General features: G+C 37.1%; 1 protein-coding gene across 1 annotated transcript; it reads left to right on the top strand.

The window, feature by feature from the left end:
- The first annotated feature begins 29,796 nt into the window (after nucleotides 1-29,796).
- Nucleotides 29,797-58,317, top strand: LOC100015889 (alcohol dehydrogenase S chain-like). Its single transcript, XM_003341384.3, has 9 exons — nucleotides 29,797-29,923; nucleotides 36,369-36,470; nucleotides 38,060-38,198; nucleotides 42,329-42,416; nucleotides 42,530-42,749; nucleotides 46,629-46,889; nucleotides 48,409-48,544; nucleotides 51,467-51,605; nucleotides 57,561-58,317. The coding sequence occupies exons 1-9, from the start codon at nucleotides 29,906-29,908 to the stop codon at nucleotides 57,583-57,585; spliced, it is 1,128 nt and encodes a 375-aa protein (XP_003341432.1). The 5' UTR covers nucleotides 29,797-29,905; the 3' UTR covers nucleotides 57,586-58,317.
- The last annotated feature ends 12,919 nt before the right edge of the window (nucleotides 58,318-71,236 follow it).

Raw genomic sequence — 71,236 nt, forward strand, 5'->3', positions numbered from 1 at the left:
GTGAATGCCCAATTCATTTATCTCCTCCCCCTCTAATTTGTTGATATAGGTACTCAGGGATACAAGTTTTCCCCTGAGTATTGCTTTGACTATATCTCATAGATGTGTATATGTTGTCTCCTCATTGTCATTCTCTTCAATGAAATCAGTAATTGTTTCTGTGATTTGTTCTTTGATCCACCAGTTGTGGAGAATTAGATTAGTTTCCGATTAATTTTAAATTTGACTTTCCATGAGCCCTTATTAATAATTATTTTTCCATTATGATCTGAAAAAATTGCCTTATTATTTCTGTTTTCCTTCATTTGATTGCATTGCTTTATGCCCTAGTGCATAGTCAATCTTTGTATAACTGCCATAGGTTGCTGAAAAGAAGTGAAATTCCTTTTTATCCCTATCCAATTTTCTCCAGATACTTAGTGGCTCTAATTCTTCTAACATTTCATTCACTTCAGTTACTTCTTTCTTATTTATTTTTTTGGTTCAATTTACCTAGTTCTGATAGGGGAAGGTTGAGGTCTCTCATTGATATGCTTTCACTACCTCTATTTCTTCCTTAATCTTTAGTTTCTCCTTTAAGAACCTGTATGCTATATCATTTGGTGCATATATATTGAGTAATTATATTTCTTCATTATTTATACTGCCTTTTATCAAGATGTACTTACCTTCTTTATCTCTTTTAATCAAATATTTTTTTTACTTTAGGTTTGTCTGAGATCGTGATTGTAACTCCTGCCTTCTTTCTCTCAGTCACAGCCCAATAGATTCTACTACAGCCTCTTAAGTTTACCCTGTGTGTGTCTGTATGCCTCAAGTGTGTTTCTTGTAGACAACCTAAGGTAGGATTCTGGTTTTAATCCGTTCTGCTATCTACTCCCATTTTGTGTGTGAGTTCATCCCATTAACATTCACAGTTATGATTTCCATCTGTTTATTCCCCTCCATTTTGACTTCCTCCTTTAATCCTAATTTTTCTCTTTTCCCTCTTACCCTCCCTTCCAGTGTTTTACTTTAAGTCAGTCTCCCCCCTGTCAGTAGCTTGTGCTTTAGAGGAGTGATTGATGTGGTGCTTGTGTGTTTGGCTAACAAATGGGTATGGGGCCTCTGATGTACCTCTGCTAAGAGAGAAAGGAGGGGGTAGTGGATAATGATGTTTAGGTTTTAATTCTGTGAATATGATTTTTGGGGTACTATTCTAGGGGGATTAAAGTGGGACATATGTGTGTTAACCCTGTAAGTATTTGTTCTTACATTATTTCTTCTGTATTGGGGAGAGAACAATAATCATGGCAATTCTATTAGTAAGGGAAATCAGTGGGGGAAGTCACACAGAGGGGACTGAGTGGGTGCCTCATCTTTTCTGAAGGCAGCCTTCATTTCCCAAACTGCAACTCTGTCAGACAGTGAGGGTATGATGACTCTCCACAGATTCTAAGATGGAAGGTAAGGATTAAGAAAGAGAGAGAGAGAGAGAGAGAGAGAGAGAGAGGGAGAGAGAGAGAGAGAGAGAGAAGAAAGAAAGAAAGAAAGAAAGAAAGAAAGAAAGAAAGAAAGAAAGAAAGAAAGAAAGAAAGAAAGAAAGAAAGAAAGAAAGAAAGAAAGAAAGAAAGAAAGAAAGAAAGAAAGAAAGAAAGAAAGAAAGAAAGAAAGAAAGAAAGAAAGAAAGAAAGAAAGAAAGAAAGAAAGAAAGAAAGAAAGAAAGAAAGAAAGAAAGAAAGAGGAAGAAGGAAGGAAGGAAGGAAGGAAGGAAGGAAGGAAGGAAGGAAGGAAGGAAGGAAGGAAGGAAGGAAGGAAGGAAGGAAGGAAGGAAGGAAGGAAGGAAAGAAAGAAAGAAAGAAAGAAAGAAAGAAAGAAAGAAAGAAAGAAAGAAAGAAAGAAAGAAAGAAAGAAAGAAAGAAAGAAAGAAAGAAAGAAAGAAAGAAAGAAAGAAAGAAAGAAAGAAAGAAAGAAAGAAGCTTTTTACTCTGTATAATTTCTTCTTAAAGAAACAACAAACTACAGAGGAGACAACAGAGTACAACAAACAAGCAAACACATCCAAACTTTCCAAAAAACTGGAAATTGGTCACAAGCTCTCCGAGAAATCAGACTGGAATTTGAGAACCAATTTAAAAAGATAGGAAAAACCTGGCAAGAGTGATAAATAGTTAAAAAAGAAAATAACAGTTTAAAAGACAGAATCTCTCTCTTGGAAATGGAAGTCTAGAAATCAAATTAAATGATAAGCAAATTGAAGACCAGAAATGACCTGTTGGAAGCCATGAAAAGCAGGATAGATCAAGCCAAAAAGGGAAATATATAGATTTTAGTGGGAAAAAAACAGTCTTTAAAGACTAGAATTGGACAAGTAGAAGCTAATGATCTCACAAGGAAGCAAAAAGCAAAAAAGCAAAGTCAAAAGATTGACAAAATAGAAGGTAACATGAAATATCTCACTGAGAAAATTAATGACAACTTCACAATCATAGATCTACCTGAAAACCCAGAAATCAACAAAAACCTTGACATCATACTACAAGAAATTATCCAACAAAATTTCCCTGATGTTCTTGAACAAGAGGGCAAAATAGACATTGGAATAGCCCATAGATCACCCTCCCCCTAAATCCTCAAAAGACAACACCCCAGGAATGTAATTGCCAAATTCAAGAGCTTCCAAACTAAGGAGAAAATGGTACAAGGAGCCAGAAAGAGACAATTCAGATATCAAGGAGCACCAATCAGGATTACAGAGGATCTGGCAGCCTCCACACTAAAGGACCACAAGGCTTCAATTATGATATTAAGAAAGGCAAAAGATTTGGGTCTATAACCAAGGATCACCTAACCATCAAAATTGGCTATATACTGCCAGGGGAAAGTATGAGCATTCAACAAAATAGAAGATTTTCAAATATTCATAAAGAAAAGAACAGAACTAAATGGAAAATTTGATATCCAAATACAAAAACCAAGAGAAACATGAAAAGGTAAATAAGAAAGAGAGGGGGAAAATTTTTTTTATTTTATTTTTTTTCTTTAAGGTCTTCAATAAGGTTAAACTTTTTATATTCCTATATGGAAAAATGTTAATTATAACTCTCAAAAAGTGTATTCACTTATAATAATTAGAAGAATTACTCATAGGTGGTGATTGGGGTACTAAGAGGTTTAAGATGATATGCAAAAAAAAAAAGGTGGGGAATAGAATGGCACCAAGAAGAACTTGAAGGAATAAGAAAATTAAGATGATCTATACCACACAAAGAGGTGCACAAGAGGGGGAGGGGAAGAATACTATTATAATTAGGAGAGAAAGAGAGTGCTAATAGGTAATACTCAAACCTTACTCTCTGTGAAATCAATTCTGAGAGGGAAGAGCATCTAGATCCATTGGGGGTATCAATTCTATCTTGAATTGGACATACAAATTAAGAAAATTAAAACATGAATAAGTTTAAAATCCCCAGATAAAAACTAAATTAGAAATACTAAAAATGAAAGGAGAAATTAATAAAATTAAAAGTAAAAGAACAATTGAATTAATAAATAAGACTAAAAGCTGGTACTTTGAAAAAAACAAATAAAATAGACAAAGTGATGATTAATTTAATTTTAAAAAGGAAAGAAGAAAACCAAATTAATAGTATCATAGATGAAAAGGGAAACCTCACCTCCAATGAAGAGGAAATTAAGGCAATCATTAAAAACTATTTTGCCCAGTTATATGACAATAAATGTGGCAATATAAACAATATGGATGAATATTTACAAAAATAAATTGCCTAGATTAAAAGAAGAAATAGAATACTTTAAATAATCTCATGCCAGAAAAATAAATTGAACAAACCATCAAAGAACTCTCTAAGAAAAAGTTCCTATGGCCTGATGGATTCACAAGTGAATTCTATCAAACATTCAAAGAACAACTAATCCCAATATTCTACAAACTATTTGACAGAATGAGCAAAGAAGGAGTTCTACCAAATTCCTTTTATGACACAAATATGGTACTGATTCCAAAGCCAGGCAGGCCAAAAACAGAGAAAGAAAACTACAGACCAATCTCCTTAATGAACATAGATTCAAAAATCTTAAATAGAGTACTAGCAAAAAAAATACTACAGCAAATTATGAGGGTTATTCATTATGATCAGATGAGATTTGTATCAGGAATGCAAGGATGGTTCAATATTAGGAAAACCATGCATATAATTGACCATATCAAAAAGCAAACCAACAAAAATCACATGATTATCTCAATAGATGCAGAAAAAGCCTTTGACAAAATACAACACCCATTCCTACTCAAAACACTAGAAAGTTTAGGAACAGAAAGAACTTTCCTAAAAAATAATAAACAGTATATATTTAAAATCATCAGCAAGCATCATCTACAATGGAGATAAATTAGAAGTATTCCCAATAAGATCAGGAGTGAAATAAGGATGCTCATTATCACTTCTATTATTTAACATTGTACTAGAAACACTAGCAATAGCAATTAGAGAAGAAAAAGAAATTGAAAGTATTAAAATAGGCAATGAGGAGACCAAACTATCACTCTTTGCAGATGATATGATGGTCTACTTAAAGAATGCTAGAGAATCAACTAAGAAGCTAGTGGAAATAAACAACAACTTTAGCAAGGTTTTAGGATACAAAACAAGCCCACATAAATCATTAGCATTTCAATATATTTCCAACAAAACTTAACAACAAGAGTTAGAAAGAGAAACTTCATTTAAAATTACCCTAGACAATATAAAATACTTGGGACTCTATCTCCCCAAGATAAACACAGGAATTATTTGAACATGACTACAAAACACTCTCCACACAACTAAAACTAGATCTAAACAATTGAAAAAGCATTAATTGTTCATGTATAGGATGAGCTAACACAATAAAAATGACAATCCTACCACAATTAATCTACTTATTCATTGCCACACCTATGAAACTACCAAGAAACTTTTTTACTGAGTTAGAAAAAAACTATAACAAAATTCATTTGGAAGAACAAAAGATCAAGAATATCAAGGGAAACAATGAATAAAAAATGTGAAGGCAGGGAGACTAGCAGTATCAGATCTTAAACTGTACTAAAAAGCAGTGGTCATCAAAAAAATATAGTACTGGCTAAAAGACAGAAGGGAGGATCAGTGGAATAGACTTGGGGTAAGTAACCTCAGCAAGATAGTCTATGATAAACCTAAAGATCCCAGCTTTTGGGACCAGAACTTACTTTTTAACATAAACTGCTGGGAAAATTGGAAGACAGTATGGGAGAGATTAGGTTTAGATCAACATCTCACACCCTACACCAAGATAAATTCAGAATGAGTGAATGACTTAAATATAAAGAAGGAAACTGTAAGTAAATTAGGTGAACACAGAATAGTATACTTGTCATATTTTGGGGAAAGGAAAGATTTTAAGACCAAGCAAGAGTTATAAAAAGTTACAAAATGTAAAATAAATAATTTTGATTACATTAAATTAAAAAGGTTTTGTACAAACAAAGCCAATGCAACCAAAATTAGAAGGGAATCAACAAATTGGGAAATATCTTTATTACAAAAACCTCTGACAGAGGTCTAATTACTCAAATATATAAGGAGCTAAATCAATTTTACAAAAAATCAAGCCAATCCCCAATTGATAAATGGGCAAGGGACATCAATAGGCAATTTTCAGATAAAGTAATCAAACCTATCAATAAGTACATGAAGAAGTGTTCTAAATCTCTCACAGTTAGAGAAATGCAAATCAAAACAACTCTGAGATACCACTTCACCCCTAGCAGATTGGCTAACATGACAGCAAAAGAAAGTAATAACTGTTGGAGGGGATGTGGCAAAATTGGAACATTAATGCATTGCTGATGGAGTTGTGAATTGATTCAATCATTCTGGATGGCAATTTGGAACTATACCCAAAGGGTGCTAAAAGACTGCTGTCCCTTTGATCCAGCTATACCACTACTGCGTTTATTCCCCAAAGAGATCATAAGGAAAAATATTTGTACAAATATATTTATAGCCACATCTTTGTAGTGGCAAAAAATTGAAAAATGAGAGGGACAGGGAATGGCTCAATAAATTCTAGTATCTGTTGATGATTGAATACTATTGTGCTAAAAGGAATAATAAACTGGAGGAATTCCATGTGAACTGGAATGACCTCCGGAAAGTGATGCAGAGTGAAAGGAGCAGAACCAGGAGAACATCGTACACAGAGACTTATACACTATTGTACAATTGAATGTGATGGACTTCTCTACTAGGAATAATGCAGTGATCCAGGACAATTCTGAGGGACTTAAGAGAAAGAACAATATCCATGTTCAGAGGCAGAACTGTGAGAAGAGAAACACAGAATAAAAACAACTGCTTGATCGCACGTGATGATTGGGATATGATTGGGGATATAGACTCTAAATTATCACCTTAGTGCAAATATCAATAATATGGAAAATGAGTTCAGGACTAGCCTTTCTCATGACTTCAAGGGTCCTCAGTTAGATGTGTGGCAAAGGCGTAAATGAGTGATGGAAGATAGCTATGTGTGTCAGCCTAGGGCCAAGCTTTGCATGAAACTGCTTCATTCTTCCCAGGATTCGTTTTTATTTTTATACCTCAATGAATACATATTTTATTGGCACACAATTACATTATTCAATATACATGTTCAAGGCATATAATTGGATAAGTGATACATTAACTTTTAACAAATCATTTGATTAACATTCTGTGATCATTCTGCATACTTATATTGTTACTATTGTTTCTGACAGCGTATGCAAAGATTTTGCAAAAGATAAATGATTTTGTCACGGGTGGTGTAGCTAGAGGTCAGTTTTTTCATTAACCTGTGAGGTGTTTGGACTTGTGTACAATCAAAGAAAATCATTTGTTACTTTTAATAAAAATAGATAATCAATCAGAAGTTCTAGAAGATAATCAACAAACATTATGACCAAATTGAGGGATCAAAGGGATAATAGAAACACAAATCAGTTTTACTATTGGGCTAATCTTGTCTCAGTGTTTCATGGGGAGTTTCCAAGATGAATTTTGGTTGGTAAATCAAGTTACTGAGGCATGCTGTACTAAGGCATGGTGTGCAAGCGTCTCCCTAGGATGATTGATATACTGGCTTAGGAGTATTTGTTATGTGCATGGGAGTAGGGGATTTCTGAACACAGCTTTGTTAGAAGTTATATGCATAAGCAGAAGTTAACCCATGATAGTCTTTTGGGTTCGGTTTTGTAAATATGATCTTTTGGTCTCTTCTGGGTGGGGGGTGGGGTGCGAATAATGTGCAAGTATTTTGTTCTCATATTATTTTTCCTGAAGCTAGGGAGAGAACAATAATCATAACAATTCCATTAATAAGGGATGTTAATGAGAGAAGTCCCACAGAGGGGGGGATGAGTGGATGTCTCCATCCTGCCAAGGAGCCACTTTGTGACCTCCTGGCCTCCATGTGTGACCATGTCAAGACATCGTGACCTGAAGGTTCCCAGAAGTTCTTGATTAATGGCACATGTAAAACCCAGTGGAATTGTGTGTTGGCTATGGGAGGGATGTGGGGGTAGAGAAGGGAAAGAACATGAATCATGTAACCATGGGAAAATATTCTAAATTAATTCATTAAATAAAATTTTCAGGAAAAAAAAAAGAGACTCAGAGGAAAAAATGTAAAAATGAATATATTTTACCTCTTTTTTCATTATCTTCTTTTTCACCTCTAGTTTTTTATGTATTTTATTATATATCATCCTATACAGCTTACCACTGTACCTTCTATATATACTTCTTATTGATACTATGCAAAAGGGCTATAGTCTTTCCCTTATTTTTCAATTGTCTCTTTAACATTTCAATTTCTTTCTTTAAATCTTCCACTGATGTATCGTCTTCCTCAGGTCTTTTTACACGACCTTTATAAACATAGGTTGCTACTCTCCTTAGTTCATCGAGGTCCATAGTCCCAGTTAGGACAGCTAGTTCTAAAGTAGTCTTTTACCACTGAACAACAATTCTTAACAAATTGCCTACGTATTTGTCTAATGTCTCTTTCTCTGGATAAATCAAGGTCCATATATGTATTCCCTACATCAATAAGTCTGTCCATAAGCTGGGAGGGTGTTTCATCAATATGTTGTTGGGTTTTTTCAAGTTTTGACCATTTTTCAGGTCTATCAGAGCAAGCTCTCATGGCTATCAATAATGCTTCTCTGGCCTGGTTTAATTTTGTGTAATCTAGTTCAACATTTGGGGTTCCAATGTGGATCTTCAGTTGGCCAATAATGTCCTCTTCTACCTTCTTTTTGATTAGCCAGAGAGACGATTTTATTTTTTTCTCTCTTTGTTAATAATTCTTCTAATATATTCTCAACATCCAACCAAGTGGGGTCAAAAGTTCTGAATATGTTCTCTAATTTTTTTATAATTAATATTGGTTCATCCTCAAATGATGGCATATCTTCCTTCAATTTTTTTAAATCCTTAGGGGTAAAAGGTGTATGATGTCTTACAGATATCAAGTTTCCAGTTTTATTAAAAGTGGGTACTTCCCTTAAAGGAAATAAACTTTCTAAATTATTTGGTACTCCTGTTTCTAGACTTCTTGCTCCATTTTCAATTGGGTAAGTCTGAGATATAGAAGAGTTGGGCACATTAAAAGGAAGGGTTTGTTGTAATCCCATAGTGCCAGAAAATTCAGAGGTAGGGTGTGAATTTAGGTTGGAATGTGAACTTAAAGTAAATTGTGTAGGATGAGAAGGAGGAGCCAAGGAAGAAGTGTGAAAGGATACAGAGGTGTTTGGATTGGAGGAATCAGTAAGGTGTGAAGTAGAGGGATTAAGATCAGAAATATGGGTAGGATGTGAACTTAGAGTTGATTGTGTTGGGTCGGAAGTATGAGTGGGGTGTGTATTCAGAGTGAGTTGATTAGAATTAGAGTTTTCTGAGGCCAAGGGGGCAGGGGGAGAGGTAGGTTGGTTAGAAGCAGGGGGTTCTAAGGCCAAGTTGGCAGGAGGAGCTGTGTCCAGAGCAGGGTGGGACAGAGATTCTGATAATGTTCTTAACTCTCTGTTAATGCTTCTTATAAAAGTTACAATCTCTCCCTGACCTTCCTCTATAAGCTCCTGTCAAGTATTTAGTTCTTCAATTTGTTGAATATGAGAGGGAGCAATTGGTTGGTTTGACTGAGAAGTGAGTTCTTCAAAGAAATACAATATTAAAATTACAATAATCAAAAACTCAAGGGAAAGTAGTGTGTCAATTAGATTTTGCCATAAGTTCCATGGGATGAGCCCTTTCAGAGAGACAAGGAATTCTGTATTTATAAGATTGGTCATGGGGCTGATGAGCTGCAGACCAATGTTTGTACTAAGAAAAGAACAAAGTATTTACTGAAACTCCAGTTGTTAACTAAGTTCTGAACTGTCTGTGACTCTATATTTCTAAAGTAAAAATGTGGGAAGCAGGACAAGGCCAAAAAGTTTTCCCAGGTTTTTCTAATCCTAATTTAGGTAGTTGCTAGCCAGGATCTTAGGGCCCTGTTGCTAAGATCTAAAACAGCTTAATTTAAGGAGAATCAAAAAGGTTTGTTTTTTTTTTACTCACCCTTTCTTGCAGCTGTAAATTTGAAGTCAAGTTAAAAAAGAAAACAAAATTGACTGATAGGCAAGTAATAAAGCAAAGAGATAAAGGAAAGAGATTTCACAGAAGTCTTTTGAGGGTTTCTCACCAACTTCGTGAGGTCACCATAAACTGTGAGATTTAAAATAGTGAAGCCCATAAACTGTAGTGAGTTAAAATGGTGGAAGATATAAATTGTGATAGATATAAGAGAGGATGAGTAAATTTGACTGCAGAAAATATGTTTCACTACAGTGTCTTGGTTTTTAAATCAAATATAAGGTGGTTGCCTGGGAAATATTCCCAATTATTCAAATACCCAAGTCAACTGGGTTTTATAGAGATTTTAATTAATACAAATGTGGAATTAAAGAAAAGAGAGAGAGAAAAAGAAAATAAGTATGAAGGCCCTTAAGCCAACATGGCCTAGACCTGAGTCTTAAGAGAGAGAGATCAGTCAGTCAGTCTTTTAACACTCACCACAAGGTCTGCCTAAGCAAGGGTTCTAGTGACACCAGGCCAGCATCATCTCAGCTGCTTTCACCAGCTCCCTCCTCCATCTGAATGTTTCAGAATCAGTCCTTCCTCAATCTGAATGTTTCAGTATGAGTCCTCCTCAATCTGAATGTTTCAGAATGACTTCCTCAATCTGAATGTTTCAGAATGATTTCCTCAATCTGAATGTTTCAGAATGATCTCCAGCTCTTCTCTGAGCTGTTATTTTTAAGGGCAAAATCTCCTATGTCACCTCCCCTAAGTTCTTCCATCTACCAATCACTGTAGATGTTTTCCAAAAGACAGCCCATTTTGAATTCACAACTGAGTAGATTAATCTCTTTAGTAAGTCAGAAAAAAATGCTGCTGTGTCTATTAATTTCATTAAGAGAAAACCTCTGAGTAAGTTTTCACCTTTTAGGTCTAAGTAGTTTACAAGTTGCCCCACCTTTAATAGGCACCTAGCATCCCATTGTATCAATTCCAAAAAACAGGCAAGGTTTCAAGTACTCCTTGCCTTATTATAAGCATGGGTCCAAGTGCTTTCATTGTTTAGCAAGGAGTTTTCTGCCCTAAATCAGTCTTAAGTACAGGTGGAGTACATAGCAAGGAGTTTTCACATTCAAGTAGAGTTCTCACTGTCTGGTAGGGAATTATTTCAAGTAGGGAATTGGAGGATTCCTCAATATGGAGTAAAATTTTTAACATTCATAAGTCTGTGAAATTTTAAGGTTTACAAAGCCCAGGTGGTGGGCAGCACCATTTGGGATTTTGTCAACTCCTCATGCTGCCTCCATCTCCAGATTATATTTTCTTCACTCAAACTGACTCATTTGGGTATTTAAGCACTCTTTTCTTTAATTCCCAAACTGAATTGAAAAGGACATCAGAGATCATTGGTCCAACCTTTTCACCAGTGAAGAAACTGAGGCCCAGGGAAGTTAGATGATTTATCTATAGTTTCACAAGTAGTGAGAGTCAGTGGCAAGCTTTGAACCTGGGTTCTCAATCATAAAAAATTGGGACTAGAAGGAAAATTTTATATTTTCTAGTCCTTACAGATAAGGAAACTAAGGCTCAAAAATTGGAAGTTATTTGTCCAGAGGGAATGGCGAAGGGTCAGTAATTTAGATCATCTGCTTCCAAATTTAGAGCTTTGAAAAACAACATGCAATCACTGTTCTGAGATATTTCAACTATGACTATTCCAAATAAAGATATACAAATTAATGTAAAATGCATATGTCCACATGATTTATCTAACTACATAAATGTGATTGGTAGGTGGAATGGATAGATATTTCTGGACTCAAACCCACTCTTCTCCAAAGAAAACTGGAATTTCTACTCTGAGGCTAGTGAAAGGACTTTAGCTAGATATTTACTCTTTCCCTCACTTATCTCCAAGAGAATGATTAATCTAGAATTATATTTGTCTACTCCTCTCAGGTATTTATAGTCTAAGAATACTATAAATTCAGAACAAAAGCCTATTCCCTGGATAAGGGAGAAGGTAGCCCCCTCATGTTAATCCACTTACCTCCTTCCCAACAAAGCTGGTTATACAATATACTATCACAAATACTAAATGACCTCTATAATCATTTATCCAAATGAAACAGCAAACAGAAATTGGAGAAGTTTTATAAGTTAAAAAAAAAGTCAAATGGTATATTTCCAGGGCTTTAGAACATGAAGGCTCCTGGCTTCTGAGAGAAGATATCCTGTATGCTCCTAACCCAAAGTAGCCTCCTTCAATTGCCAAGTAACCAGAACAAGGTGTGTCTTTACTTTTTTAAACCCTTATGTTTTTGTCATATCTAAAACTGAAGAGTGTCAAAGTCTAGGCAATTGACTTGTAGTGACTTGTCCTATCACATGCCTAGGAAGTGTCTAAGGACACATTCAAACCCAGATATTCTGGCTTCGAGACGAGGTGCTCTATCCATTGTGCTACCTAGCTTATCCCAAGCTGCCTTTAAAACTACTAGACTGGGATAATTTTACTCTCTTTCCTACCTGCTCATTTCTCGTTCTTTGTCTGAAGAAGGTGAAGGTTCATTCACAGCATGGACTCCATGAACTGAACCAGTAAGGGAGAAAAGCACTACCTCTCCACCTCCTCTTTTAAGAAATAAGCTTAGAGAATCTGTTCATTCTGTTTCATCTGTTCTTTTCAGTTTCAAGTGCAGGAGGTAGAGTCCCAGCTAGATCCAGAATCATTAAGCCAGAGTGACTTTTTAACCAGGACTCCAGGTTGAATATTATAATTAGCTAACCTGGAAGGGAAGCTCAAGGCCAAGAGGAGATTTCGTCCTTGGAACTGAGGTTTATGCTTGTTAGGAATTAAGCTAATCTGTGAGCCAAATCCCTTCCCTTCCTCAGAATATATTGGTGGTATGAGGTGGAGATTTTACTCCATGTGTTAGGGAATATGTTTGTATATTTGTTACTTTATGTTTAAATTAATATTCTTTTGTAAAAGTTAATTTCTAGAAGCTCCTTTTGTGGCAGCAAAAAACTGGAAAATGAAGGGATGTCCATCAGTTGTGAACAAGTTGTAGTATATAATTGTAATGGAATACTATTGAGCTATAAGAAATAACAAACAAGATGGCCACAAACAAAAAAATCTGGAAACACAGGAGAAGTGATTCAGAGTGAAGTGAGTCAAACCAGGAGAACATTATACACAGTAACAATAATAATGTACGATGACCAAACTTTGAGTGGCAACTATTATCAATAAGGCAAGGATCCAGGACAATTCCAAGAGACTCATGAGTAAAAAAACAAAACAAAACACACACAAAAAAAAAGATGCCTCCCACCATAGAAGGAGCAGACAGAGTCTGAATACAGATTGAAACATAACATCCTTAACTTTGTTTCCTCCATGATTTTCTCTAGTATAAGCAATATGTGTCTTGTTTCACAGAATGATGGACAGGGAAGTCTGAATTATCTGATAATATATGCATAACCTATATATGTACCTATATGCACATGCCTTTTGGGGTTGAGTAGAGGAATAGAAGGGATGGAGAAAAGATTGCAAAAATCAGAAAACAAATATTTAAAATCACATCAAATTATAATCTGAAAAAACAAAAATAAAAACTTAAAAAAATAAGTTAATCTGACTAACAAGGGGCTAAGTAGAACTGAGGTGCATAGGGATTAGATGACCTCCCTAAAATGGGGGAAATACCACCAGTGGGGTCTGGAGCCAATAACAGAGAAACTAGATACCTGAGCTCCCTTAAGGGTATCAGAGATTCCTTGGAGAGAGAATTTGAACTGTCTTTATTTCATAAATAGCTCTCTTGGCAGTGGGGGGCCAAGAGAATCACTATTATACATAGGACCTTGTCTGCGCTAAAATTAGGCTCTATGCCTTTGCAGGAACCCTTCTCTCTGATTCTTCTTTTGGGCCTTTTCATTTTAGATACCCTAGATTCTAAGTTCCTAGAAAAATTTTACAAAATAAAGTTTTAACTCATTTTACAATCATTTTTTTCTGGTGTGTGTTCCCTTTCAAACCAGTTCCTACTATAATTTTATACGGTTTTCATTTCTTGTTTGACTTTAAATACTGATTTTTTTTGTAATACAGAATTCTATATAAGTATGTATATGCTGATATGTTCTATATTAGAATACTAATTGGGGGCAGGTAGGTGGTGTAGTGGAGCAAGTGACTTAACCCTGTTTGTCTAAGTTCCTCATCTATAAAATGAGCTGGAGAAGGACTTGATAAACCACTTCAGTATCTTCACCAAAAAAAAACCCAAATCAGGGTCACGGAGTGTCAGAAACAACTGAACAACAAATAGGTATTAATATTAAGTTGGATAGTAATAGGATGATATTGATAATAAGAGGCAAATGGATTGTGTGAAAAGGACTATCACTTCTGGTGTGAAGACTCCCTGAGCCCTTTTCGTGCTGTTCATCAACCTTTTTGTCCACCTTTCACTTAACTGTTTGTTACCTGTGGCTTTAGGAAGATGTAGCATGAGCAAGCACTATACCTCCAATAAAACTGCCTGACAGGCAGGTCGAAGGAAAGCTACAGGTCTCAAACCTCTCAAAGAGTGAGCAGGGAAATCTGCTCCAAGCATGTGAAGACTTCTCCCAATGGAATGGCCAGATGAGATCAATTCATTCCAACAGGCATGAGAGTGGTGAAAATGAGCCCTGTGGAGCACTTAGAGCTTGGTGAGGCATCAAAGATGCCAAGATTCTCTCCTGTATCTCAGGGCATCACCGGCTATCTTGAATTTTGTTCTGTCACTGGATTTCAGTGATCCTGGAAGAGAGCGAGGCTTTGTTTAACTCTGCCTCACTTAAATCCAATTCACTTGACAGTCATCACCACCATGATGGTGTTGGTTCTCTTCAAAAAATGGAAGCTGAAGTCTAATTCAATATTGGCTGTTTTCAGACTTTACTGAATGGCACTGAGGAAGCAAGTGAAAGAATTTGCTTATGTCTCCCCAGAGGTACTGTTCTGATTCAAAACATTTCCTTGTCCATTTGAGAGAGATAACAAATTTCAAGCAGAAGAGCATAACTAGGACTTTGGAAGATGCCCAAATCACCTAAACAGAGGCAAATTGTTTCTCAGAAAAGACATTCTGGATTCCCCTTCCATAGGAGTGGGAATAGCTTCCTTTGACTGACTGAATAGTCAATAAAAAAAGGTTGTGTCTTTAAACAGCCAAGCCGGGGCCATGTTGATCTCTTTCCTATGTGCCCTTTTCCCACTCTGCCTGCAGAGAGAGTAAAGTCTCATCCACAGTGTGGTCACCAAGAACTGAACCAGTGAGGGAGTTGTATCTTGTGACTTCCTAAGAGATTGTACGCTGTGGCCTCAATAAAAGATCTTGGGGTATTTGTTTTCTTCTGTCTCATTTGACTTTCTCAGTTTCAGGTGCAGGACACGGAATTCCCACTGAACTCAGAATCAAGCCATAATCATTATCAAGCCATAGTGACCTTGGAATCGGGATTTCAAAACTACGTGTAATATCCAGCCACCTGAATAGGAAAGCACTAACCTAAGGGTGTTTGAAGCCCAAGAGGGGTTTTGGACTTACAACTTGGAACTGTGTATTATAAGAATTGAGCTAACCTATCAACCTAATCCCCTATTTATTATTGTTATACCTTTGAAGTCAATATGCCTTTCCAAAAGCTAATCCAACTGTTAAATGGTTAAATTGATCTAGGGTAAATGTGACCCTCCCCCCTAAAATTGGAGGAATATTATCAGTGGTAGCAAGAGTCAATGACAGAGAGCCTAGCTATCTCTAAACCTTCTTAAAGATACTGAGAAAGCCTGGAGAAGGGGTAAAATATATACACCTGACTTTCAGACTGTGGAAGCCAGGAAATTCAATTGTTTCAAATACATAAGGGTGAAAGAGCTCTTTATCTGAGAAGAAGATGTGATAACAGCTCAAAATAAGACAGAAAGCCTAATTTCAGCCAATGAGGTCTTGCAGTCTCTAGGAAGCTGAAGACTGGGGATATTTTGGAGAGCCAGCTTTGCCTATGTATCTATAACTTCTCTCACATTCATCCTTTCCCATAAAGTCTAGAAACTACAAGTGTCTTGTTGGAGAACCTCTGTAGAAGAACTCAACCAGATCCATAACATAGGGATACCTTATCATTGCAGAATTCTCTTCATCAATAGAATTCATGTCTCCTTCTGGAGTTCAGGCTCACCCAATATTCCAGGCTCTTTTGGGAGTCCCATTATACAAGGAGTTAAATTACCTTCTAAACAGTAGCCTAATGGAATTGGAGTCTTGAGTTGTGAGGCAACTCTTAATCTCTTATACTATGGATAAGTGTAGATAGATCTCAGAGAGTTAACTCAGTGGGAGCTTTTTATCAATCATTAGACCATTGCTGTACTAGGGAATAGCATGAGGTGCAAACAAGGGCCAGAGTGCAGAAGAGGAGCTTGAAGCCCTCCAAAAGCAAACTCCTTCCAGATTTTCATGACTATTGGCCCAACTTTTTCCTCTTTATGCCTAGAGGACAAAACACTGGACAATAGAACTAGAGATGAAAGGGGCTTTCTATGACTCTCTAGGCTAGCTCCATCATTTTGCAGATGAAGGAACTAAGCCTCAGAGAAGTTAAATGATTTGTCCAAGATGACACAGAGCTCATGTTTAAGTCATCAGACACATGTGCAATTCCCCCCCCCCAAAAAAAGAGAATAAAGGTAGTATATGGCTCCACAAAATTGACTTTGATTCCTGACAAACTTATAAGATGAATAGAATACTAGGCTTGGAGTCAGGAAGACCTGACTAGAAATCCAGAAATCCAGCTTCTGAAGCTTGCCAGCTATGTTACCATAGCCAAGTCACTTAATCTCTGTCTGCCTCAGGTTCCACAAATATAAAATTGAAATAATAATAGAACTTCCCTCCTAGGGTTATGGTAAGGATGAAATGAGATATTATTTGCCATTTAGTGTTTAATACTTTCTAGATCCATAGTAGATACTATATAAGTGATAGCTATTTTTGTACTATTATTTGATTAATATTGCTAAAGAGATAATTAGTGAATATTTTAATAAGGAAGAAGTGATTTTTACAAAACAAATATATATTTTACAAGAATAGACCATGCCAAATGAACCTCATTTACTTTTTCTTAACAGGATTACTAGACCAGTAAGGAAGAGCCTTGTGTGTTCTAAATAAAGAAGATTTGAGTTCAAGACTTCCTCTGACAAGTACAGGATGTATAACTCTGGGCAAATGACTTAACCTCTAGGTGCCTCCAGGCAGCTATGTCTCTTAAGACCTTTATGAAAATAAATTTGGATTGATAGGAGGAGTTTCCTTACTGGGAGTAACCTGCAGCAATGAAATTAAAGGTCCAATTTCTATCCCACACCACCATCCCAAAGGAGGGGGAAAAACCCACAACACAATGATAGATCAATGGATAGAATTCTATATAGTTTATTTTTATTTTACATTTATGTTTAAAATTTTTTAATATATTTTATTAATTCCTTTTTTCTTTGCTATTCTAAGGATTACATGGTAGCCTCATACTTATATATGATCAATACTTTACTCAAAAAAAAATAGCATGAATCTATAGGCACTAGACCAAACAATAGGAAAAGACTCATTGACATGGGAGTCATTCTTGATTCTACTGCCTAAATAGACTATCAAATTATGGAAGAAAATATGAAAAGTAATCATTAACAAGAAGTACTATAATGTGAAAAATATAGCATGAACAATAAAAATTTATTATGAATTGAACAACCTCTCAAAAATAAAAAAAATTATAGACAACAGAAACTACATCAACACTGACTAATAATTTCCACTTAAAGTTAAGTCATTGTAAATTAGTTATTAAAAATAAAGGGACCAAAAGAGCTCAACAGGCACATTAATCAGCAACATCTGACCAGATAACTAGAGATATCTGCTGAAGACAACAACTTAGATTATAGAAGGATGACAGATGATTATGAGCAGTATTTTCTTATACAACAAAGAGAAGCAATGGAGGATAAGACAAGTTTAAAGAATATTTGACAAAATATGCAAGTGATCAAGGGCAAAGGCTTTTAAGGATGAAAGTACAAAGGGTACACAAAGAAAAATGGAAAATATTTGTAAAAATCATTTTGATAAAAAAACTATTTTCGGACTCCTAATGTTACAGTCCTTAAAGTGCTTACAGAAGACATGGAGAAGGATGGGTAAAGCACAGATTGGACCAAGCATATATAGTGATGAGATAAAATGAAGACCATTTACAAAATGGAGTTGGTTCAGTGTGGGAATCAAAAACAAACAATCAGATCTATCTTGTGAACATTGATTCTATCTTGTGCTGCCACATGTATTCTCTTCCACTTTGTTGGTTTTTTTTCTGTTATTAATCCATGGGAAAGCTATCTTATAAAAGCCATCTATTGTTTCAAATGTGTAGGTGGATACAATTAATCAACATCTTTTCATTTTGTGAATAGAACACCTTGAAACTTACTCATTCCTCTCCAAACTCAACTGAAACTCATTCCTTCCCCCTTCCAACTTGGAAAGCTTCTAATCTTTCCTCTAGAAAGTAGATTACCTAATGTTGTATTCTGTTTTATATTCTAATTAATTTGTTTTTCATTTTACTTAGTATTTTATTTGATTAATTGTTATGTATGAGAATCTGCTTCGTTCTGTATTGATAGTCTTTGTATTGACTGGGGAGTCTGTTGACCCATTCCTTCAGACTTCCTAGTCAATAAATTACTTTTGCTCAGATTGTTTGCTCAGTTTTTATTAATTACCTTCCATAATACAGAAGATTAGTAGCAAAAGAATTGTGATGGTCCTGAGGGACAGATATACAAGATATCTGAAAGAGGAGAAGATACCAAAGGCAAGGAAATAATCTCAAACTTTTTTATTACCAAAAAATAAAAAGAGTTAAAAAGAACATAAGTAATTATTCAACTATATATCTACTTTCATTTATACACAATATTTATGGGGGCCATCTATATATAAATTAAGAGTATTAATGGGGGACTTGTCTTTGGAAAATAGCCAATAATGAGAAACATTGTTACTAACTTATGGTTAACATAGATATAAAGAATATAAGATCCCATTGTGTTTACTGTTTCTTGATTACAAAAAAAGCATTCAACTCAGTAGGGCAAAATGCTACCTTATCGTCTGACAACAAGGTGTATTCTGTTCATCTCTCAAGATTATTCAGGACTCCAAATAATTCTGTTCAATGACTCTCTAATAAATAATAGATGGGTTATAAAACAGGGACATGTATGTTTGCCAACATATCTTTGGATGGAGAAACTTAGAGTGGACTGGATTGCTTCTGGGAAACTACAAAACTCAAAGACATTTCCGAATCAAAGGAATTAATTGTTGCTGCCAAAGTGTATGGTCAAGCCAAATTCTTTTAAGAGACTACAGATTTCTTTCAGGAAGCTCAGAAATATTCCAGAGCTTAATTCAATCAATGCAATGTTATTCACAAATAGCAATATCTTCAAGACAAGCACTAGAAATTTTCTTCAAAAGATATCCAATGCATAATAACCATCATCACAGTGCTAAACATCTTTATGAAGACCATAATTCCCTATTTTATGCCTCAACTGATGCTTTGAATGAAAATGAAAATAATTATTTCTGGTATATTTTTCAAGGGACCTTGAATTGTTTCAATATGCATGCATGTGGGGAACACATTGAAAAATCACCTTTGACTCAGCATTTTACCCTACTAAATAATATTTTTTGAAATAAAAAACTTAACACATTCTTTATAGCTTTCAGTCAATTGTGGAACAGTCAAGCTGTCAAATCAAATACTGTTTGAGAAAGCCTGCTTGTTCCCTGCTAAATCAACTATGTTCCAATCAGTACAAATAAATGAATCCTATGAAATGATCACACTATTTGAATCTACACTAATGTTGTGATTGTATGTGATTATATATTAGCTATTATAACTAACCCAATGGAAATGTGCAATGAAAATGTTCTAAATTGTCTTTTATCTCTTCATTAATGTACTATAACTACAACAGACAAGAAACATGTTTCTGAATCAGGTTTATTCCAAAAAAATTAACAAAATAGCTATAGAAAGCAAAATATAAAGGACTGAAAATTATTGAATATAATACCTGAAGATAAGCCTAAATTGATATGATGAAAATTTTATTATCATTTAAAATAGTTTAAATAACAATTTTCAAATAATAGACTTAAGAGCTTTCCCTTTCTTTCCTTCTTTTTAAACCCTTACCTTCTGTCTTAGAATTAATACTGTGCATTGGTTCCAAGGCAGGAAAGCAATGAAGGTTACATGACTTGCCCAGGGTAACACAGCTAGGAAGTGTCTGAGGCTAGATTTGAACCCAGGCCCTCCCATATCAAGGCTTGGCTCTCAATATATTGAGTTACCTAGCTGCCCCTGTCTTCTCTTTCTTTAAATCTTTGTGCATATGCTGGTAGGCACAGCAAACTTGATCTATCAAACTTGATCAGCAAACTTGGCGAATCTGCATGTTTACACTCTCACACAGTGAACCAAATAGATGACCTGGGGCATTATCTAAGATCAGTAATGCTTTAAATGTAATATTGCTTTGCTATCCTTTCAATATTCTTCAACAGTTGAACTAGCATAATGTGAAAACTTGTCTTTGAAAACAGCAGTCACCCATGCTTTCTTATTTGACCACCAAAGAAATAGAAATGATCCATGACTGTAGCTTCTTCTGTAGTTCAAGGATCTCAAGTCTAATAAACAAGCATTAGTTTTCACTTAAAATCTTCCTGCTACATTACCTTCTAATTAAAATACTATCTGGTTCTTAGACATTTTAAATACAGGATGATTTTTTTAACCTAGAAATATGAGTTCTGGAAGGCTGAATCTAAAATGGAAACGAGTAAGACTTCACAAGAGAAAGGGTAGAATGTCATAGCTATACAGCAGTTCATTATGCTGCAGTGAAAAGAATATTGGATTTGGAATTTGGGGAACTTTGGATTTGGCACTTTGCTACTTACTATCTGTATAAGCTAGAAAAAGTCACTCAGCCTCTGTGGTCCTGTTTCATCATCTGTGAAATGGAGAGGATCTCAAAGCCAACCTCACCTTTTCTCTCTCCCTCATACCCTGTATCCAAATCAATTTCTACATAGTATATACTCAACTAATGCAACATATTTCATGTCCCTTTCATTTCAAACTTCAATTCAGACTCATCATCTCTCATCCAAATTCTTGGAATACTCTCATAATTGTATTCCCTACTTCTAAAGTCTCTTCTATCTTCAGACCCTGCTCCTCACAGTTAGCAAAATAATCTTCCTAACTAACACAGCTCTGATCTTGTAACTCCTCTTTTCAAGAATCTTCAATTTAGGATTAGGATTAACCTAACCCTAACTCCTCATCATTTCTAAGAAATAATACAAACTTTTTAGTTTTTCATTTAAAACTTTTCCCAGTTCTGCCTACCTTTCCAGGATTGTTTAACTCTAGAGCCCTTCATTCATTCATCTAAGCAATTTGTCCTAGCTTTCCCCTGAATACGTCATGCCATTTTTCACTCTGCTTCTGGCCACATGTCACCAATGCCTAGAATGTACTTCCTTCTTATCTCCATCTCTTTGAATACTTAATTTCTTTTGAGGAATTCATTTAATTTCTTTTAGGCTATGTCTTATAGAAAGCCTTCATGGCTCCCTCTGTTTTCAGCACTCTACCCACCCTATCTTGCATATACTGTTCTTACCTCTTTAAATGTTGTATTGCCCCATAGATTCTAAATGATCACTCTATTGCAAATATTAATAATATGTAAATAGGTCTTGAGCAATGATACTTGTAAAACCCAGTTGGATTGCATGGTGGCTACGGAAAGGCGAGGGAGGATGAGGGGGAAAGAAAATGAAATATGTAACCATGGAAAAATATTCTAAATTAATTAACAAAATTTTAAAAACTTAATAAATAAATAAATAAATAAATAAATAAATAAATAAATAAATAAATAAATAAATAAATAAATATTGTATTCTCCAAGTAGTATGCAAGGTCTTTGAGGAGGGATAGACCATTTTTCAATTTCTCTTGATGCTAACATCTGTTTCACACATAATCTAGTGCCTCTACTAATAGTGCAGTTCTTAGAGCAGGAGTCCCTGTTTCCATTCAATGGGTAAATTCCTAGGTTGGGGATTGCCAAACCTAGTCCCAGTCCTGATGAGCAACTCATGAGCTAAAGGAATTCCTTGAAGCTGGGGCATAGAGTTGAGTTCCCCATTCTTTGCTTCTCCTGAATCACAGCACCATGCTCAGCATGATAGTAGTACAGCTTCTGAGGGCCCTAGTGTAGCCCTGGTCAACACCTCATAATCAAGTAGAACTGACCACCACTAGCCCATGTAGGATTTAAATTAATTTCCAATATTTCAAGTATCATATTTTATGAAGTTTTGTATCTAACAAAATAGAACCATGTGATTAAGTTTGTATACCTGTTCAAAAAGCCCACTCCACCAAAGCCACAACAGGAAAACAAGAGAGCAAGAGAGAGAACTCCACAGAATTTATATCCTGTCTACTTCAGCATGTAATGACAGGAAGAGAGTGGACTTCTGGGAATTGCAGGGGTTTTTTTAGGGTAACAGATTCTAATTACATAATCCCCCTGGGATCCTTTGGGAGACTAATCTCCTCAATGTTTCATGTAAACATAATATTGCAATAATTGGGGGATAAAAAGGAAAGAGAACAAAACCAATAACTGCTCAGCACATTGACAAAAAGACATTTATAGGAGTCCCCTTTGGTATAAAAGTGTACATTCAAAAGAAATGCTTTCAACCCCTCACAGTTCAATTTCACTACATCCCAAAGGTCATTCTGGATCTTTTGGTTCAGTGTGAGGTTTCTGCAGGTATCTCCATGGCACCTTCTCCAAGCAGTTCTTCCCCAAGCAAGGGATTCTGGGAGGTAGCAGGTTTCTTATCATAAAATTACTCTCAAACAAGAAAAATTTTTATAAAACTAGAATTTTATGACAATTATACAATTCCCCATGAGGAGGTACAAATAAAGACAATGTAGCAGCACATATAGCTAATTGTCAAAATATAGTAACTTAAAGTGACATAGTGTAACAGAACTTAAAAAACAGAATAAAATCTTAAAACAAGCAATCAGCAAATACAATATATGTGACAGGATACAGGTACTGAATGTAAGGATCCTTTTTTTCCACTTCCAATACAGAGACTTCCATAAAACAATAGAGTCTAAAAAGGCTTAAAAATTTCACCTCTAGACTCTTTAAAGTACCTTCCCTGCCCCAGTATCATCATCCATCTAGATTCCTTTGGTCATAACTCAGGGATCTCCCATGTTGAGGCAATCAGGTGCAGATTTATCAATGACACACTGACATTTACCACAACCAGCAGTTGGGTAAGAAAGGTGAAGAAGGAGGAGGAGGAGGAGGAGGAGGAGGAGGAAGAGGAAAAGGAGAAGAAGGTGGTGGTGGTGGTGGTAATGACCCAGGGGAGTAGCTTGGCAGAGTTTTATTTAATACTTTTGGAGAAGGGCAGAGTTTCCCTGGTATCCTCTCAAGAGTGGCTCTGGGATCAAAAGGATAAGCTCTCAAATGAAAGGAGACTACAGGAGTTATTGGGTGGGGTCAACTCCTATCAGGGCAATAAGCTTGGATAGTAGCTGGTTACTGGATTAGAGGGTTACTGAGTTGTTTACTGATTGTTGTAGCTGGTTACTAGGTTGGTCAGGTCAGGCATTTCCTAAGGGTGAAGAAGGGGAAGGTGCACTTCTGTACCCATTTTCCTAAAGATCTGTTAGGTGAGTTGCACCTTCACCTTGTTGGCCATAAAGGAGGTTTATTCGGCCCCCCAGGAGAGCATAGTAGGGAGTAAAGTGTCCCCCGCAAGAACAAGAAGGCCATGAACTGAGTAAAAAAGGAAGTACGAGGGGACCTAGAGTTTGCAAATATGTTTTGGGGTACACATAATTCATAGCACACTAATGTCTAAAGATAGTATAAATATGACACACATTACAACATGGCATAGATTCATAGTAGGTGATTAATAAGTGATCTTCTGATGAAATTCAAGATGTGTATCATATCTTACCTATCATACCTATGAAATTGTTCCTTAATAGACCAATGTCAGATTGAAACAAAGTCTCTAGTGTTGTGCCAAAGGTATTTTCAACATGTTTTTCAATGATTTGGATGAATATTTTTATCAAAATGGGGAAGAATAATTCATTTGCAATTGGCAGAAGATAATTTTTTATAGTATACCACATAAAATCATCATCATCATCATTACACAACTGACTTAATTGTGTAAGATATACAAGCTCACATTTGGTGAATTGTTTGCAGGTTCCAAAAAAGGCATTTATTTGACTCAGGAGAGCAAAGCACATCCTGAAAGGTTTTCCTCTAATGGGGTCTCCTGGGCCTATGTTAAGAGCATAAAAAATTATCTGAGGCAAGCACAGAGATAATTATTTGATGAGTTTCTGGTTATCAGTATGAAACTAGGAAAAATCCAGAAATAATAAGAAGGGTCTCCATATTCTCATTTTTTGAAGATGCCATTGTGTATCAAGTACCAGATTACTCAATGTATGCCTCCCAGACTGCTCAAAGGATTATCAGTGGGATAATACATATAAGGTAAATCAAACTGATAAAGAATTGCCTATATTGTGACCCACTAAAGCCCACTAGATCAAGTTTTCTCCAGGAGCTGAGCTGGAGGAGTCATGGGATCATTGATGTTGATGTTATGTAGGTCAACCCCCTCATTTTGCATTTGAGGAAACTGAGACCCTAGGAAGTTAAGTCACTTGCTTGAGGCCACACAAGTAGCACATCAAAGGCAGGATTTGATCCTATGTCTCCCAATTCCCAATCCTATGCTTTTTCACTGTTACCATATCTCCTTTTTGTCAAATGTGCTACTCAAAACTTTAGATATAGCCTTGTCCTTTTGAGAACAAAGTTAGCAATCTATAAATCAAATTTTTATTTAAAATGTCCTAGTGATCCTTTAGTAAGTCATTCCCTAATAGATGAAAATCAATGACTAACCAAAATCAAATGAAATTCAGTTGACTAATGTGCAAATAAAACTCCAGTACGTTTCTAGCCATTTCTACCAACTTAGACATAGATATCAAAATTTTCGTTGTATGAATAAAAAGGCAGGTAAATTGTTGTCCCCATCAATTTCATAAGCAATGTCATGACATTCTGCAAGAATATCATTAATTATTCAAGACCCAAATGAAGAATGTCTTTCATTAATTTTAGTTTGCTATGTCCTGTGCTCCTAATTTTCCTTTCACAGTTAAGAGCCTAGAAAATTATTAATACAGTAATATAAATAAGTACTTTCATAGTTCCTCATAGTTAGAAGACAAACAAAAGTAGTAATGTAAGTTGTAAAGCTATAAAATGTAAATTAGTTTATGAGATCATCTAATTATCTGATAACATTCTTTTAATCATTTAATAAGAGGAGTTTGGGAATGAGAAGCAGGCTTTAGTAGTTGTGTAGTGGAATGAAAATTAACTATGGATTCTAGAAGAGTCAGGATCAAATCCCACCTGTGCCGGGGCAAATTAACTTCTTGGATGCTCAGTTTCCTAATCTCTAAAATTGGGATAATGGTATCTAGAGTACCCATTCAATAAATGGACTCAAATGAGAGGATATATGAAGGTATAAAGCACTATATAAATATAGGAAAACCCTTTTTGATTTAGAATTAGCTTCTTGGGACCCCTTCAGATGTTTGAATAGAGCCTGCTTATCATCTGGGGTAGGTGCCACAGTGGTGCATGGAATTATGAGGCTGAAGTAAGGAAGACCTGAGTTCAAGTTTGGCCTCAAATACTTGCTAGCTGTGTGACCCTGGACAAGTCACTTCAGTTCTGTTTGCCTCAGCTTTCTCAGCTCTAAAATAAGGATAATAATACTACCTCCCTCCCAGAGTTCTTGTGAGGATCAAATGAGATACTATTGCTTTGCTCTGTACCTGGTGCTTATTTCACTAATATACCTTCATGATAAAATGAAGAAGTAGCTAAATGGATCAGTCGATAGACAGCCAGGCCTTAAAGGGGGGAGGGGGGAGGTTCTTGAGTTTAATTCTCATCTCAGACACTTCCTAGCTGTGTAACCCTGGGCAAGTCACTTAATTCTGTTTGCCTAGCCCTTACTGTTCTGCCTTAAAACCAATATTTAGAATTGATTCTAAAGTTGAAGAAAATTATTTTAAAATAAATAAATAAAATAAAGTGAAGCAATTACTCTACCTGGATGAACTATCTTATTTAGACAGAAATTTATTCAGCACCTGCAATGCCTAGAGCACTTGATTAGACTTTATGAGGTAAAAATAGTGAGCATTTATACAGTGCCTGAAGGTTTGGGAATAAAAAAGACATACAAGTTATTTTATCTTCCAAAAAATCCTGGGAGGGAGGTGAGATTATTGTCTTTATTTTACAGATAAGGAACTTGAGGCAGACTGATTGAGTGACTTGCTCAAGGTCATATATCCTGCTGCAAGTGATTAAGGCTTGATTTGAACTCAAAAGGTCATCGCCACCCAGATAATGAAAAAAGTTGTACATGATATGCCCTTTGCTACTAGGAGCTTATAATGTCCTTGGGCAGAGAGTTATTTAATTCTCTGCTCACTCTGCTCTATGAGGGGAGAGGGAGGGAGAGGGAAAGAGAAGCTTACATAGGAAAATGAGGTTTAAAAGCAGTAAGTCCTGTATCAAAAGTGACTCTGGTTAAGGCATTGGACCTACTTTGAGAAGAGAATCAAGGACATGGAGTGGGGAACTTGGAATGGGAGGGGTTGTCATCTTTCTGTTTTTACCTGGCTTCTGGACAAGAAGGGACATGGGATGGTTATAATTTCCTGTGGGGACTTAAATCCAGAAGAGGACCTGTATTGAGGACCAGGGGCATCAAAGGGACAAAAAAAGCAGCTGATAATAAAAAGAACTAACAATTACATAGTGCTTAAAGGTTTGTAAAAAAAAACCTTGCCTATGGTATCCCATTAGATCCTTCTTACAAAGTAGGTACAATTATTACTCAAATGTTAGCAGAAGGGGAAATGAGCCCAGGGTCACACAGCTAAACAAATGTCTGAGGTAAGATTTAAACTTGGGTCCTCCTGACTCCAAGACCAGAGCTCCTTCTGCTAGGCCACCTAGCTGTCCAGCTAGCCAGTTGGAATATTCTATATGGCCAGCGTCAGAAGAGGTCTCCACTCAAGCACTCAACTAATCCTGGGGCTCCAGAGTGAAGTAAGGGTGGAAAGGAATCACCCATTCCAACGTGAGGGTCAAATGCCAAGTTCCCAAGGCCAGAGAATTCAGGACAAGAGCCAGGTGACTGAAACTTGCCTGACAAGAGCATTATACATACATAAGGGGGTTAGCCAATTTGGAAGACGTAAAGTACTTTGATCTTTACATAGCGCACAGAGAATATTTTTCAACTGGTAGAAGAGAATTAATCATGTGCTTTGGGGCTATTGTTGCATCAAACCAGTTTGGCAGCAACTTGGTCAAGATTTAGGAGCATCTAGGCTCAGGAGTGGCTAAAGGAGGCAAACCTTTGAATGAGTAGGAAAAGGAGGAGAGAAGAGTGAGCCTAGAGGGTGGGATCACACAGCACTCACTACACAGGGAAATACACACATGGGCCAGAACTTAGAAAGATCAGAGAATCAGCACATGGAGAACCATGTCCTTGAGTGGTCCTGATGAATAGCACCACATTCTTTGGGAGCTGAGATACTCAATAAGGACAAATTAGGTACATCAAGGAAAGATAGTTATAGGATTCTATAAGGAAATAAACTCCGAGAGCTCAGTCAAAAATTAAATCTAAAGGGAACTTCTGAGCTGACTCTCACCTAAAACCTTGTGTGTGCATGATGAGAGAGATAGTGTGTCCCAGGCATGGGGGTAAGTTATATTCCAGTTGCTCAAAACTGGATAATTAATGAGGAGCCCACCTTATGGGGGTTTGTGAGAGACAGTGCTAGAAATTCTCATCTGTTGGGGTTACTGCTAGAACTCTGAGGGAAAGAAAATTTGGTTGTGTCTACTGACTAACAAGAATGGAAATTGGATAAATGGCCCAAGGGGTATATTTCACATATGATGATATATAGATAAGGTACTTGTTAGAATATAAATCCTTAGAACTGTGTTGCCGAAGGCATGGCTCATATACCCTGGAGGCAAAGAGGAGACTGCTCTAGTCCCCCTCTCCACAGCCCCCAAGGACATTTTTGCATGCCCTGCCCTTCTGTCCAGCCACCCAATGCAAGCCCTTCCTACCTCTTTGGGGTAATTCAGCAGGGTTCACAGGAGGCTTGGAATTGCAGTTTGAGCATGCAATCTTGAAAACGTTCACCAATGCTGCCTTAGATAGTAAGGACTGTCTTTCTTTTGTCTTGGTATCCCCTGGAACCTAGCATACTTAATGAATTGTGATTTATTGAAGATCAATTCAATACTAAAGACAAAATGTAGCCAGTCCTAGGATCACCTCCTGCCTGTCTCCCAGGGTTGCTGTTAAAGGAGTGAGTGTACTGTTGTGTGTGATAAATGTGAAGTAACATATTACCTTGGAGTTACAAAGAATGAACCAAAACAGCCAAATGGAAATGACCATAACTGAGGACAGTGAGTGCTTCCTCAGGAAGAGACAGAGAAAAGAAAGTCTGGGACAGGAAGTTCATCCTCCCTGTGTAAAATTTCCTTCCCTTGGCTTTTCTTGGGTAGCACTAATTATTTTAATCTCATTTAATATCCCAGGTACCCTGAGCTTTGAATCAAGAAGACCTAAGTTGAAATCCAGCCTCAGATACCTGGCTTACATAAGTCACCTAATTGTTGCCTGCCTCTGATTCTGAAACTATAAAATGAGAATAATAATTGCACCTCCCAGCTATTAATCCTGAATGTTGGGTTTAGTCTCTAATAGTGTGGCTTCTTCTGCATAAGATACATTGCATGTGAGATGATAGGATACTGGTTATGAAATTTGCTTTTGTTGCTTTGGACCTTTTGGCACATAAGTGCTGATTGTTCCTCAGCCCTTCAGCTTTTAAATTTGACTGTAACACATGCCCACTGGTATGTTTTAATTTTATAGTGATTCAAACCATGTAATTTACACAGTATGACTGGTTTCAGGGCTTGACCCATGATTTCATTGGTATAGGGCACATCTGCTGTTGAGATCCCTTTACTAACTCACCATCAACTTATAAATTAGTAAGACAATAAATAGGTCAACATTAGGGGAAAAAAGAAAAAGAAAATTACACTATCCTCCCAGGATTGTTTTAAGGATCAAATGATATAATAATTGTAAAGCACTTAATGTAGTGCCTGGCACATAGTGGATATTTAACAAATGCTTTCTTCCTTCCTTCCTTCCTTCCTTCCTTCCTTCCTTCCTTCCTTCCTTCCTTCCTTCCTTCCTTCCTTCCTTCCTTCCTTCCTTCCTTCCTTCCTTCCTTCCTTCCTCCCTCCCTCCCTTCCTTCCTCCCTCCCTCCCTCCCTTCCTTCCTTCCTTCCTTCCTTCTTCTCTTTTTCTGGGCTTGGTCTGTAAAATGATGAGTTTGGACCAGACAGCCTCTTTGGTAACTTTGAGTTTTAAAGTTCTAAAGCTCTATAATCCTCATTTGCCCCCTGGGGCCAAGAAGAACAATTCATTCACTCTCTCACCCCAGAGGACTTTTGAAATACTTAAAGTCAGTTATCATAGTCTCCATAAATTTAATCTGGATCCTGGGTGGGGCTGACAAAGAATTATGTGCAGAGAAGTCTCAAATAAGGAAATCGCTGGTAAATTCTTGCAATTTAATGTGAATATAATCTCAATATATATCAGACAAATATGATCTTAGTGCCTTTTCCTGTCTATCAAGTATGTGACCAAAAGATCAACTGGTGGGTGGGGTTTCAAGACCCAAAGTCACATGTTTAGGAGAGTATATTACCCCAGAATAAGGACAAAATTTCCTGTAACCTTTCAGCTTTGCTCAACAAGGCAGCTAAGGAATCAGACGGAGTTCAAGCATAGTCCACTGGCTTGCACAGAAAAGAGGAAACCATGTCCACAGCAGGAAAAGTAAGCAGAAACTTTGCTTCTACATATATCTTATTTAGCATAATTGATAAAGAGCCAGATACAGTGTGATTGATTAAATCTATGAATAAGATAATCCTTAAAATAAATGAGAACAAAGTAGAATTTATTTACTGAGTGCAAAGGCTGAAGTACTAATATATTTTTCCACAGTTGTGTGTAGTGTGTGTAATGTAGTAATCATTCACATCTGTCTCCTTCCACGTCTAACAGAAATGCACAGTTACATAGGAAGCTTATCCCAAACTAGACGTGGCTAAGTCTAAACTCAGATAAATCTTTAAACAAGGAGCTACACTTACATTATGAAAACATACTTCATATTCTCTTCTGTATCATTAAGCTAATTTATTTTTTAAAGAAAATAAGGGCTTTGAAACAGAAAAAAGTATTTCATTAGTGGAATTGGAAGGAATGTATTCTATAACTTAGCAGTCTAATACCTAGAATCAGATCAGTAAGACACAGAGCAGTAGAAATTTTAGTTAAATTGCCCCCAGTATTGGCGCATAAATACTGTCTTAATGTGTCCATGCCAACCGGGCACAAGTTCTGCAAGAAGAGAAGGAGAAGAAAAGGGAGAGAATGGGAAAGGCCACAACTTGTTTTCTTTGATTGCTCCCAAAATCCAGGTGCATGTTCACAGCAATAGCAATTATCAGCTGAAGACTCCAGTGGAGGATGGAAAAATTGAGAAATCACTTTATGTGTGTACATATCAGTGCACATAGAGAATTAATGATAGCAATGACAACAACTGGCATTTTGATCATCAGATTTGTAAAGCACTTTACTTGGTTTATTTCATGAACCTTAAAATAAGCCTGTGTTGCTCATCAGTTGTTTCAGCTGTGTCTGATACTTCCCGACCCCATTTGAGGTTAATCCTGGCAAAGATATAGACCTGTAAAGCAGGTACTAGTTATTTCTATCCCCATTCTACAGATAAGAACAATGAGATTTTATAGAGCTTACATGACTTGGACCTGATTAAGTTGGAAAATTTAATACTGAAATTTCTACTACTTTAGGTATCAGTGATTTGGTGCTAATTATTAGAGTAATAATTTAGAGACTATTGTTTACAATCAGTCTAATGATACAATTATTTTGTAATGTAATGATTAAAGATTTTCCTGACTTGAGACTTTGCAAGTCAGTCATAGCTGGCCTGGGTTGTACTCCCCTTATAACTACAGTCATTAAACTTTAGTAGCTCTCTATTACTTCCAGGATCAAATCTAAAATCCTGTTTGCTGACAAAGTCATTTATAACTTGACCCTATGACACTCACTGGTCTCCTTGATGTATCTAGCTTATATCGCAAAAAGAATCCATCTCCCGACTTTGCATTTTCTCTTGCTGTCTTTCATGCCTTGAAGTCTCTCCCTCCCCATCTCCACCTCCTGGCTTCCCTGGCAGTCTTCATGTCCCATCTAAAATCACAACTATCATATGAAGCTTTTCCTTATCCTCCTTGATTTCTCGATTTCACTCTGTTGACTTATGGAGAGAACATTTTTTTTTAAAGGAACTCCCGCCTACTTAATGGTTTCCTGCATTTAATCTCATTTAATGTTCACAATGATCTTGTGAGATGGACTAGACAGGTATTATCTGCACTTGACAGAGGAGGAAACTGGAAACCACTGAGGGGGGATATGTAATGGGAGACTTTAGCACTGTTTGGAATCAGGTATTCAATCTTCTTGGTTGGCTTACAAGCTTTTAAAGAATGCCATTCCTTCTCCTAGTTTTCCAGTTAGGGCTTTGGCTAGCTCCCTTACGACTACTCTCATTTGACAAATAAGATAAATAATGGGACCAAGAAATGCAATTCAACTTCATTTTGCCATGGGAAGCCTGTACTTACATGTGAGGAAATCCATAGCCTCTTGTCATTACCTGAAAGGGTTCCACCTTCTTAAACTCTTGCTACAGTTCTTCTAGAAATTCTAATTGATCCTGGGATGGCAATGAAGTTTTTCTCTTTAGGCTGTTTTAGACATTTTCATGGATATTTTAGAATTATTCTCTTCTTCTGGGTTTGTTCATTAGGTATCCATCTCTGCCATCACACTGGTGGTTCTTTATCTGGATTTTTCCACTCTTACATCTTGGATTGGGATTTTACATTAAGGTCTCCTCCATATACCTGCTTATTTTTCTTATGTAAATGCTTCCTCACTATTGCATCCTTGTAACAGAACTATCAGGACCTTGGATGTTCCTGGTCTGCCTTATCTGTTTCTGGTGCTGGACTCCAAGAGTCAGGGTTGTAACCCTCTTCTTCACTGGAGGGATTTGGTTCAGAGATCTCTCCTATTTTGAGCAAGAGCATGGACCTAGTGGGACCTGAGGCTTAGATTTCCCCTCTACAGATCAGGGAGACAGTCCCTGGTTTTTTCTAGAGAGCCAAGTCCAAGATGCCCTATTTCTGGTCAGAGTGACAGTGCTGGACCCAGGCAATAAGGACTGAATCTGACATTCCAATTTCCCTATTCTGTCCCTGGGGTCCAATTCTATGATGCCAACCTAGCTTTGCTCCATATTTCTTGCCTTGTTTTCTTGACTTAGGGTCAAATATATGATTTAGGGATAGAAAGGTGACCCACTGTCATTTCTACTTATTTTCCTGATCACTACTCAGCCTGACCTGGCATTGGTCTGAGATCTTTATGCAGTTGTCAGGGCAATTGGGCTATACTTCTTCCTCCTACTCTGCCATCTTGACTTTATCTCTTTTTATGCCCCCTTTACCACCACCACAGAGTCCCTCTTAGAGGGGTGTGAAATCTTAGCTTCTATTTCTGTGAAGCAATGAGATCACTTAATTTGAGAATTACTATATTCAAGTCCCCCCAGTATGACTTCATGTACTCCTCCCTTTTGTCCAGTTTCAGAGGATAGGGATGCCCATTCTGTCAGTAGCAAAAAGAGATGAAAGTACTCTGTTTTTCCACTTAGTGGAGGCATCCTTTATTCAAGTTGCTGCAGGAGAGGAGTCAGATCACAGACCTCAAGCATCTTAGACAAGTTCTTCCCCATGCTGAGTAAAATATGCCCATGTTTGAGAAGACAAAAGACAAATGGAGGTGGATCAGACCTAGAACAGCTGGGTATAAGCACAGTCATAGTCAAAACCTATTTAAAATTGTATAACATATAAATAGAATATCAATCAATAAACATTTATGAGGCATTTAGTATGTGCCAGACACTGTGCTAAACACTAGAGATTTAAAAGCAAAAAGAGATCTTACTCTCAAAGAGCTTATATCCTTTTCATAAAATGCAATGTTAGCATATTTCCAGTTTCAAATTCTCACCAAATTCACACACACACACACACTCACACACACACACACACACACACACACACACACACACACACAACTCATTGAGAAAGCAAGAAAAACAAAGGTCATTACAAATATGTAGTCAAGCAAAACAAATGTCTTATCTAAAAAAAATGGACTTTAACCTGTACTCTTGAGTCTGTCACCTCTTTATTTGGAGGTGGATGGCATGTTTCATTATGGGTCTTCTGGAACTTTAATTGGTTGCATTGTGTTGACTAGAGCTCCTAAGATTTTTAAAGATATTTGTTTTTATAGAATTGTTGTTATTGTGTAAATTGTTTTCCTGGGTCTGCTCATTTCACTTTGTATCAGTACATACAAGTCTTCTCAGGTTTTTCTCTTGCCCATCATCATTTCTTACTGCTTAGTAGCATTCTTTCTCATTTGTATATCATAACGTGTTTAGCCATTCCCCAAATGATAAGCATATTCATTAGCTTCCAGTTCTTCTCTAAATGTTTTTGTGCATATAGGTCGTTTTCTTTCTATCTCTTTGGGCTATTTGTATTTTTAGTTATCAGTAAGCACTTTACTCAGTACATAGAGACACACATAAGTCAAGAACACAGTAAGTGCTTTAATAAATGCTTTTTTTACCTGACTGTCATTTTTCCTTAGAACAACAGTTTTCTGCAGGAGAGATAATTTCCCATTAATCCTTACAGAAGTGATATCTAGTCTACCTATAACTTCTTGCAGTTATGTCAAGTCCTAGAAATGCCACAAAATAAGAATACCTAGAATCCTGATTTCATACCTTGACCCTTTTCTTTCTCATTTCCTCCAGGAACTCCCTGCATTCTCTGATTTTTAGCCTAACCTTATCTATAGATATTTCCTTGATGTCTCCAAGCATAGGCAGGTATCCTCCATACCCTAGCTATTGTCTTATATCTCTACATCCTATCATATATATTGATTGTTTACTATGTGCCAGGCACTGTAGTAAGTACTAAGCATACATAAAAATGGCAAAAATAGGGGGCAGCTGGGTAGCTCAGTGGATTAAGAGCCAAGCCCAGAAATGGGAGGTCCTGGGTTAAAATCTGGCCTCAGACACTTCCTAGCTATGTGACCCTGGGCAAGTCACTTAACCCCCATTGCCTAGCCCTTACCACTCTTCTGCCTTAGAAACAATACCCAGTATTGATTCTAAGATGGAAGGTAAGGGTTTAAAAAAATGGCAAAAATATACTCTCTGCCCTCAAGGAACACACATTCCAATGGGACAGATGGCATGCCATAGATGCAAGGAAAATGTGATGTCATCCCAGAGGGAAGCAAGAGCAGGAGGCAGGACAGCGAAAGGTCTCTCAAAGAAGGTGGGATTTTAACTGACAGTTGGAGGAAATTAGGAACCCCAGAAGCCAGGGGTAAAGAGGGAGAGAATTCCCAGCTTAAGGGACTTCTAGTAAAAATGTTCTTTCCACCTGGCAAACTAGGTGACATAGCAGATAAAAGTATGGTGCCTGATGTCACAAAGACTCATCTTCCTGAGTTTAAATCCAGCCTCAGGCACTTAGTAGCTCTGCGATTCTGAGCAAGTTACTTACCCTTGTTTGCCTCAATTTGCTCATCTGTAAAATGGGCTGAAGGAGGAGATGGCAAACCATTCTAGCAACTTAGCCAAGAAAACCCCAAATTGGGTCATAAAGAGTCAGACACAACTGAAAAATGACTGAACAGTAATAATAACTGAAGTTAAAATCATAGAATCAGACAAGGGATTTATGGGCAAGATGAGATATTATGGGAAAGAAAGAGAAGGCCAATGTCATGTCTTTGAATTGTGGAAATACATGGAATAGAACATGTGAAATATGTTATAAAGAGAAAGAAAACTGGAAAAGTAGGAAGAGAACCAGTTGTGAAGGATTGTAAAAGCCAAAGAGAGATTCTTTTATTAGTTCCTATAGTTAATAGGGAGTCACTGGAATTTACTGGGGAGTCAAGGTGGGGAGATCAAGATATAGATAGACTTCTCATTAGCCAGATTATTTTGACAACTGAGTAGAGAAGGGATTAAAGAGGAAGCAGATGTAGTGAGTCCAAAGGACTGTTTCAAGGAGGTTAGCTGAAAGAGGAGGAAAGCTCCTTATGATGATGCTTAGTGGGATCAAGGATGCATCTCTTCAACACATGTTTGCCCCAGGTTCTCTCCTCTTCTTTTCTCTCTCTTGGGTTTCTTAACCAAGAGTTTGTGAAGTTAACTTTTAAAAATATTTTGTTAACTCTACTTTCACATAATTTGTTTTTGGGTTGTTTTTTTTTTTTTGGTAATCCTATGTATTTTATCTTCCACATTTAAAAACATTCTGAGACGGAATCCATTGACTTTTCTGGGATACCAAAGGGTGTTGCATTCTTAATGTTTACACAGTGCCTGAAACATAGTAAACACTTCCATTAATGTGGTGACTGGCCTTTCTCCTAGAAATGTCAACATTTCCAGTGGGAGAAACAATGTTCTATAATGCCACAGGGGAGAAATATTTGGTCTACTCATAACCCTTTGTGTCCATGACACAAAAATAGATTAATAACAGTTCTCGATATACATTCTGTGTGTGGGTATGTGATTTCATCAACTCCTATCAAAATTGTACTCTTGAATGTTTAACACACAGCTAACTCTCTGAACTCTCCAAAACGCATGACATACTTTTCATTCTAAACTACCTTATTGACATTTCCTCTATCATTTTCTTGCCTAGACAAGTAAGAAAACACTAAAGCAAATCCTAATTTGTAGCTTTGCTGATTTCTGGGATATTTAATGCTCATGCTAAAAATTTAACCAAAAATTCAAGCAAGTGTAAGCTGACTCTAGCAAAGTCATGGATTTAGTGATTATGCTGATAGCCATGACTCCCAAATCCACATATCTTACTCATGTATCATTCTTGAATTCCAGTACCAAATGGTCATCCGTTTGCTGGATATTTCCATGTCTCATAGACATCTCAAACTCAAACTGCCTTTAAGTTAGGTTTATAAAGTTAGTGAATACCGTCTATCAGGGGAAATCACTAGCTGCTCTCTTTGTTTCTGCTTCATTTTCCAGGTCATTAAATGCAAAGCCGCTGTTCTTTGGGAGTTGAACAAGCCCTTTTCCATTGAAGAAGTAGAAGTTGCCCCACCCAAGGCCAATGAAGTTCGTATTAAGGTAAAAAGAGAAAATAAAAGAAAGTAACCCTCAAATTATAAAGTGATGCTTCTTTTCAAAACTGGTTCCAGTTCCAATGCAAAATCTCATTTTTTAAACATTATGCCACTACCTAAAGGAAGGAAATGGGAAGTAGTTAAGTTTGGGGTTGTACCAAGAGATAAGCTAGATACTCTTTGCTCTTTGATAAAATGGGAGAATACCAGAAGCCTTTCCTCCCACCCTTGTCACTCCAAAAACAGACTTGTGGGAATCTCTGTGGTACTATATAAGAGACTATTGAACCATAGATTGAAAATTGGAAGAAACCTCAGAGGCCATCTAGAAGAGTTCCTTCATTTTCCAAATGAGGAAACTGAGGCCGAGGAAGTTTGAATAATTTACCCCAAGTAACAAAGGAGGTAAAGTAAGCAGGCAAAAGTAAAATTTGAACTCATGGCCTCTGGTTTCAGAGCCTATGTTCTTTCTACAATACTGAATAGTATGCAATGAGAGGGACTCTGGCCAAAAAGTCAGAAGAACTGACCTCAGGTCATTTATTAGTTATAAAAACTTAAAAAGTCACTCCTCAAAAAATTCTAATCTCATCATCTGTGAGGTAAAGAAAATGTTTCCCTCACAGAGCTGGTGTAAGAATAAATGTCCCTAAGGTATGCCCGTGACATAAAAAAAAAAAGACATTGGTTTCCTATTGCCATTAGAATGAAATACGGACTCATTAGACTATTACATAAACTTTCTAGAGTCTGGCTTTACCCTCCCTGTCCAGACTGATTTCCCACTCCTCACCTTCTTGAAGCCTAACCATGTGCGGTAGATGGCTGTGTCCTGATCTCCTCCTCTATTTTCCTTCTCTGGGTATTGTGTAGACTAACTGCCATTACTGAAAGGTACTTCTTTTTGATCTCCACCCATTAAAGATGTTTTCCTTAATGGTCAAGTTTAGGTGCCCTCTGCACCCTGAATCCTTCCCCAGTTTCTCCAACTGAGATCCCCTATCTCATTTTCATGGAATGTTTTATCTGAGTCTCTCTTCATCTTGATCCTTGTCTTGTCATATTTATTTTTTTATGGGTAGAATAGACCCTACTAGAATATAAGCTTTTTGAGGAATTTCCTTGAGGGACAGATCTACGCCATTTTTTAAAAATCTTGGGGCCACTAGCTCATATAACAGAGTTATACACATCCTACACACTTAAAATTTTCATATAGAGTTTAATGCAATGCACATTGAATGAAAAACATCTCAGTGAGATGAAAGTACACTGAAACTACAAAACACTCTGTACCTAGTACCTATGAAAATCACTTATTGTAACATCACAGTTTTTACTACAAATTCTCCTTTAAAGTCCTGCTTTGCTCCCTCATAATAACACAGCAGACAATGCAGTATTTGGAGTCCTCAACTACACTCTTCCATGACACCATTCAGCCATGATAGATGGCAACAAAGGTGATGCCAATGCCAGATCATCACCATAAGCTGTCATCATTTTCAAGACATGTGGGCATAATGTGCATGGAAAGCCAGAGAAGCTCCTATAATTTCTCAAAGGTCTCATCGACCTCTTATTCCCATGCAGATTATTGCAACAGGAATCTGCCGCTCAGATGACCATGTGGTAGCTGGATTATTAGCATACCCAGTCCCAATAATCCTGGGGCATGAGGCTGCAGGGATTGTGGAGAGCGTTGGAGAAGGAGTGACTTCTGTGAAACCAGGTAAAAAAAATACAAACCATGGAACATTAGAGTTTTATTTTTAATTCTTATTTTCTGTTCAAGCTGTGCAAATAATGTTGGTTATGGACATAAATTTCAAATGGAAGGCAACTGAGATAGTCAAATGATTTCCAGCTTTACAGCAAGAGCTGCATCATCCACAACCACAAGGATATGAATTGGCCCAGGGAGAATTGACTGAATATTGATAGATATAGTTATAGTTCTTTGAAGATGAACTTTTATAGCCCTTGCTAGATATAGTGTATCTGCTTATTTTCATTTGAATTGAAGAGCAATTCCTTATCCTTGCTACTAGAGAACAGAGAAAAGATAATGAAATAAATGATGGAACTCTACAGAAAATTCAAGTTCCAAATTCTTATATTGTAAAATGTTTATTTTTCTTTGGTCTGGAGTCAGGAAGATCTGAGTTCAAATCCTGCCTGAGATTTATTTAATCTTGGGTGGGTCATTTAACCTGTCCAACTTATTTTCCTAGTCTATTAAAATGGGGATAATAACAGCACCTACTTCACAGAGTTGCTGTAAGGATCAAATAGGATAATATATAAAGTCCTTAAAGTGCTATAAGAATGATAGTTATTAATTCAATTCAGGAAATATGCATTAATATATGTCAAGCATTCTGCTAAGTGCTGGGGATACAAAAAGAGGCAAATGGCAGTCCTTGCCCTCAAGAAGCTGATAGTCAAATGCAGGAGACAACATGAAAACATATGTATAGGGGGAGAGAGAGCACAAGCTATATACAGGATAAGTCTCATTTGATTCTTTTTTCTGAACAAGATAACATTTATCAGCAAGGTCATTCTACCTATCAACATATGGGTGAATGATTTGCCTCCACTCATACCAAAGGCCCCAAGTAAAAGGACAATGCCCATTATATATGGTTTGGGGAAGAGAAAAAAGAACAGAACAGGGTAGATTGAATCACAGGCTTAAAGGCAACATGATTGGCTACAAAGCAAAAGTAAGGAGTAGATGAAATGATACTGGAGGATATCTGAACATAGTAATTCTCAAATCAATTGGTTTCATTTCTTCCCAGAAGAAACTAAGATTCTACAACCCTCTAAGAGGAACTCTGTAGTGGTGGTAGTGAAGGCTTAAAAAGAGAAGAAAAGACACAAATTCAAGATGGCAGTGCACCCCAGTCCCCCTGACAACTGCATAAAGATCTCAGACCAATGCCAGGTCAGGCTGAGTAGTGATCAGGAAAATAAGTAGAAATGACAGTGGGTCACCTTTCTATCCCTAAATCATATATTTGACCCTAAGACAAGAAAACAAGGCAAGAAATATGGAGCAAAGCTGGGTTGGCATCATAGAATTGGACCCCAGGGACAGAATAGGGAAATTGGAATGTCAGATTCAGTCCTTATTGCCTGGGTCCAGCACTGTCACTCTGACCAGAAATAGGGCATCTTGGACTTGGCTCTCTAGAAAAAACCAGGGACTGTCTCCCTGGTCTGTAGAGGGGAAATCTAAGCCTCAGGTCCCACTAGGTCCATGCTCTTGCTCAAAATAGGAGAGATCTCTGAACCAAATCCCTCCAGTGAAGAAGAGGGTTACAACCCTGACTCTTGGAGTCCAGCACCAGGAAACAGATAAGGCAGACCAGGAACATCCAAGATCCTGATAGTTCTGTTACAAGGATGCAATAGTGAGGAAGCATTTACATAAGAAAAATAAGCAGGTATATGGAGGAGACCTTAATGTAAAATCCCAATCCAAGATGTAAGAGTGGAAAAATCCAGATAAAGAACCACCAGTGTGATGGCAGAGATGGATACCTAATGAACAAACCCAGAAGAAGAGAATAATTCTAAAATATCCATGAAAATGTCTAAAACAGCCTAAAGAGAAAAACTTCATTGCCATCCCAAGATCAATTAGAATTTCTAGAAGAACTGTAGCAAGAGTTTAAGAAGGTGGAACCCTTTCAGGTAATGACAAGAGGCTATGGATTTCCTCACATGTAAGTACAGGCTTCCCATGACAAAATGAAGTTGAATTGCATTTCTTGGTCCCATTATTTATCTTATTTGTCAAATGGGAGTAGTCGTAAGGGAGCTAACCAAAGCCCTAACTGGAAAACTAGGAGAAGGAATGGCATTCTTTAAAAGCTTGTAAGCCAACCAAGAAGATTGAATACCTGATTCCAAATAGTGCTAAAGTCTCCCCTTACATATCCCCCCTCAGTGGTTTCCAGTTTCCTCCTCTGTCAAGTACAGATAATACCTGTCTAGTCCATCTCACAAGATCATTGTAAAAATAAAATGAGATTAAATGCAGGAAACCATTAAGTAGGTGGGAGTGGGGCATTATTTCTCCACACCTGTGACTACCATCTGTTTTAAGCTATCTTTGGAACTGAGCTACTGTGTGGATAAATGTCTTCTGGTCTTAGGGCTCTCTGCACCCCATTCTCTTCCCATTCACACACACTTTCCAAATGTCACCAGAGTGAAATCAGGGAATCAGAGTGGCATAAAGAAAAGCTCTGTGTAATAAATAGGTGGGATTTTAGATGGGACTTGAAGAATGCCAGGGAAACCAGGAAGTGGAGATGAGAAGGGAGAGAGTTCAAGGCATGAAGGACAGCCAGAGAAAATGCAAAATCAAGATATGGCCTATTGTTTTGATGTGGTCCAGATAAGCAAGAAGAGTAGTGTCAGGTGATCATACGGTATAAGGAGAGGAATAAAATGCAAGAAGACTGGAGGCGTTCAGGTTATAAAATAATTCAAAAGTCAAACAAAGGATTTTATGTTTGATTCTGGATGTAATAGGGAGCTACTGAAGGTTAATGACCTTAGTTTAATAGGGAGTATATCTCAGGCTAGTTGATTGGTTAGAAATTTGATTATGAGGGCTAGTACTTATTGTTGAAATCCAGGTGCAAGATAGCAAAACCAAACATCCTTAAAAGATAGGTTGGTAGAATAAAGATATAAAGAAATTCCCTTTCTTTATCACACAGTCTCCAAGGTTAGCAAAATTCCTCAAAGCTTCTTTGTTTAATTCAAGCAATGCAATCAGTCAGTCAATCCCAGGATCAGAGACGTAAAACTGGATAGATTATATTAGGGAACACAAAATGCACAAAAATATATGGAATTAGGGAGACACTACCAGATGGACAGATGAGCAATTATCTCATGTCAAAAGTAGAATGCCTATAAGGTTCTATCTTTGTCTACACACATGGGAAGGCAATGGATAGAGTTCTAAATAAAGATCAGAAGACCTGGATTCAAATCATACTTTCTAGCTAGGACTCTCAAATAATCACTATGTCCTCACTGACCCTCAACTTCCCCATCTGAAAATGGGGAGTATACCTCATAGGGTTATTGTGGGTATCAATATGATAATAGATGCAGAGAACATATGTGCCCCAAAACTATGATATAATTTCACTTCTGATCACTGGGCCTCAGTTTCCTCATCTATAAAATAAGGGTTGTCTTAGAGAAGATGAACATCAAATTCCAACATCCTGCAATTCTAGAATTCTTAAAAAATTTTTATCTTTGTTTTATTCAAATAAAAAAAAATACATGTTTTCCAAAGTTACAAGATTCATGTTGTCTCCCTCCCAGAGTTAGCATGTAATTCCACTGGGATATACATGTATTGTCAATCAAAACATATTTCCATATTATTCATTTTCATAAGAGAATGATCTTATAAAACGATTACCATCAAATACCACAATTTGTTCAGCCATTCCCCAATTGAGGGATATCCCTTTAGTTTCCAGTTTTTTTGCCACCACAAAAAGTTCACTTATAAATATTTTTGTACAAACAGGTCCTTTCTTTTCCCATTTCTTTATTATCCCTTTGGTATACAAACCTAGTAGTGATATTGCTGAATGAAAGGACATGCATTCTTTTATAGCCCTTTGGGCATAATTCCAAATTGCCTTCTAGAATGGTTGGATCAATTCACAACCGTACCAACAATGCATTAGTTTCCCAATTTTGCCAAATCCCCTCCAATGTTTATTTTCCTTTGCTGTCATAGTAGCCATTCTGCTAGGTGTAAGGGGATATGCAATTCTAGAATTCTAACAATACTTTCTCTTCTCCCCATAGGTGACAAAGTCATTCCACTCTTTACTCCACAGTGCAGACAATGCACAGTTTGTAAGCACCCGGTTGGCAACTTATGCAAAGGAAATGCGTAGGTTTCTATCACTTTTCCTTGGGGGAGCATTGGAATTGTATCTGTTGATTCCTGTGCCTCCTGGTCCTTGGTCTAAAAGTGTGTGTATTTGTTTGTGTTTTCTGGAATAGACTGAATCACCGTGATGTCACCTTAAAGGAAGGTACCACCAGATTTACCTGCCGAGGAAAGCCAATTAATCATTTTCTTAGCACAAGCACCTTTTCTGAGTATACAGTGGTAGATGAAATCTCAGTCGTAAAGATCGATTCATCCGCTCCTCTGGAAAAAGTTTGCTTGGTTGGCTGTGGATTTTCCACTGGTTATGGTTCTGCAGTAAAGGTTGCCAAGGTAAGAATATGTTTCAATACAATATACAAGATGCATAATCAAAGAATAGAAACTTGGGCTAGTAGCTAGAAAGGACATATTTTCTTAGAGGTCAGCAAGGTAGGCTAGTGAAAGAGCATTGGATTTTGCAACTGACACCATGTATTTGAATCCTGGTTCTGATACTTAACAAATTATGTAAGCCCTCAGATAAGCAAAGCAATGTCCCCATCTGTCTTGGTTGTCCTGATTCTCTTTTCTTTCATGTGTGGGTCTGGATGGCCATGTAAAGAGTAAAGATATCTAGAATGTTTTCTTTTCCTCTATCTGGAATAAGGGTGAGGATGCTAGGACTGAGGGTTAGGGATTTTTGTCTAGTAAAGGACAAAGCCTGTAAGCTAGGTCCCCATCTTTATTCTCTTCTTCAAGATATTTGTAATCTCATCTAGAAATAACTTACCTCTCTCACCCTGGACCCTCATTCTGATTTTCTAGTATAAACTACTTTTCCTGACTAATCAGCAGCAACCACTACCATATGACCTTTCTGGAAGGAGCTTTCTCCAATTCCCATATTTTCCTGACTTCTTATTAGCAGAATTATCTTTCAAAGAAGACCCACTCTTAACTCCATATATGTCTTAGCTGATCTCTTGTCTATTAACAAAACATTGCTCTTCTCTCCCTTCCTTTGCTCCTGAGGCTAATGATTCCCTGCTGGAATGATTCCTGGATATAAAAGGAGCATAAGGGAAATTACCCATTTAGGTGATTCTGTCTGTATTAATGTACCAGCTGTATACCATGTTATAATCAAATTATATATAATCAAATTCTATAAGCTCCTTTCTGGAGTGATTGGGAAATGCCACCCCAGCTCCAACTCCATGCGTTTGTTTGGTGGTAGCTAAAGTCATTCTAATAGGGCAATTTGTTATTCCTGTGCTACTTCTGTATAGTCATTGTGTGGGTCAGGAAAGGGTTAGTGGATAACTTCCCTCTATGGCTGGCTATCCTTTCATTTTCCACAATGGGGAGAGTTCTGGTACCTCTAGCTATAATCAAACCACCTAATAGTCTAAGGCTTCCTCAGGATTCTACTGGTATCTCTCTCAAATGCTAGCCAGCTTTCTCTCACTCTCTCTCATGTACCCCTTTTGAAAACCCACTCTCCAAATGGGGAGAGATTGGACTAATTTGAGGGTCCATACCTTATTTTTGTAAAGAGAAGCTACTCTGCCCCAAAGCTTTGGACATTATTACAATTGTCATCTATATTGCACTTCAAGGTTCATGTTGTCTCATTTGATTCACACAACCATCCTCTGAGGTTATAATCCCTATTTTAGAGATGAGGAAATTGAGGCTGTGAGGTTCAGTGGCTTACCTACGGTCACAAAACTACCAGATCTCTAACATTGCATTTGAATTCAAGTCTTCCTGACTCCAAGTCCAGCATTTAATCCATTTTACCAGTGGAATAAGGTGGGGAGTATTGATAGTCAAGTACCAAAATAGAGTTGGGTGAGAAGGAAAAGGATCACTGCTATAAGCAAGATAGCCTTCTTGGATAGGGTTTTGGGGAAGAGGAAGAGGAAGAGGAAATTAGCAAACAAACTGGTAGTGGAACCTAAGAACATTAGCCTTCATCCTTGTTATATAATCAGCGGTGAACTAGCTTAAACAGCCTCAGGAAAGGCAACTGTTAAATTTTCGGTGTGAGCATTTACACCTCAAAAATGGGCTTACTTACAGTTTGGAACTTGATTTTTTATCTGATTGAGTTTCTAGACATTGGAACGAGATGGAGAAAACATTAATAAAGCAGATTTAAATGTTAAAGTATGTTCTGTTCTAAGTACATTGCTCCCCTGGGGGGAAAAGCCAGTCATTAAGCATTTACCAGCACACCCCCACTTATAATACTTGAACTTCTGTGATCCTAAGTCATATTCACAAATATTGTCTTTTCCTGAATAAGCCCAATGGAATATAAATACAATGCTATATTTTTTTTAACTGACTATATAGGACTCAGCTTGGAAAAAATAAAGTAGACCACTAGAACCATTACTAGTATTTTGTCATCATCTCTTCACTTGTAAATGAACAACCCAAGGATTAATCATTAAACAGCTGGAGTATCTCGTGCAACAGAATCATAGAAAATTACTTTTTACCTAATACAGAATTAAGGGAAAGTTCATTACAAGTTGAGGCAAACACCAATAGTAAAATGGATAAAAGTGCAACCTTCACACACATTATTAATGACTGATATAAGTAGGACAAAAAAATCAAATAAATCTCAAGCTGGTTAGTCAAAATGCTGTCTATGAAATTCAGATAGAAATAAATTCTCTGGTGACAGAGAAAACCACAAATTAACATTATGTATGATGCATCTCACTTTTATTTATTTTTTAAAACATTTCCCAATTACATTTTACTTGTTTGGGAGCTCTCTGGGGCTATGAGTTTGACACACCTCTTGTCTAATGGGAAAATTCTTTGGAATCAGAGAATTATCAATAATACTACTTGTGTACCTTTGAGTAAGTCCTCATCTCTCTGGACCTCAGTGTCCCCATATGTAAAGCATGTAAGCAGGTCAGTGGCTAAGTGAACAGAATACTAACATAGAGAGATAGATGACTAGATAGATAAATGGTTAGATAGATAGATAGATAGATAGATAGATAGATAGATAGATAGATAGATAGATAGATAGATAGATAGATAGATAGATAGACGGACCGACAGACAGACAGACAGACAGACAGACAGATAGATAGATAGATAGATAGATAGATAGATAGATAGATAGATAGATAGATAGATAGATGGATGGATGGATGGATGGATGGATAGATAGATAGATAGATAGATAGATAGATAGATAGATAGATAGATGGATGGATAGATAGATAGATAGATAGATAGATAGATAGATAGATAGATAGATAGATAGATAGATAGATAGATGGATAGATGGGTGGATGAATGTATGGACGGACGGACGGATGGATGGATGGATGGATGGATGGATGGATGGATGGAGAGAGAGAAAGAGAAAGAGAGAGAGAGAGAGAGAGAGAGAGAGAGAGGTTATCTCATTTTGTCCTCACAGTAACCCTGTTAAGTAAATGCTATTCTTATCATCAATTTGGAAATGAGGAAACTAAGGCTGAGTTTAAGTGACTTGTTTAGGATTTCACAGATAGCAATATCTAAGTCAGGATTTGAATTTGGGTGTTGTTGACTTCAAGTCCAGTGTTCTATCCACTACATCACTTAGTTACCTTGATCATTTATTTCTCCTTGGAAGTCCATCCTAGATAAATTTTAAAATATTTCTCATCACATTGACTGTATGGTCATGAATTTTTCAGATCCAGAAATTCATGAAGAAAATATAAAAAGGCCCAGTGGAGTTCTTAATTAACACCAGTATGGGGAATTATGTAATAATCATAGATCCTTGAAAGAAGCCATAAGACAAACCAATGATATAGGAGTATTGTTGGAATTTTTAAACATTCCTGCAGATGAAATTTTAAAACTCTCTGCTTCCTGTATAAAATGACTAAGACCAAGTATCCATGGAATCAAGCAGTTGATATCTCCTTCCATTAAATTTTTTGAGCTTTAAAATACCTTAGAGAGCATGGAATTCAACCCCCTAATTTTACAGAGGAGGAAAGCAAGGTTGTGTGAGGTTCAATGACTTACTGAATCCTTGATTCATTTGTTATTACCTGTCTATATAACAAAATGGTACTAAATGATTCCTGGAAATCTTAGATTGACTTAGAATTATAAAAAATTTAAGTTCATTGACTAGGGCAAGTAAATCCAATACCCTCATTTAACAAGCTCTTGTATTTTCTGACAACATAGGTCACCCCTGGATCTACTTGTGTTGTCTTTGGCCTGGGAGGCGTTGGCTTGTCAGTAGTCATAGGCTGCAAGGCAGCTGGAGCCTCCCGGATCATTGGGGTAGACATCAACAAGGACAAATTTGCAAAGGCCAAGGAGGTAGGTGCTACTGAGTGTGTCAACCCTCTGGACTACAAGAAACCCATTCAAGATGTTCTGATTGAAATGACCGACAATACCATTGATTTTTCATTCGAAGTTATTGGACGCCTGGACACAGTGGTATGTATTTCATAATACTCTTGAAATTTCTCCACCTGTGAGCTGGGGTCAGGAAATGTTCACACAAACCCAAGAGACCAATGATAGAGATATCTATAATCTTTGAAGTTTGTCTGCTGGGTATATAGACAGTTCTAGGTAGCCAGGGCTACAGAGTTGGAATATGAGATCAATCTCATGAAGAATTAAGCTTCTTAATTCATGATCAGGAATTGGAAAGACCACTGGCCTGAAAGTCCCAAGTACTTGAGAGAAACTGTATTTGCAATGTAGTGCAAAGAACTTGGGTTCAGATTTCAGTTCTAATACTCACTAGCCACCACAGGAAAGTCTTGTCTGAGTCTCAGTGACCTCATCTGTAAAATAGGAATAATGATGGTTGTATGACCTGCCACACAAGATTGCTTTGAAGAATTTTTTTCCCTATTCCTCCAAGGAATGTTTTAAGCAAACCTAAAAGTTCAATATATATAGGTTCAAGTTTCGCCTCTGATACATACTGAATATGGGATCATGGGCAATTACCATCTCAGAGCCCCAAGTAATTTTCTAAGTTGTGAATTACAAAATAATTACTGCTATGTTTATTTGTCATGCTACTTCCTAGGTGGATGCAATGGCAGGTCTAGATTTTTTTTAATTGAGATACAGCATTTAGATATAATATGAGTATGCATTATTATTAATAAGCACTATTAATGTTATAAATAACAATAATGATATGTAGTTTTTTCTTTAATAACCACAAACTTCTTGCAGAAACAAGTTTTTATCTTTTTTAGTAAGTATTTTCTACTAGTTTTTCATGGATATGGTAATGAAAAATTGTTAAGGAATTAAATAGGCAATGAAATTCACAAAAATGATAATGGAAAAGCCCAGAGTAGGCATGAGCAGACAGCAACATAACCTAAATAAAGAAGAACTGTAGTAAAAGGTCTCATCAAGGAAATATAGGCAAAAAAAAAAACTTTTACTTGCTAGTTATTTGGGGATGCTGTTGGGCAAACTCCTTTACTATCTATGTCACAGTTTCTTTGCCTATAATATGGAAATAACTTGGATTCTCTCCCTAGCAAAGCTGTAGTACGGAAAGAAATACTGTTAATATGATATGTAATCATGGGAGAGTAGCACTCTAAAAATCCTTTTGACTTTCAGCCATTATTTAGAAAACACAGTGGAAAGATAAGACTTCAAAAGAGTCAGATGTTCCTAAGACTAGATTTTCTTTTCTTCTGCATTAATCTTATTTTATTTCCCCAAATCCTAGGATTTGTACCTTTTTATAAAGCACCAGTTTTCCCTATAGTCATTGGAGTGTTTGATATGTGCCAATAGCAAGGAGATTCTTTGTGGGGTTAGTGTGTATATAATAGCATAATATATAACCTAGTTAGGTGATTGCTTTATAGCTCTTTATTACATTTCCATGGAGAGTGCCAATGATAGAACTTTTTTTCTCCAATTTAATATATATATATATATATTTATAAAATGTGCATATGTTTCATCCAAGACAGCTGCCCTATTATCCTGCAATGATGCTTATGGAGTTTGTGTCATTGTGGGCGTTCCTCCTGGTTCCCAAACTATTTCTATCGACCCTCTGCTACTTTTGACTGGACGCACCTGGAAAGGAGCTGTTTTTGGAGGTATGTAGTTTGACATGGGAAAAGAATGCCTGTTCAAAACTCAAACATACAGTTTTTCACAACTAAGAAATCCATTTATAAAAAACATTCATTTTTTTGGCCCCAGGCTAGTCTTCCATTTCTAAGTGACCAAGAGGTGAACTGTGTTTTTCCTAGAAAAATTTCAAGCTGCCTTAGTCAGTCAATAAGCACTTTTCCCAGAATATAGACATTTTAGTAACTTTATTTGTATAATTCCAAATTACTTTCCAAAATGGTTGTATCATTTCAAAAGCTCCACCAACAATGTATTGGTGTGCCTATCTTCCCACAACTCTTTGAACATTGAAAATTGCTATTTCTGATCATTTTAAATGTAAATTGATTTGTTTCTTACATTCAAATACACAGTTAACTCCCTCTCTCCCCTTCCACCCCCCTACCCCCATGAGCACAATGCTAAATGTTAGGGCTACTGAGGGGGGGGGGGGGAACAGCCCCTATCTTACAGAAGTTTGCATTCCAAAAAAAGGAGACAATGTGTAAATAACTAGGCTCATACAAGATGCATACAGGATAAGTGGAAGATCATCTCAGAGGAAAGGCTCTAGCAGCTGGAGGAACCAGGAGGTATCCACTAAGGAAGGTAGGATTGGAGCTGTCTTGAAGAAATCCAGAGAAACTAAGAGGCTGGAATAAGGATAGAAAGAATTCCAAGAATGGGGACAGCTAGTGAAAAGGCATAGAGTTTGAAGACTGAGAGTTCTGTGCAAGGAATCAAAACTAGTTAAACTAGATTCTATAGAGCATAGAGGAAAATGAAGTATAAGAAGATAAGGAACATCAAGTTGCGAAAAGCTTTCAATGCCAAACAGAAGACTTCATATTTGATCCTACAGTTGATAGGGAGACACTAGAGTTTACTGAGCAGGAGGGGAGAGGAGTGATATAGTCAGATTTGCTATTTAGGCAGGGGTATACTTGACATTTAATAACAGCTCTGGCAGAGGAGGCAGAATGTATATATGGCACTTGTAAATTTAATCTGCTTTTGCCAACATCCTATATAATGAAAGCTAGGGGTGAAGAAGCAGTGCTGTTATGCAATTTGTTAGCTTCCCTTTCCAGCTTTGTGTCATCTACAAATCCAATAAAAGATATAATTTGTGCTTTTTCCCAAAATGTTGGAAAAAATGTTAAATAGCAATAGAGCCAAGTACAGATCCCTAGAACAATCACCTTGGAGGCCTTTTCCCAAGATGTTAAAGCACCGTCGACAATTCTGATGGGCTATTTTTACCAATTCCAAATCCATGTAATTATATTATTTCTTAGTCTTTATCTCTCCATCTTTTCCATAAAAAATAATATAGGATATTTGGGCAAATGTTTTGCTAAAATTTTAGGTACTTGTTGTTTCTTCCATTGGATTGTGAGCTCATTATGGATAGGGACTATCTTTTGCCTCATTTTGTAATCCTAATATTTATCACAATGCCTGAAATATGAGTGCTTAATAATTTTAAGTGAAAAGAGTATCCTATAATCTAAGAGTTCAACAGTCCTCTCCCTGAAAGTGGATAGCATTTCTCATCACAAGTCCTTTGGAATTAGGTATTTTCTCCTGGATAAGAAATGCACTGATTCTGGCAAAAAAGGGAGAGTGACAACAAATGTCTGGATAACTGAACTTCTCCATTACTACTATACCAAAGCCTCTGTACTAGACTTATAATCCATTCCTGAGGTCCTCATCTAATCTTTCTAACTAGATACTCAGGTTACAAAATTGCTTCTGTTTCTCCCTTCATTGATCTTAGTGCTTCACGTATTGCCTTACACACAGTAGGTACTGAATAAATGTTTATTCCCTCTTCTCTCCATCACTAGCTCCTTTCATCAAAATGATCTCTCTATCCTATTCCGCCTTCTAATTCATGAGTTTCCTCACTAAAAATATGCCTTCTTAATGTAAAATAAGACCTCAGATTTCTCCATCCCCTTTACCCAACCTAACAGTCCAGAGCTACTTTAGAATCATGGGTTTCATTGCAACTAGTCTCAATTGTGCACAACAGAGCTCCTTGCCTTCATACCTCCATTTTCTTTTCCTTTTGACTATCCTATAGGGCTTTGTATTTAGAAATTTGAGACTTCTCTTGCTGGATTTTCTTTCCTATAAACTTCTAAATGTCTCAGATTTAAATGTCTCTTCTCTTCCACACTGAGAGCTGACAAACAAGTCAGTAAACTAGAAGAGACTCTTCCAGTAACTTCTTCAGCATATTTGATTGGCTGTGGGCAGTCAGTTTTCTCACTCTTCCATTCTTTTTGTCATAAATTGCTTTCTGTTAGATTTGCAAGACACCAGATAACTACATCCTTACCACCCATTGCTAGTTGTACTCTGTTCCTGATGAGCTTGGCATCACTATCTTTTAAGCCAGTCTCAAAATCCAAATTCCCTTCTACGATGCCATTTTATTAGACAGCCATTCACTTTCCAAATAAAAATGTCTCTTCTGTAGCTCTTGTCTTTAATATGCAACAGTGAGGAATATAAAACTTATGCCCTAGGATCCTCAGTTTCTTATCTAAGACATTCTGTAAGGTGGATGTCTGCTGTATGAAGTAGACTTCAGAACCTGTGTAGAGAACTTGGACCTTCAAGCCAAAACACTGCAGTTTCATTCATTGCTGTAATCTAAAAATCTATTTCTTACCTTTGTGCCTGTGAAACCCTTCGTATGTAAATCTTCTAAAGGAAGCAGATATTCTCTAAAAAAAAATTGATACAATCACCTCAAGGGGAGGTTAAAGACATCAGTTCACCTTTATTATATAATACAAATGAAAAACCATTATTACAAGCTGCCAATTTTACAACTGCATGCACCTTGTTTATCTGAGGGAAATAATGATATTTTGTTCACAATTTTTTAGGTTTTAAAAGCAAAGATGATGTCCCCAAGATAGTCTCTGATGTTTTAAGCAAGAAATTTAACTTGGATCCATTAATAACACATGTTTATAATTTTGATAAGATCAATGAAGGATTTGATCTGCTACGCTCAGGAAAGAGGTAAGATTTTAATTTGCTATGCACCTTTCCCCATTTTTCTACTGAGAAATTTGACTTTGTTTTCAGAGGGAGTCTGTCAGAAAAGAAGTGACTAAGGAATTCAGGTGAATGGCACAAAGCCAATGACACTCTGCTGCTTCACCAAATTAACTTTTGGGATAGGATAATTTAGACAGAAGGAAGGGAAATGATAACAAAAGCTCTTTTTTTATGTTAGAGTTCAGTTAGAGCTACCTTGAGTAGTTGGAGTTTTTGGTGTCCTTTGAAGAGAAAGTACTCTAAAGCAAGTCTTGTTTAGAAATTACAAATAAAATGAAGCAGTATAGTACAAGAGAAGGAAACTTGGGGAACTTCCACTGGCTTTGAAGTAAGAATCACTTTGGATGATGGATTAAAATTCCACCCCTATTACTCCTTGAGTGAACTTGAGCAACACTCTTAAACTCCCTGGGCCTCAGTTTCCACATGTATTAAATGAAGGGGCTGGAATAGATGGCATCTGAGGTCCGTTCCAATTCCAGAGCTATCATTCTATGAATTCAGATCAATTAATCACTGAGAATTTATTAAACATACATAAACTACATCACAGATATTGTAATAAATGCTAGAGATTAAAAAAAACCCAATGGCAGTCCTTGCCCTCAAAAAGCTTACATTTCAATGGGAGATGATACATATATAAATCCAACATATTTCAAGGATACCAACTTATGATCAGTTAGTTACTGAAGTGAAGGAAGAGATAGTAGGAAAGTACGTCAAAAGAATATCAGTGAATGAGTCAGTCAGTAAGCATTTATTAAGCACCTACTAGGTGCCAAGAACATATGAAAGAAATATAGTATGAATAAAATATAACCTAAGAGGAGACAGACAAGATAAGACCAGGAAAATCCTCCCAGAGAGGGGATGCACTTAAGCTAAGTCTTGAGTGAAGCTAGGAGTTCTAAAAGTTGGAGATGAGAAAGGAAAACATTCTAGCTATGGGGAAGTAGCCAGTAGTAAGCTATGGAGATGGGAGATTGAGAAAAAGAAGAAAGTGGTAGGTTATAAAGAATTTTAAAAGACCAAAAAATTACTTTTTATTTGACTCTGGAGAGAAGACTAAGAAGTTCATTGCATAGGCAGGTGGCACCGTCAGACTCATACTAGGAAAAATCACTTTGAAAACTGTGTGGAAGACCAATTATAGTGGGGAAATACTTAATTCAGAAAGATCAACTAAAAGGCAATCACAATTGTCCAGAGAAATGTGATAAGAGCTGGAATCAGAGAGAAGGGGCTATGTGAATGTAGAGAAACTGACATATGAAAGGGGCATCTAAAGAGAAAAATTAGATAGGCCATTTTTATTAGAACTATTGTTCCATTATTTTTATTCATACATGACTCTTTGTGACCCCATTTGGAGTTTTCTCAACAAAGATACTGAAGTGGTTTGCCATTTCCTTCCCCAGCTAATTTTACAGATGAGGAAACTAAGACACAACTAGTGTCTTGAGAGCAGATTTTAACTCAGGAAGCTAAGTCTTCCTGACTCCAGACCCAGTACTCCATCCACTGTGCCACCTACCTACCCCTATGGGGGTGGGGGTAGGGTGAGAGAGAAAAATCAAGCTTGACATATAGATCATTAGCCTAACTGGGTGGAAGAAGGAAAAACTTGAAAGGAAAGACCATGAATTCTGGTTCAGGCACATTGAATTTCAGAAACCTATAAGACATTCAAGACAGCTAGGTGGCTCATTAGATAAAGTGCTGGACCTGGAGATAGGAAAACCTAAGTTCAAATTTGGGCTCAGGCATTAATTGTGTGACCCTGGACAAGACACTGTTTGACTTCATCTACTGGAGAAGGAAATTGCAAACCACTTCAGTATCTTTGTCAAGAAAAATCTCATAGACAGTGTTGGCATGCTATGATCCACAGGATCATGAAGAGTCAAACATGACTCAACCAGTGACAAACAGCAACCAGGACACATAGTTTGAAATGTCTAGTAGAAAGTTGGAATTGGAGAACTGGATATAATGGAAGAGAAATAGCTCTGGGAATCATCCGCATAGAAATTATAATTGAAGCCATGTACGTTGATGATATCACTACATGAAAGAGTATAGAACAAAAAATCTTAACCTTTTTGGTGTTGTGGAACCCTTTGCCAGACTGGTGAAGATTCTAGACTTCTCAGAAGAGAACTTTTTAAATGAACACAATAAAATATATAAGATTACAAAGGGAATTAGTTATATTGAAATACAGTTATCAGAATAATTCTTTTAAGTTCAAAGATTCCAGAAGAATTCCTAGCACAGAAAGAAAAAAAGGGCCTAGGACTGAGTTTGGAGGACACCTATAGTCAGTGTACATACTCATCATAATGAAGACTCAGCAAAAGAGAACAAGGAGTAGTCAAAGGTATAAGAACCAAGTGAAAGTAGAGTCACATAAACATAGGAAGGTAAGAATATCTATGTAGGAGAAGGTGATCAACTATTTCAAATGCTACCAGGGGAGGGGAAATGAGGATAAGAATCATCAAGAAGGTTTAGGGTTTGGCAGTATATAATAAGTCCTTGGTAACTTTGGAGAGAGGAGTTTCAGCTGAATGGTGAAGTTGGAAGGCAGATTGGAAAGGCTTTAGAAAAGGCTAAGAAGTGTAATGGATGGGGAAAGGGAGCCACCCATTGTGTATACCTTGAGAATAGAGAGTGAGAGAGATGGTCAGAAGAGAAGCATGGTTGGATCATTTCAAGGAGATTAGTACAGAAGGGGAAATAAGAGATAGTGTTAGCCAGTAGATGGGGAAAGAATGAATTAGCAAGGAGATTTATGTGAAAGTGGAGATTACTGAAGATTAGAGAGATCTGGAATGATGATGGGGAGGGATTTCTGGAGGAAATCAGAAGGAAATGAAATAAAGGGTACATGTAGAAGGGCTCACCTTGGCCATCAGAAGGACCACCTCAACATCAGAGACTGAGGGGAAGGAAGAGATAGTGGGAGATAATATCTAAGAATGTCAGTGAATCCATTTCAATTTTGATTGGTTATTGAATTATCAATTAAATCTTGATTATCAATCAACAAACACTTATTGAGTATCTACTATGTGCCAGACTCCTATTAAATGCTAGGGGTACAAAGAAAAGTAAAAGACCTTCTATTGTCAAGGAGCTCAGAGAAACAAAATATCAACAACAATATTCAAACAAAGCTACACATAGGGATAAATTGGAGATAATCAATAGAAGGAAAGAATTAAAATTAAGGAAAGGGGTCAGGAGAAGCTTCTTATAAATTGGACTTAAAGGAAATCATTGAAGCCAGGAGGTAGAAATGGGAAGAGAGAACTTTCTGGGAATGAGGGACTACTAGTGAAACATCCCAAGTAGAGAGATTATGCCAGGAAGTCAGTGTCACTGGATCACAGAATATGTAGGAAGGATGGTATAGAACAGAATAAGATTGGAAAAGTAATATGAAAGAAGGGGGGGAAGGAAAAACTCAGAGAGCAGTCTCAATTTTTTCAGTGAAGTGTGAAGCAAGGTCTTTAAGAGAGAGGGTAAGGGTAGGGATGGAGTGGAATGGGACTCTTGAGAAGAAGAAAAAAATGTCTGTAGAATAGGTAATAAATTGGAGATGAGTCATGGAGTCATGGAGATTTGCCATAGTCCAAAATGATTTGAGATTAGTCAATACAATTCTGAAATAGACAATCCTGGTTTCAAGATCCCCTCTATTTCCATTCAGCAGCATATGAATAAAACCGAAGGTGGAAATAATTCAGGCTTATAGTCTGTCAAGACAGGATCATCAACAAAATGAAGGGAAGAGGAAACAGAGTATAGAATAGAAAAGAGTTGAAAATTAACTCACCAAGAAGTCAAATTTGAGAAGGGAGAAGAGAGAATAGGGGGTGATACCTTGTAGTAAAACTGAGGGATGGAGGAAATGGAAGCCATGGTCAAGGCAAAGAATAAGTTAAGAGTAGGAAGAAATAAAAAGATGACTGATTAAAACTGGTTTGAGTTTTCCAGGATCTCATGGCAGTACTTAGCCTTGATCCCAATAGAGATTGGTCAACAAATCTTGTGAACCCTGTAGGCAATCTTTATTCCATTCAAGTCAGTTATGTAAGTATTCATTAAGCACATGCTGTGTGCTAAGAACTATGCTAGTCTTTTAAGCTACCCAATATATTCCCTATTCTTAAAGAACTTGCAGTCTAATGATGGAGAAGGGGCCAATAGGGAAAGAGAGACTTCCGGCATACTGAATAAGATAAAGAAAATAAGCTGTGGAAAGTTTCAAAGCCTTACTTAAAGTCACATAGCCAATAATATAGGATCTGAAACTAGAATCTAGGCCAACTGACCACAAAACATATTTGACTGAAATGGCACAATGCCATCTGACTAGAGCAGACGTGAAACAATGTGAATAGTAGCAGGACTGTAAGAATCAAACATGAAGGGCAGAGTGATATTGGAAGATAATGAAACTTTTTTGTTATCCCACAGCAAGGAGGAATGACAAAGTTGGTCACTTGTGGTCTATGGTTTCTCCAAGGTCTAAAGCTAAATATTTTTTTAATGAATTTCAGGCTCTTTTGTTTAAGATTAAATAGTAAACGTTAAAGGTAATGGGGGGATGAATAGGTTGGAGTTAACAGAAACAAGAAACAAAATCTACACGGCATTGTTGAAGGGCTTACTTAGAACTATAGTCATGTGGTAAGTTGGAAAATCCTAAATCATCAGTTCTAGGAATATCTTGCTTCACCAATGGCTTTAATGATGAATTCTCTCTAAAGCATTTGGGAATTTGAGCAGGAGTATTATGACTTTCAGATTTGGGCACCCGTTTAGCTTAGATCCTGAGACTAATGCATTCTGATGTACATAAAAGTAAATGAAAAATGCCTTGACCTCATATTACAGATAAGTATTATTTTCACCCTGCAAAGTACAGATGTGTAGTAATGCTTACAATATAGGTGAATTAAACCTATTTGACTCCCTTATCAATCTTCCCCAACACCCACTTCACCAATTTATTTGTCCTGCTTTTCAGAGGAATGATTTATTCTCTGATATTACTCATGGATAGAAAAGAACAAAACAAATTTTGCTACACTGGAGGTTTCTACAAATAACATGCTAAGAAAAACCCCAGATTCCAACAGTGTACATTTCCATAGTGGTATTTAATAAAAATAAAATAAAATTTAAACTATCATATGGAAATTTGAAAAATGGAAAATTTGAAAATTGAAAAATGTTTCTTTTTTGAGACATAGTAACTACTTATTCCAAAAGTGTCCATTCATATTCCCAATGGGGGAGAGTGGAAAGTGAAAGGGTACAAAATGTCAATTGTAATTAAATACTCAATGCATCCACTTCACTGCAATGAGCTTTGGAAATTAAAATAAATCATCCTTCATTTCTTCCTCCAACATTTACTGAAGAATCTCTATGAAGGAATTATTGGTATTATAACAGCATAGACTTGGGCTTCCTTCCACCATAGGCTCCTTGAGAGCAATGACCCTGTCATCTTGTTACTATGCATAGTACTCTCTGACCCTCATATCTAGTAAAATGTCATACACTGGGGCTCGTAATAAATAGTTTTCAGCAGTGATGATGGGCATAGTCAAAAGGAGGATTAAATTAAATTAAATCCTCCTTCTAGATTTGATGGCAGAGAGACTAAGGATGGAGAATAACACATGGCAAAGACAGGAACAGATGTGTGATTTGTTATCTCCCCACCTCCTGCCCTGGGTCTGGGTTGTCTATGAATGATAAAGCAAGGGATCAGAAAAGCTAAGCAGACAAAGTTAGTATTTATATACATGGTAGACTAGTCAGTCACTTGCTAAGGACAATACAGATGCCTAAATTGTGAATTAACTAACTAATACCTGTCATTTCTCGTTTCAGCATTCGCACAGTTCTGAAAATGTGAGACCAATAAGACAGCCCCATCTGGAAGCCTCTTTTTGTTCGATTTTGCCAGCATTCTTATCATACCACTGTGGAGTAGCAAGAAATCAATAAAAGCTTTCAATAATTATTAAATGGAAGTATGAGGCCAACATTAGTGATTAGTATGAAAGGATTTTTAAGACAATGTCTCAGATTTATGTTAAAGTAAAAGGAAATGACAAAAATCAACGGGGAACTTGGTAGAAAGTCATACTTCTCAGTTGGCTCATTGCTAAGCATTGGATCTTAAACAACCTCCAACTTTCAGTCAAGGGGTAGGAAAGCATCAATATCCAGGCCCCTTCTTCATTGGTGGGACATTACACTTACAGTATTCTGCCATTCAGCTTTCTTCCTTTTTCTCATCAGCAAAGGTTTGGAGATTCAATCAAAATATTTCAATATGTAAATGACAAATTGATGAGAGGAAATTTTTTTTTCTTTGTGTTTCCTTTTCTCACCCCAAATGGGCTCATCTTTTAACTGAACACAGGTTACCATGCAACATGGGATAACTGAAGGAATAGAAAATAACACTGATGGAATATTACTGCCAGTATATTCAAAGGGGCTTTTGTATTTATAGGCAAAAGTAAATTGTCTTATTAACTAAATATGAATTAAAAATGAGACATAGTTAAGTTAGTCACACAAGATATGAAATTAAAGAAGCTGCTTGATATACTTCAATTCAATAAACATTTATTAAGTACTTTTCTATTTGCAAGACATTTCATTGGACACTAGATACAAGAAAAAAACAGTCCTTACTATTCAAGGAGCTTACATTTTAACTGAGGAATTCAAGATATAAATGAGTAGAGACAGTTAGGTAGCTCAGAACTGGGTCTAGAGACAAGAGATCCTCGGTTCAAATTTGGCCTCAGACACTTCCTAGCTGGGTGACCTTGGCCAAGTCACTTTACCTCCATTGCCTAGTCCTTACTACTCTCCTGCCTTGGGACAAGTACTTTATTTTAATTCTAAGATACTTTAAGACACACTAAAACACCTTCTATCTTAGAAGGGATAATAAGTATCAGTTCCAAGGTAAAAGAGTAGTAGGTAACACAGCTAGGAAGGGAAAAATCAAAGATGACTCCAAAGCACAGAGTCTGAAGGAGGGAACAGTTTAGGGGAAATATAATGGGCTTTGTTTTGGACATATTGAGGTTGGGATGCCTAGACACAGGGGTTTAATAGCCATTTCTCCAGAGGGAAAAATGGATGCTTGACAGACTTAAGTTTAAACTACAATATTGACATTTTCTCCATTGCTCTCTTAAGTCTAGACAATCAACAAAACAATAAATTAAATCTTTATTTCTAGCATTTGCCAATTCCCAAGGCTCACACTGAAAACTTAACAATCATCTCTCAAAAGCCAGTATAAGCCAGCTCCAGCACATCACTTCCTAACCAGTTGGAAATGTCCAATAGACAAATAGACCAATTAGGTCTAGACTTCTAGATTTTGAGTAATCTGTGTGGAAATTATACTTAAACCCCTGTGACCTGATTAAATCAAGATCCCCAAGAGGAAGACTATAGAGAGAGTCTCAAGGGACACATGCACTTAATGGACAGGAAGAAGATGATTCATCAAAAGAGAATGAGAGGAGGCAGCTAGGTTTTGTCCCAGTTCATAGAGATCCAGGACCACAGGCAGGAGGTCCAGGATTCAAATTTGGCCTCAGATACTTCCTAACTGTGTAACCCTGGACAAGTCACTCACCCCACACCCCACCACACCCCCACACCCCTTGCCTAGCCCTTTTTGCTCTTGGCATTAGAACCAATGCATAGTATTGATTCTCTCAAAGTGGAAATCTAGAAATCCCCAGTTTACTTAGTTTAAGGGTAGAAACCCCAGGTTTTGACCTTGTCACAGGAGAGTTTTCCCCCTGATGGAAGGTCCCACTTCGCCAGACAAATAGATATCCACTTCAGGTGGGAGATAAGCCCCATCCGAAGTCAAGTGACTCTTTGATGCTACAAGCAGCGGGTCAGTCTCTCAAGCTGAAGATCCTGAGTTCGATCCTGAGAAGAAGGATGTGATATACTGGGAGAAGCTTCTGGAAACAAAAGAGCTACTTGACTTCGGATGGGGCTTATCTCCCACCTGAAGTGGATGTCTATTGTCTGGTGAAATAGATGAAATTGTTACAGGCAAGGTCACTCATCAGGTTCTTCTAATTTTCCAAGAAGCAGTGAGGAGGGAAAAACAATAAGGCAATGATGTTACTACCTCATTAAGATTAAAAACCTACAGTAAACTGAATTTTGCTTATAAAACATTCTTCTGTGGCTATCATATACTGAATATTCTAATTTTTAGAGTCAACTCCTGTTAAATAAATATTTGCCATTTGTTCTTTATTTACTTTTCTTCTAGACTTTCAGACACAACTTTAAAAGAAAGGAAACCTACTTATTAATACAGGAAGTCAAAGGTTTAAAAGACTTAAAGGCATCCCCATTTCATCTATTCTCCAAATATTCATAATTCTCTAAGCTAAGTTCAAGGTTCTCTAGGCTTTGGATTTCAATGAGGTAATAACGACATTGCCTCATTTGCTTCTCTTCTCACCAAATCTAGTGGCCTTTTCTCAGTCTTCATCCTTCTTGACATCTCTATATCCCGTAACATTATTGTTATTTTCTCATTGATATTCTCTTGTCACTAGGTTTTCATTACACTACTCTCTCCTAGTTCTCCCTCTCTCTGGGTATTCACTCCTCATTCTCCTTTGGTAGATTAGTTTTCATATCACATCCACTAATAATGAGTTGTACTTCAAGCATCTGTCCTAATCTCTTTTCTCCATCTCTACTATTTCACTTAATAATCTGATCAGCTCCATGTCATTATGATGTCATTGCTATGGTAGAGATTTTCAATTCAATAAACAGTTATTAAGTACCTACTCTGTGCCTGGCACTATGCTAAGAACTAGGAATATAAAAAGAAGCAAAAGATAGTCCCTGCCCTCAAGGAGTTTACATTCTAATGATTTTTGTGAAGTTTCTATCTGTGAAGCTGTGAGCTCAAGATATAGAACTAGGCATCTTTAGTAAGCACTGATAGTCTTAGAAAGGCAAGGAGAGCAGCAAAGCCTGAAGACAGCATGATCAAATCTCAGGGAATCTAAAACAGGGAGTACTGGCCAGAATATGTAATGAGCAATGTCAAGGGAAACTTTTTTTTTTTTTGTAAAAACCCTTACCTTCCATCTTGGAGTCAATACTGTGTATTGGCTCCAAGGCAGAAGAGTGGTAAGGGCTAGGCAATGGGGGTCAAGTGACTTGCCCAGGATCACACAGCTGGGAAGTGTCTGAGGCCAGATTTGAACCTAGGACCTCCCATCTCTAGGCCTGGTTCTCAATCCACTGAGCTACCCAGCTGCCCCCAGGGGAAACTTCTTAATAACGAAAAATGTCCATAATTGGAATGAGATGCCTCAGAAGCTTGGAGGATGATACATTGCTATATATGATATCATGGTGATTCCCTTTGTGTGTGGATTGGGCTACATGGTTGCTGAAGACTTTTCCACATCTGAAGTTCTACATATGAGGTTGATTTTTGCACTGAACTGCAAGATTTCACATTTATTTCTGTTGATAAAATGGATAGTTTCAGAAAAAACTGGGAAGACATATGAGCTGATGCAAGGAGAAGTAAACAGAACCAGGAGAACAGTATACATAATAGCAATAGTTTTGTAATAATCAGTAATGAAAGACAGCTATTCCAATCAATATAATTATCCATAATTTCAAAGGACTCATGGTGAAAAATGCTATCCACCTTCAGAAAGACAACTGATGAACTCTAAGTGTAAATTGAAGTATATCTTTTCATTTTGTTTTTCTTGCTACTTTTTCTTTGGCCACCATGACTAATGTGGAAATGTGTTTTATATGACTTATTATGTAAAATAGGTGTCATATTTCTTATCTCCTTAATAGGCCCTCACCAAGGGGCAGGGGGAGAAAAAGAATTTGGAGCTAAAAAAAAGTGTAAATTTTTTAAATTTATTCTTATAGAATTCCATTTTATTAGATTAAACCCAGTGGACTAGCATGTTGAGATCCTTTTTGATGCTGATTTTGTCATCCATTTTGAGGTGGCAGATTCCCTCTCCTTGGTGTTCTTCAAGCAAAAGCACTTTTTGGTCATGGTATAGTAGAGATTCCTTTCATATGATGTTAGACTCAAATTCTGTGATTCTATAGGATCACACATATAAAACTAAAAGAGAGAGACCTTAAAGGGCATTTATTCATACTCCCTCATTTTACACTAAATATGAATGAGAAAATGGATGATTACTGGATCTTGAAGAAGACAGGATGAAGCGGGGTCAGGAGTCCATATACTGGATTTAGTTTTGAGAGAGATAAAGATGGACACCTCTTTCATGACTAGGGGCCAAGGTTGTTGTGGAAAAATTGTAAAATTCAGAGATTGCCAACCAAATATTCTCCAATTTGACAGCAATGGTCATCCTTTCCACTAGAGGGAGCCCATTAGAGAACCTTGACCTCTAGCTTAGTTTATTCTTACTCCACAAAAATGGGCTGATGAAAATGTCCTTTGGCACCCCAACCTAATTAATGAAAGAGGTCTCAATAGTGACCTGTCTCTCATATTTGAAATCCTGTGATTACTTTTGACTCTGATCCACTGTGACATCTAGCTGCTCTCTCTATTGCCTACCAAGTCAAATTCAGACTTTTCTGGCTGACATTGGAAGCTATATGCCAAGATCATGCTGCTTTTTCAGCCTTCTATCTTTTCTTTGCCCTTTGGTCCCTGAAAAGGAATCTCTTCTTGCTTCTTACTAAGAATAAACCTTCTAAATGCAAACTTGATCCTATTCCTTCTGACCTCCACTAGTATCTAATCCCATTGGTTTCCTCCCTCCCCCAATCTCTTCACTCTTTCCTTTGCCACTGACATTTGCCTATAAATATGCCTGTCTCTCTTATTGTCCCATTTGGACCTTTCCAAAATATTTTTCAAATAAGAGATGAGGTTTTAAAAAATCTACTTCCGGGTTTCTGAACTTATTTGTGTACAATTTTATTATATCATTGTGTACACTCACACCTCAAAAATCCACCAAAGTTTGCCTAGTATATAAATGAAAAATGTTTTGTTCCTTTGAAAATCTACCCTAGGTTAATTTACCCTAGTCTGACTAATCTTCAAGTTATATTTCATAGGAATAACATTGAAAATATATGTTGTACCTGGAATTTCTCCTAGAAATTCCTTGCTACAGGAAGTTCAGAACAACTGCCCTATGCGGAGGGGGAAAAAACCATCTCACAGATTTACACATTTATTCTGAACTCATTATCCTAATGCTCAGCAGATCTTATCTCAGGAAGCAAATTAGGAATGAGAATTAGTAACTAAATGAAAATAATGCTTGAACTGTGATAAGAAGATAATTTCAATTAAATAAATTTGAAATAAATAAAATCGAAAAGATTTTGCACAAACAAAATTAGTGAAGGTAAAATTAAAAGGAAAACAGTTATCTAGGAGCAGGGGAGATTTTTGTAGAAATCTCTGAGAAAGGCTTGATAACCAAAATATAAATTGTGAAAAAATGATATGTAAGAACAAAGGATAGTCTAAGCATTTTCCAACTTAAGAAATACAAGTTAGTTCTACTTCTCACTCAGTTTTTCAATGATGACAAAAAATGAATGGCAATTGTCAGAAGGATGGAAACACTAATGGTGATTCTGTAAACACGAATAGTCATTCTGTAAAGCAATTTGGAACTGTAAAAGAGGAAAGCAGATTCATCATGCTGGAAGACCAACTCGAGCTGGGGAAGGGCGGGAAGGATGGAGAATTCCAGTGAAAGAACTGAGAAGCTGAGAGAATCCAAGCACTCACTTCTCTTTGGAGAGCCCTCCAGAGAGGTTGGTCTGAGAGAACCTCTGAGTCTTGATCAACCTTCTGTGAATCCAGACCCCTTGAATCCAGTGGAAGACAACAGGAATGGATAGGAATTTGATATAAAGCTATCCACCCCAGGAAGATCTCCTCTCTCTCTAAAGCAGTCCTTGAACTTCATATCATAATTAGGATAGTTAGAAGTGAGGACAGCTATCACAACTGACCCCAGAGGGTCATGCAAGCAAAACCTGACCCTGCAGGATTTGGGGAGAAGGGGTTCAATTATTAATCCTCAGGGACTTCCTATTTCCCACTTTCCCATTACCTTACCCAACAATCCCACTTAGCCTACCTTTGGTGTATTCCTCAAGAATAAACAGCTGTGTCTATAGATCAAGTGCCTGCTTATAATATTTAAGGAGAGGGAGCTATATTTCCTCCCCAAGGAAGAAGAAGCTGTTCAGTTCTGGATTTTACTTCAACCCAGTCTCTCAAGAAATTATAGTCTGTGAATCTGAAGACAAATTGAGTGGGTTTACTAGGGAAAGAAAGGGGAGAAACTATCTATCTCCCCCCCCCTTCACCCTTTAGTTCCATTCCATCTCTATCACACTCTAGTCCTGAATTAAGTAGTGAGGGATTCCATTTCTCCCCCTCCATTACAAATGATCAAATTGGACAAAAAAGTGGGAAAGAATATATTTATACAAAAATATTCATAATAACACTTAGAACAATGAAATGGAAACAAAGTAGGTAGCCATCAATTAGAGGATGGTCATAAAAATCATGTAAATGGATGTAATGAAATGCTGCACCATGAAAAAATGATCAGTATGGAAGAGTGAGCAGAAACCACAGCTGGATCCCGAATCTAGACAAGTCAGAACCCAGTGGGAGAGGATGAGCTGGTGAAGGTGACATCAGTGGCCACAACATCAACAGGGGATACAATTGATCCAGTTTGGGGATGTTTAAGCACACAGCACTGTTGGTCCAGTTCCAGAAGGTGGATGTAGATGAATATGACAAGTATAGATGAGAAGAAGTTTGAGGACAAGGAAGATGAAGGCAAGAACCATACCTAGATCAGTGAAGGAGAGGTGGATTCTTGCCAGCTACAAGGGAACATGACAGCTGCATTGCAAGCAGTTCTGAAAAAACCCTCTGATTAGCATCAAGAGTCAGGTATTTAAAGAAGGACAAGACGAATTATCTTGAAGATGTCCATCCCTTTTAATACTTTTCAATGGAAAAGGCAAAAGTCAGCATCTGGACAAAAAGGTTAGGGATCCTCTAATGAAATATATTTATAAACACTTAGAAAGCCCCTCTGATACCAGCAAGGCTGTAATATTGCAGTGACCTGAAAAGCCACTTGCTACTGGAGGGGTCTATCTCCTGACTGCCAGGAAAAATTGTTTAGATCAATAAAAAGATTTCTGTATTGGAGTTGTTGAATCAAGACCAAAACAGCCAAATGCCATTGCTGTCCGGTGGGCAGCATCTGGATGTTTTCTTAGATATCTGAGATTGATAGCTATTAACACTGCAAAACTGTATCAACTTCTGGTCACGTAGAATGTATTTTTAATTCAATTTAAATTTATTTTCAGTCCTAAATTCCCTCCCTCCTTCCCTATTCATTGAGAAGGCAAGAAAAATAACTCCATTACAAATATCTATAGTCCTGACAAACCAATTTTCATATTAGTCATGTTGAGAGAGAAAAAGAAGAAAGAAAGGATGGAAGGATGGAAGAAAGGAAGGAAGGGAGAGAGAGAGAGAGAGATTGTTGTTATTGTATAAATTGTTCTTCTGGTTCTGCTCACTTCACTTTTCATGTCTTCTCAGGTTTTTCTGAAAACATCTCTTTCCTTCATCTTTTCTTAAAGTATAATATTCTATGAAATTTATCTATTATAAGCTTGTTCAGCCATTCTCTCAATGATTGGCATACTCTCACTTTCCAATTTTTTGCCACTACAAAAAAGAGTTGGTATAAATTTCCTTGAACATGAGTCCTTTTTCTTTGCTCTTTTTGGGAAATAGATCTAGTAGCCATATTTCTGATTATGTACAGTTTAATAACTTTGGGCACATATTTATGAATTCCTTTCCATGATGGAACAATTGAACCAATTCATAGATCCTCCAACAACACATTTTCCCCAATAGCTCCTCCAATATTTGTCATTTTTCCTTTTTGTCAACTTAACCAATCTAATGGGTGTGAGATAGACCCAAGAGTTGTTTTAATTTGCATTTCTCTAAATATTAGTGGTTTAAAGCATTTTTATATGGCTATGAATACCTTAGATTTCTACTTCTGAAAAACTTCCTATTCATAAGCATTTATCAACTGGCAAATGTGTTTTATTCTTATAAATTTTATTCAGTTCCCTCTACATTTTAAAAATGAGATTTTATCAGAGAAATTTGCACAAAGATTTCCCCCAATTTCCTATCATGCCACCTACATTACAGAAAAAGATTTTTTTAAAAGAAAGAAAAGGTATACTTTGCAGTTTTAGTTCTCTTTACATCAAGATTATGTATCTTAACTTTTGTCTTGCCACTGGACTTCAATGACTCTGGAAGAGAGAGTGGGGCTGATGACTTTGTGGAACTCTGCTTCAATTAAATCCAATTCATGAGCAAGTCAAGATATCACCCCATGATGTCATGGATCCTCTTTGTTGTGAGTTATGTCTTCTTTTAATATCTGCTATTTAAATCTTTTCAGTTTCTTTGATTCTTTAGGAGCCAAAACATGTGATTATGCAACATTGAGAATATCTGCAAAATATTACTGTTTGACCAGCATATGCACAACACTTTTGCCCAGATGGAATGATATTGTTTAACAGAGCCATGATATTAATGGAAAATAGGAGTTGTGATATAATTCATGTCCTGGACAGCACCTAGATAAAATGCTAATTCCTATTAAAAGCATAGTAACTGTCTTTGTTTTTACACAATGAAATCAAAACTATCAATAAGCACATAAAAAGTGTTCTAAATCCTTCTTGATTAGAGAAATGCAAATTAAACAACTCTGAGATACCACCTCACACCTAGCAGACTGGACAATATGGCAGCAAAGGAAAGTGATAAATGTTTGAGGGGATGTGGCAAAATTGGGACACTAACGCATTGCTGGTGGTGTTGTGAATTGATCCAACCATTTTGGAAGGCAATTTGAAATTATGTGCAAAAGATTTTAAAAGAATACCTGCCCTTTGATCCAGCCATACCACTGCTGGGTTTATACCCCAAAGAGATAATAAGGGAAAAGACTTGCACAAAAATATTTGTAGCCACACTCTTTGTAGCAGCAAGGAAAATAAGGGGGTATATATTGATTGGGGAATGGCTGAACAAATTGTGATATCTATTGGTGATGGAATATTATTGTACTGAAAGGAATAAAGAACTGGAGGAATTCCATGTAAACTGGAAAGACCTCCAGAAATTGATGCAGAGCAAAAGGAGCAGAACCAGGAGAACATTGTACACTGAGACTGACACACTGTGGCACAATTGAATGTAATAGACTTTTCTACTAGCAACAATGCAATGATCCAGGACAATCCAGAGGAACTTATGAGAAATAATGCTGTCCACATCCAGAGAAAGAACTGTGGAAACAGAAATGCAGAAGAAAAACATATGATCAATCACATATTTCGATGGGGATATGATTAGGGTTTGATTTTAAAAGATCACTCTACTGCAAATATGAATAATATGGAAATAGATCTTGAACAATGATACATGAATAACCCAGAGGAACTACTTGTCAGCTTCAGGAGAGGAGAGGAAGGAGGGGAGGGGAGGGGGGCTGAATCATGAATAATGTAACCATGGGAAAATATTCTAAATTAAAAAAATTTTTTTAAATAAAAGCATAGTAACCGCCATTGATAGTCTGACATAAACCAATAGTAAATGCTCAATGATTGTCTCTGATTATTATTCTTTGGGTAGTTAGGATTTCAAAAGATTTGATTTTGATACAAACATATTCTGTATTTGAGTGTTTGGTTTGTTGTTATTGTTTTGAGAAACAGTTACATATCAGTGTACCAAATAAAGATTAATCTTGGAATCTTTGTTTTAAAATTATATTTACTAGTAATGAGAGAGAAATAATGTTATTACCAGTCTAACTACCCAAAGTCTCTGGACACCATTGAAGTCTTAGTTCCTGGATTCTCATCATGGTCCCCCACTGACCCAATGTTGTGCCAGCCCAGCTGCCAGAAATGGCTTACATAGATAAGCACAAGGGCCATTCCCAGGGAGAAAGTTCCTTTGACAGGCCAAAAAATGCCAATGATCCAGACTGCTTCATGCACTGACTTTTTAAGCTCAGTCTAAACTCTTCCCCTACTATTTTCTAATTGGCCAAGGTTTCACTTCAGCACTTACAGGTCACAGCCCTTGACCACCACCAGCCAGGTATCTCACCTGCCACCCTGGCAAATTAAGACACATGAAAGTCTTCCAGGACTGGGTTGCAGAGGTCTCCTCAATATTTAACTCACACATCAGAAAGTATTTACTTTGTCAGATAAACCAAATCAATTCTCTCAAAAAATGAAAGATGTTTTTTTTTTTAAACTCTTCAGAAATTGTAGCGCACACTAGCTAGGGCCAGTTGAATGGAGAGAAACCAAAGCCTGTTATTTATGTTCTACACCAATTCATATATCAATGGCTTCTTTGAAACGAGTATAGAATTTCAGAAAATTATTAGCTGTTTTTAAAACCTGTTTCTGTGATAATGTTCTGAAAGTAAATTGTCGTTATTGAATAAAAAATATCAAAGATTCAGGGAAACTTGGGAAGACATTAATTAATGCAAATAAATTGAGAAGAAACAGGAGAATTAAATGATAATGCAAATATAAAATAAAATAACTTGGAAAGACTTTAGACCCCAAATCACCATAGTGACCAATCATGATTTTTAAAGATTAATAATGAGGCATACTTCCTACTTCTTGGCAAAGAGAGGAACAAATAGGGATTAGAAATAAGACATGTTTTTAGACATGTACTGAGGTTGTTTTTTCTTGGATATACTTCCTTTTCTAAATGAAGGAAACTTCTCTCAGGGAAAGGGTGAATTAGTGCATAGAGATAGAGATGCAATAGAAAGAGTATCAAACACTAATAATAAGAGAAAGCATTTACATAGCACTTTAAAGTTTGCAAAGCACTTTGCAAATATCTCATTTTATCCTCACAAGAACTTTGAAAGGTAGGTGCTCTTCTTATCCCCATTTTATAGGTAAGGAAATTGAAACAAGCAGAGACTAAGTGGCAGGATCATAGTAAATGCAGTTTGTGGCAAGATTTGAACTCAATCAAGCACTCTCTGCACTGTTCCGTCTAATGATCTATCAATAAAACATTTAAAATACACAAAAGAAAGCCAAAAAAAGTTCAGGAGTCAACAAGTCAGGTTTTGTTATTTTTAAGTTTTCACACTCAAAAAAAAAACAAAACAACCTATTCATAACAGAATGTGTGCAGGAACAAAGACAGCATATGGGGGGAGTGATCCAAGGCTGAGACAACATGATAATTCTTGCTTCCTTCATTCTGTTCTCTCTCTCTCTCTCTCTCTCTCTCTCTCTCTCTCTCTCTCTCTCTCTCTCTCTCTCTCTCTGTGTGTGTGTGTGTGTGTGTGTGTGTTTCTTTCTTTCTCTTGCATGGCTAAAGAAACTCCTACAAAATCCACTGACACTATAAATAATTCCAAACGTGGAAACAGGAAGATTACTGTCACCCAGGTATTCTAACACCCAGGTATAAAGGTATATTTAGAGGATCTAGGACTCAAGGCCATCTCTATAAGAGTTAGGGTTCTAAGGATAACTTTAAGAGGGACATATAAGAACCAAGACAAATCATTCTGGGTGTGCTCCTCGAACATTTTCATTCAAGTTAACATAATGGCAAAGGGGTCCAGGGTGGGGGAAGTTTTATCCTTTCTGATTATGTGTTTCTCCGGTCTTTTGACCTGAAAAGCCAACTCCTTTACCTCCTCAGGTCAACTCCAGGAACCACTAGTCAAAGAAGTGAAGGGGAGCCCCAAAATATAGGAGGAGAAGAGCACTGCCTTGCCTGCACATAATTCATGGTTCATGAGCATGCCTAGGAGGCTCTAAAGACCAAAGGCAGAAAGAATGCTTATGTTCCAGAAACAAAGGGACAGAGAGTTTCTGGTAAAACATGCTTATTAATAGAAGCCCTGTGTCCTAATTTCTGGGATCTGCAACTTTCGAATACAAAGCAAGCCATTAACAAGGAGAACAGCCCAAATTTCTAAAATACTCATGGAACTCCTCAGTGCTGCCCACAAAGCTTGGAACAATAATCACAACAGGGTCTCAGCCAGGCACAGGTGATGCAGGAAGGTGTGATCAGTGAGAAAAGAGGTGGGGAGATCAAATAACGTTTTGAGCCTAGTGGCCCCTTCTTCAGCTGCCCAGGCTCCACTGGCAGGACAACTTTTCTTTTCCACTCCCCTTAACACTCAAAACCAGTTCTTCTGAGGCACAAATAACATGGGTTTCCTCCTCCTTGGACCTCTACTCTATTGACCTCAAAGTTTTTGCAATCTTAGCTATGTGTTAAACCAGCAAGATTCCCTCTCCTTAATTACTGCCTGTCCTAGTCCTTATTAATGAAACATTCAGAGGCCATACATCAAGGAGGTAGCATACCAGAGCAGAAAGAGTGAGGTCTTTCTTAACTCTTTAAACTCTTTTTTCTTAAGTTAAACTGTGAAGTCAGAGGGCTTTGGGGGAAAGGCTGCCTTGGGAGGTAGGAAGTTTCCCCTCACTACAGAACTATAAGCAAAAAGCTTAGCATCATAGATCTATGGTTGAAAGGGATGTCAGAGATCAGCTAGTTCAATGCTCTCATTTTGCTTGTGAGGCCAAGGGGGACTATAACCTAACAGGACAGTGCTTGTCATTAGCATTAGTATCTCTTGCTCCATTGATAATATTCTCTTCATCCCTCTCATCACCACCTCCCCCCCGCATCATCTTCAAATTCTCTTCATCCATTAGTTTCTTCTCTACAAAAATTGGTTCCTTCTCGATTACAAACATGCCCAGTTCTCCCTCATCCTTAATAATAGTTTTTAAAAAATAACAAAACTCTACTTTTCCCTCAAACTTTGTCCTATCTTTTCTCCTTTTCAGTTAAACTCAGGGTTGGGAGTGGGGCAGGAAATATATGCTTTGATTCCACTTGTTCACCTCCTACTCATATCTCAACCCCTTGAATTTGACTTCTAACTGCAGCACTCTGCTAAAATTGCCTTTAAAGTCACGTATTATCTCTTAATTCCTAAATCTAAAGGCCTTTTCTTATCACTAATTCTCATTGGTTTTTCAGCAGTTTTTGATAAAGTTGACAACCGGGATAATTTGTCCTCCCTTACCTTTTGTAACACTGCTTTCTCCTGATTCTTGTCTTATTTATATGACTGTTCCTTTTCAATTTTCTTTGTTGGATTCTCTTTCATTACCCATATTATAAATGTGGGTGTTCCCCAGGGCTCTGTCCTGGATTTGTCCCTGTCCTCCCCTGCCTCTCCTCTGTCCTATTCTGCCTTCCTTGCCTTGTCTCTGGTCTCATCTTCCCACTTTTCCTCTCCTCTCTCTTTGTTCTCATTCCT

The sequence above is a fragment of the Monodelphis domestica genome, chromosome 6 (genome assembly GCF_027887165.1).
Source record: "Monodelphis domestica isolate mMonDom1 chromosome 6, mMonDom1.pri, whole genome shotgun sequence".
NCBI classification, from domain to species: Eukaryota; Metazoa; Chordata; class Mammalia; order Didelphimorphia; family Didelphidae; genus Monodelphis; species Monodelphis domestica.

What these genes read in the sequence shown, in the direction of transcription:
- LOC100015889 (XM_003341384.3), top strand. An exon ending in AGTGACTTCTGTGAAACCAG is followed by an intron (nt 38,199 to 42,328) that starts GTAAAAAAAATA and finishes TTCTCCCCATAG; the next exon opens with GTGACAAAGTCATTCCACTC. An exon ending in GAAAGGAGCTGTTTTTGGAG is followed by an intron (nt 48,545 to 51,466) that starts GTATGTAGTTTG and finishes ACAATTTTTTAG; the next exon opens with GTTTTAAAAGCAAAGATGAT.